This window comes from Cavia porcellus, unplaced genomic scaffold, assembly GCF_034190915.1.
Source record: "Cavia porcellus strain 051 isolate PalLab524CR breed Dunkin Hartley unplaced genomic scaffold, mCavPor4.1 scaffold_15, whole genome shotgun sequence".
Taxonomy (NCBI): Eukaryota; Metazoa; Chordata; class Mammalia; order Rodentia; family Caviidae; genus Cavia; species Cavia porcellus.
This window is the reverse complement of record NW_026947498.1, coordinates 52,750,729-52,822,817: the sequence shown is the minus strand read 5'-3', so window position 1 is coordinate 52,822,817 and position 72,089 is coordinate 52,750,729. Positions and strand designations below refer to the sequence as shown.

Below are 72,089 nucleotides of genomic sequence, written 5' to 3'. Positions count from 1 at the left end.
TTCTGTTCAATGATCCAATAAAACTCTGTGCTATCATTTTCTATCTTATACATTTAAATATACATGCAGTTATATAGTTTAGAGCACTTTCTTTTCCTCTCTTTTGTACAGTGACTATTACACATTTTGGGTTTCATTGCTCCCACGGTTCTTGTTGCTTTTTTGGAAGAGAGTAAAACCAAATGTGACATAACAGAACAGAATCGGTCAAGTCAAAAGGGTGGACATAATAGATAATATAAAAACATAATACAAGGTGATCAACAATGGTTACCATAATGCCTCCCGCTATTTCTAATAGAATTGCCTATATCATTAGTTGTAATACAATTGAACAAAACCATAAAGAATAAAACCGACAAAACCAAAACATTGGAGATATTGTAGGTCTTCAAAAGTAGATAAAAGTCAACGAGAATGGGCGTCATAATGAATCTCATTATCTTCTCAGCTGATGCCTAAACTTTCGAACCTGATACTATCCAGCAAAACAGAATATAGGAACCTCAGTCAAAAACAAGATGGTGAGAGTAATACAGGGCTTCAAATCGAGATAATAGAAAGTCAAAGTGGGTTACTATATTATATCCTGCTATATTTTTCCCTTTAATTAAATGGATAAAAATAAAAAAGTAAATAATGGAGTGGAGATTGAGAAAAAGGAGGGCATAACAGCGAAACAGGGCAGATCAAAACATAACCATTTAAGCAGAATAGTGTTTCACCACCAGCTAATCCTGACCCAAAAATAGTTACCATATTGACTCCCTCCCTGAAGTCCTTGAGTACAACTTCATATACTGTAGCATTAAGTATATCAAAACAATGTAAATCCATTTAAGAGAATGACAGCATTATAGAATATTTAGAATCGACTAACAGAAAATGAACAATGGTCTCTGTATAATCTCCTTGTCTTTAAAAGGTTTTTTCTTATACTATCGTACATAACAAAATCCAATAAGATACAACCTGTTTAGACCATTGGAGACAGAAGAACAAAAGCTAGATGAGACTTCAAAACAAGATGGTACTAAATCAGCATTACCTATTAAGATGTCATTTTCTCCAAAAAAAGCTGTTCCTATCATCCAATCTTCTGTCTCATTTCTGTTGAGCTCTTTTTCTGTCAGTAGCTGTCAGTTTGTCTTCTTCATTTTGTTCTCTGCTCCATTCGTTGTGTCCTCCCCGCCCCTATTTCTGGGTTCTTTGTATTTTTCTTTTTTTAGAATATCCTGCAATACTTTCTGTAGGGTTGAATTGGTGGTTGCAAATTCCCCCAGTTCCTCTTTATCCTGGAAGCACCTCGTTTTTCCATCAATTTCCAGGGACAGTTGTGCAGGATATCTCAATCTTGGCTGTAGATTATTATCTTTCAAAGCTTGAATTATTTCTCCCCATGCTCTTCGTGATTTGATGGTTTGTGAAGAGAAATCTGCTGTAATTCTGATGGGTCTTCCCTTGTAAGTGATCTGTTTCTTGCCTCTTACAGCTTTTAATATTCTGTTCTTGTATTGAATTTCTGGAATTTTTATTATTATATGCCTGGGTGTTTCTCTGTTAGGGTTGTAGGTAGCTGGGGTCCTGTATGCCTCATACATTTGAGTATCTTTACCTTTTGCTAAATTAGGAAAATTCTCCTGGATTATTTCTGTGAGTAGCTTTTGTAGTTCACTTGTTTGTGTCCCTACTTCTTCTTTTATGTTCTTAATCCTTAAGTTATGGCTCCTCTTATCATCTTCTTGTCTTTGTATTATTGCTGTGTGTTTCTTTGTTATTTTTAAGAAGTTTTTCATTTCATTCTCCCATGTTTCAAGTCTGCCCTCCAATTCAGATAGTCTGTCCTTAGTTTCTTTCAAGCTGTTATGCCAGTCTTGGGTAGACTTCTTAATTTCTTGATAGTCCCTTTGCACCTGCTTCACATACTCAATGCTTTCTCTGTTTTCTCCATCAAGCAATTCTCCCCTCTTTTTCTGTTCTTCCATTCCACCATCTGCTTTTTCCTGGGTGGTGCTTAGCATTTCTCTAACTATTCTGCATACTTCTAGCTTCAGGTCATTGATAACTTCATTCCTGAATTGGTCTATGAGGCTCTCTAAATGGCGCTTAATGTATATTGGTGCAGTGTCCACTATTGCCTGATTCTCAGGATTGGGGGTCGAGGAGCCTTTTTTGTTGCTTCCCTTCCCCATATTTTCTGTTCCTTATAAAATGTAATCTTACACAGGAGGCCCAGCTTCCCTGCCTGTCAGCCACAGCTTGATCAAATTGTGCTGGCTAGTTGTTCCCGCTCACCGCTGCGCCCCAGGGAGTTGCAGAGGAGGCAGCCTACGCGGGAGTCGGTCGCTCCTCCGGGCCACCGTCAGGCTCTGGGATCTGGGTTAGGCCAGCCTAGGGAGTCCGCGAGCAGCGTCCCTCCGGCCAGGCACCTTTCACCAATCCCGTCCGAGAGGGAAACGTGCGGCTGCAGTTGCCACCGCGCCCTGCTCTTACAGGACTGCCCGCGCCCAGAAAAACCTCCGCTGGAGTCAAACTGCGGTAGGGAGTCAGTTCCTCGCTCACCTCGCCACCAGTCAGCCTTCCTCCCTGTCCGTCGCGTTTCCGACTCCGTTCGGAGACTCCCCTTCCCAGAGCTCGGCAGTCCCGTCTCTCCTTGCCGAGCCGCTGTGGAGGTAGCCGGCCGCCGGGCGGCGGGAAATCCAAACCGCGGTTTCCAATGGCGCGGAGTCGAGCCTCCACACCGAGATTTTTCTGTTCCTATTTTAGCGCCAGGACTGTATTCCAAGTTGGATTCTCTCAGCCCAGTTCGTTCCTGAGTCAGCAGAGCATATCTCTACTGGTTCGTATCTCCTTAGTCCGCATCATTCCTGGCCTCTGAGCCGAGCCTTTAGAGAGCGTTCAGTAGTTGCTGTTGTCTGTCCGCCATGTTCTCTCAGTCTCTCGAGGAATTAAATTCTAACGCACTTGACTAGGTAATTTATTCTAAAGATTCGAGGGAATACATATATGCATTAAGAGTATACAAATATCCAGTTTTTTGTCATTACAATTTTAATTGTAATATCTTCTTTTGTCATTGTTAATAGCTAATGTGTATCTGTCTATTTGTTACATTTTTATTACTGCATTGCTTCATCACTCCTAAATATTCCTTACATTTTTAGAATATGAAGCATCAAACATATATTGACGGGTCTGGGGATTTAGCTCAGCAGCATAAGCACCTGCCTTGCAAGCAGGCGGTCATGAGTTCAATCCCCTGTACTGATAAAAATAAAAAAGACAAAAAACAAACAAACAAACAAAAAAACATATATTGACAAGCAAGATAGATATAACACTAGCCTTTCCTGAACACAATCAGCCTGAAGTTTATTTTATTATGCAATAACAAATAGATTTATTACTGCAAAGTATGTCAGACACATTATGCTAACGAATACTGTTTTCTAACATTTCCCAGTTAAACCTAAGAAGAATTTAGCATATGAGTCAAGTCCTGTAACTGAAATACAAAAGTGTTGTGGATATTCTTCAAGCAGCAGGCAGATCAAGTTGAAAATGCTCAGAATTGCAGAACCAGGCTAGCCAGCTTAGAGTGTGAGTCTTAGAGAACATTCTGCTACGTAAGCCAAAATAAGGAGCAACAAGTAATAACAACTTTTAAAAATCCTGAGAAGTCAGGAGAATAGCATGGAAGGTTTTATTTTGTAGAAGAATCTTATGGTTTGTACCATATAAAACTGATTGAATAAGAAGAAAGTAAATTGAAGTATTCTGAGTGAAAAATGCTAGACACTTTGGTGTCTATGGTAGTAGAAGAGATGGAAAGAAGCAATTGGATTGATAAGAAGGAAAGATGGAAAGGTCTTTGTATTTAATTGATGAGCCAAATGAAGGAGAGAGGATGGATTTAGAGGCAGTTCCACATAAACAATCAAGTAGATTGTGATCTCATTATGTTAATAAAAAAAAGAACATCTCTGGCATGAGAACAGCAACTGGGCTTCAGGGAGGAATGAGTTTAATTTCAAATGTGTTGAATTTGAGTGGCTGCCAAATGCCCTAGTAGGGCTGTCTAATTTTGAGCTGAATAGATGTGTCTAAAGCTCAGAAAAAAGCCCTGAATTGAAGTTATAAGTTTTCCCTTCTTTTGGCTCTTTCACTGAGGATAAATTCCCCAAGTAGGTCAAATGGCCATGAACATTTTTATGGTTCTTGATATTCATTACAATAATTTGTACAACACTCTCATTTATGTTCATGCTAATGATATATGAGTATTGTATCTTCAACTCATGATTGCTAATCTTGCATAATGTCATTAATATATTTTGTCTTTAAATAAATGAACACAAATTTGTTTTAATGTCCACTTCTTCCATTTGTTTAGTAACAAGACGTGTTTCATTAATTTTATTTCCTTTTTAGTAAACTGGATGTTCATGTCTTTATTCACTGATTGTGCTGTGACTTATGTATATGAGCTCATTCTTTAAGCAGTCATTTGTTGTGTTTCCATTATCATGAATTAGGTAGATCATAAAAGTTTGGAGCTTTAAATATAAAATGTATGCTTGCTTCTGATCTAGATAAGCAGTAATTAGCAAATTAAAATAATATTGCTCCTACTTCCATTAGAGAGGAATGATATGGACGTTTCTTCAGGGATGGATGCCTGACACAGACTGTGCTATCTGGAAAAGAAAGGAAACTGAACCAAGAAATGATGCAATATAGCTTAAAGGTTGGGGGTATGCTGAGAATCTGCAATCAGATTATCTCAGTTCATTGAAAAGGACGTTTTGTGTAATTACCTGTTTATTCCTTCTTTGTGAGATTGTTTTCGGTCTATATCAATAGCCTACATAACTACTTTGAAGAAAATGGTATGCAGATTATCTATTTTTATTATTTCATTATGAAATTTTGTTGTTCTTTTTTTAAAATTTTTTTTGAAATTTTGTTTTTCATGAAATGAAAACAATAGTTTGCAAGAAGGCAGAGAAAAGAAAGAGCTTCAGGTACAGAAGTTATTTCAGTAAGACCTGGGCATCAAGGGTGAAAGAGAAAGGCGGAATTTATACTAAAATGGAAGCACAAAGTTAGCTGTGTAGTCGATAAATAGGTATTTTCTAGCTCTTTTACTTAAATGCCTATTTTAGAAATACTCTTCTATTCTACAAAGAAATTACATTTATACTTTATTTCTGTGGAATGAAATTTGGCAATTGTTAAGTTGTCTGCTCATTTTGATCCATCTGAATGGAAACATCAATGAAATTAAAGAAAGATTTCACTGCCCATAGCACAGATAAACAAATAAAGTTGACACTGGATAACAATCTCTTCATTTTATGTTCCAAAATTTTTGATTTCAAGTCTAAAATTTATTTTCCTAATGTAAGTGAGTTTTGAATGTTTGTAGGTTGAATGCCTACATAATTTATTGGTGTAAACATTTAGATGAGCTAATACAAATTTGGAGTAAATTTTCTGAAACATTAAAGAATGTATTAATGAAATAATTTACTGAAATGAAACACATAGAATTTGAAATAGCAAATTAAAAGATAACTCTGGACCTCATATTTTTAGACATTCCTTTCTTTGTTCGACTGTGGGAAGCAGACTACATGACTTCTAGGTTGTAATAATTTACTGGTAGCTATTTAGATGCCAAATAAGCAGTCAGGGGAAAATAAACTCTCTCTCGATAGCACTAGACAATTATTTTCTATTTGATTAGATAATAATTTATTTTATTCAGACTCCACAATAACAGAGAAATCATCCTTTTCACTGGAACATCCCACTTTATAATATTAATGGCAACAGTAAAATCTCTAATGTTTTAATAGAAAGCTATAATGTAGTGCCTTTGTTAATCCTAGTGTTATCTTTGTAACATAAATCCAAACACTGTAAATAAAAAGTTTTAATGTTTTTGCAAGCATATTTTTATAGAACTATATTTGTCATTTGTTTAGTTAATATTCATTATAATAATATATATTCAAATGATAATAAAACATATATCAAAGTATTTTTTCAGTATTAATATATCTCATAAAAGTTTGCAGAAGCTAATTTTCATCTCAATCATGTTACTGGTGAATATCAATTCAGTCTTTTTCAAATCCTTATTCTAAAAGATAAAAATTTTTAAATAATTTTGGGTTTAAAAATAGAAGATAAAAATTTATAAAATATAAATGTCTAAAACTAAATCAAAAGCATGACACCTAAGTAAATTAATAAAAAGTGTAAAAACTATCTGCACATATGACTAAAAATAACCTATAATATCATATCAGATATGGAAAGGCAAGCCTTTGAAATCAATTACTCTTACTTCCATAGCACACATATTAGGTGACTCGCCACCTGACGATGTTTTAAATCTACTATAGCCATTTTAGTTTAATGAGTTTCAGAACTCATTCCGCAATTGATGAATTTTTTTTAAAATTTTATTTAAAAGGAAAAAGAGAAAAACACAGAACAAAACAAAGTGGTGTAAGGGTACACGTAATACAGAACTTCAAAAAAAAAAAAAAAAGACAGTAAGAAATCACCAGTTAATAGATTACATACTATCATCTTAGAAATAGTTGCTCAAATCACAGTATCAAAGAATACAAAGTGAACATTCAAATAGTGAGACTGCAAATAGTTGTGTTCAATGATCCAATCAAAAATATTAATATGGTCAGCTATTTAACACCCCTAAACACACTTGCTGCTGTATCCTTTAGAGCTCTTTTTTTCCCTCTCTTTTTTACAACAAAATTTACACATTTTGGGTTTTATTACTCCTTAGTTCTTATTACTTTTTTGGGGGGGAGAGAATAAAGTCAAATATGGCAAAACAAAGCTGTCAGTCAAAACCAAGGATAGACATAGCACATGATGTAAAACAGAGTACAAGGTTATCAACAATGGTTATCAACGATGTCTCTTGTTTCTTTAAAAAGAATTGTCTATCTCATTAGATATTATAAAGTTGAACAAAACAGTAGAGAACAAGACCAATAAAACTTAGGCATTGTAAACATTACAGGACTTCCAAAGGAGACAATAGTCAAACCAGCATGGGCATCTTAGTGAATCTTATTGCCTTCAAAGTAGTTGCCTATACCCTCAAACTTGATACTATCACACAGAATGGAACAGAGTCTAATCAGTCAAAACAAGATCGTGGGAGTACTCCCGCAATTGATGAATTGACAAATAGCAAAAACAATTAATACTATAATTCAACTCAAGAATGTGTTCATCACTTGATCAAGTGCTTCCAAATTTCTTCTGTGCATTGGATACTTTTGAAGATGAGAAAGATGCAGTGACAAAGATGATTGACAAAAATACTCAGTACCTTTGGGTTTATTTTGGGGTTCCATATGATTTGGAGCACAACCTTCATGAGCCAATGAAGTGGTGTGAGTGACCATTAAGGAGTATATGAAGAGAGGGAACCCTGGTACAAAGATGATCAGAGTGGGAATACCCAGCACACACTGGGTCCAGCACGGAGCCAGTAACACGAATTCAACAAATTTGAGTGAAATAATGAATGACTACATTAGGAAAACTATAAATGAAAGGATAAGAAAGCAATATACCACCATCTTGCTCCCAAGAATTGTACTTTACTAAGGAAACAAGAAAAGTAAGCAAATAAAGAAAAACAAACAAAAACTAAACTCATTTCAAATTAGGATAAGTACTTTTTAATGTGTCAACTAGTGTGCTACTATAGAAGTGATGGTAGAATGAGTTCTCTGAGTAGTTAATATTTGCAGTGAATTATGTGGATAAAAAAAAAACCAACAATGCCTATTATATATCACAGTAGAGAAGTTAAGTAGAAGATCAAAGCTGTGAGTCTGGTTCTGAGGGTGAAAAGCAGAGTTATAAATTTCAGATTCAGCATAACTAGCTCTGCTTAAATCATGCATGCATATCTACCCAGGGGGAAAATATTGCTAAAGAAGAAAACAGGGTTCAAGACCAATCTCTAGAAGATTGCAACATGTTGTGTAGGGAGAGAAAACTTGCCAGCAAAGGCAAATGTTTCATAGGGAAAGTTACAAGGATCAGAAGACTTAAAAGTCTAAGATGAAAGAACTTCATTAACTGTGCAGTTACAACAGAAATTAAAATGACAACAGAGATGTTTTCGCTTAGATTTGGCAGTAGAGAAATTGGAATACTTATGGTAAATTCAATGGCGAACTGAGAGAGCAAATAAAAACAGAGAAATTTGAAGAGTAAATACCAAATAATGGATGATATTATGGTTTAGAACCAGAATACTCCTCCCCATAAGGGGCGGGTTCAGAGGTGGGGCTTTGGAAGGTCATTAGGTCATGGGAGAATTGCACTCATCATTAGGTTAATCCAATGATGAATCCATAGCTAAATGTGCTGTTAGTAGATTGCTTGTTCAGAAGAAGCCTGTCACTGGGGGAGTGATCTGGAAGGACACATGTCCCTCCTCAGCTTCTCTCTGATCCTTCTTTCTGACCAACACAACATGAGCCTTCCTCGTTATGCTCCTCTGTCATGTCATTTCTTTCATGGAGCTGGGCAATTGTGGACTCAAACTTCTGAAATTTAGCCAAAATAAATCTGTCCTTCCAATGCGGTATTGGGTATTGTTTCCTAGCTATAGGAAAGTGGCTAAGACTGATGAGTCTACTAAGTGTAGAAAATGTTTTAGAAAGGGCTCCAAGAAGAGATAAATAGGTGGAGTGATAGGTACAGAAGGACAGAAATTGAAGGAAGAGTTCACTGATGATGCAAGAGGGAGGAGATAGTGTGTGCAGGCAAATCAGAGAACAAGGGATCCAGTGGCCAGGTGAGGAGTTAATACTCATACACAATAGGGTATGTCCTAATTGAAGAGAAGGAAAGAAATTACATGAATATAGTAAATGACTTATATAATTCATAAAAAAAAAGTAGAAGTAGTGTATTGCTTAGTGAATGGGAACTGAGGACAAAGAATAGATAAGAAAAAAATTGGAGGTTTTATGGTAACTTATTTGATAAGGAAATATAATAATGGTGAAATGTATAATAGTTGCTAGGTAGTGCCATTTTGAAAATGGAGGAATTTAAAGTGAGTTGAAACAGTACTCCATTGTGTTCGCATGTTGGGTGCCAGGTACAGAATGGATTTGCACTTTGGATCTGAGCTGTGCTTTGTCTAGTATATTCCAAGGACAGAGGAAAAATAAAAAAAGAAACTGTTAATTCAAAAGTATGTTTGTCATGATGGAACCCAGATCTACAACTGAGTAAGGAAGTGAGAATATCAATTAATCTGAACTGGTGAAAAATTGATAGTAACTTTCTGGTTGAAGAACTTCAGTAAGTCTCAGACAAGCATAATAAATCTTACAATGTGATTACAAGATCTTATGAATTTGAAAACAGAACTTTTCAACACACTCAAGAAAACATAAGACTCAAATATGAACAGATTTTTAATAAACATAAATTTTTTACTATTTCACAGAAATTTGCTGATACTAGTAGCAATAATACTAGGACACTACTTGTGTTTGCAGCTTTTAACATTGTTTTAACATTCCAATGAAGAAACCAGGAATTGTATAACTCTAGATCAAATCAGAGATAAAGCTTATCCTAGTGAGTAACAGTTATATCAGAAAAAGACATGATATTGAACATGTTTAGAAGATAGTGGTTATAAAATAGGGCTTGTTTTAAACCTTTCTTCTTTTTAAATACTAGCATTTAAGAATATATGCTATTTTACATGCAGCGTATATATTTTGATATGTTTAATTTAATTTAATTAAAATGCTTTTTCACTTATCTTGGGATTTCTTCTTCAATCTGTGATTATTTAGATGTGTGTGGCTTAATTTCTAAATATCTGGAGCCTTTGTACGTCACTTGTATTTCTTAACTCCTGATTTAACTCTTCCCATCATATAACATATTCTATAAGGTTTGTTATCTTAAAAATATGCTGTCATATAGTTCGGCTGCAGAACAGGAGCAGTAAAAATTTACTTGTAAAAACTTGATGAAGCCAGTGAGTGAATGTTGTATAAGAATAACAATAATTAAAAGCAACTACCACTCATTTATTGAGTAGCTAGGCTAAGTAGTTAGCATTTCTTTCTCTATCACAACCTTAAGGAGGATTTTAAGACTCCTCATGTTTCAGATAAAGATACTGAAACTTAGATTACTTCCACAATGCTCACTGTTTCATTAAGCATGGAGTTGTTTGAATTTCAAACCCTTTGTCTTTGATTTCAGAACTTGCAGACTAAACCACTCCTCTAGATTTAAAACCCTCTTAAGTGATTGATTACAACCTCATACATACTCAGGACACATTGAATGGCTTAAAATAAGTCAATCTCTTCATTACATACAAAATCTTGAAAATTTACCTTTATTGAAGTGTGAATGACTACAAAGGAAGAAGATCAGAAACAATTTTGCTGAGTTTTAGAGGTAGCACTTTGCAAAGACATTCTAATTATCCACTAGTTTATCACTGTTCCATTGGTTCAAGATTTTCCTTGACTAGTGGCAAGCAGAGCCAAAGCAGTAATAAAGAAGGTGCTTGGAAATCCAGCTAGATAATTCTTAAATTCTTAAATTTAACAGAATCATCTAACAATGTAAAATCTTGTAACTCTCTTTGCCATTATTGCTCTCTGTTTCACCCATAATACATTATAAAACACTACTCACATCACATAGGGACTTTTGTCTTTACCTTCAGTGACCAATAGCAATGTCTTCATTTTTAGCTGGTTTCAGATTAGAGTGCAACAGAGCAATTATCTGCGTATTTTAAGGATCGGACATAAATGATTCATTGAAGGTAGGCTAAGTGCCAGTCACTAAGGCTGGACGGATTTGGCGTAAAGCCTTTAGTAACTATGTTTATATGATATCAGCATAGATGCCCAGTCTCTTGTACATTAGGAAGTAAATTCACACAGCATATTTTTGCCAAATAAAACATTTATGAAACGTTTTGTGTACATGAGAATAGGTCTGATCACAGGATACTCTGGGTCCCTGCTTCAAGCCAAATAACTACAAAATGCATATAGATCTTTTTGTTCTTAACATTATTTTATATATTCAGTGATAATTTCATATTATTCTTTTTAGAAAGTTTTCTTGAATAGTTGGTATTTACAGTTACTACTTTCTGAAATGATATAAAATGTATAAAATAACTGAGGTTGAGAATTGACCATCTAAGACTTTGAAATTTGTGTTCATCATTTCCTATTTATATAGTTTGAACAAATTTCTTAAGCAGTCTTTTTCATTTTTCATGGAAATTTCAGGGATAATAAAGATATTTTCTTATGGGGCCGGGGATTTAGCTCAGTGGCATAAGCGCCTGCCTTGCAAGCAGGCAGTCATGAGTTCAATCCCTGGTACCGATTAAAAAAAAAAAAGATACTATCTTAGAAATCTTTGTGAGCTGTATAAGAGATATATATATGCAAATAAATACACACTGTCTCAGTCATGGTTTATTAGCAAAATATATATAAAACACAAGATACACTGAAGAGTTAAAACATTTAGGAAACCCCTCTTGCCTTGTCACGTAGTCAGAACAACCAGATGTTCTGGCCTGATAGGGAAGTTGTGGTCCAACGTCCCCAAAAATAAGAGCACCGTGAACTATTCGACCCTGCCAGACAGGATATGAGTTTTCAAAAACATCAAGCCACCTGCAGCGGATAGCTCACCCACCAATAAGCAAATGACACGACCCCTATTAACCAATGCCATCTGCTTCTGTAACCGATGCTTGCTTTGCGGTTTTCGGCTTTATATACTCTGCACTCCCCAACCTGGGCACTCTCTCCACAGGAGTGTGGTCGGGGAGTCCCATGCGTGCGTGGATAATAAAACCCCTTGATTTTTCATGAGGGCTGGTTCCTTGGGATCTTCTTCGTGATGGTGATCTTACATTTGGAGGCCCCAGCGATATCCACTCCCTCGCCGAAGCAGGCCCCAATGGCCACAAAGTGCCTCTCGGGGTAAGTACGGCCGTTCTGTTTAGTTTCATTTTGTGATCGATCATTTGCCTTGACTGCCTGGATCGATTTGGTCTAAAACTCGTGGTCCAAAAACAGGGCAGTTTTTTTGGGGGACGCCCCAAAGGGGTTTGGGAGTCCATTTGTCCCTCAGACTCCCAGTTTGTCAGGAGGGGTCTCTCGTTCCCCCCCATTGGCAGTGGATTCACCAATCCTGTGTGAGTGTGGCCAGCCAAAATGTGTGATGTATGTCATATTACCTAATTGTGTCCTTTTGTTGGCGTCTTTTGTTTGTCCCATCATGGGACAAAGTGTCTCAACCCTTCTTTCCCTTACTCTAGACCATTGGTCGAAAGTAAGGGAACTGTGATAACCTAAGTCCCCCTAACTATTGTGCCATAAAGCCTGTTCTGTATAAGCCCACCTGCTGCTTTCCCTCCTCTTCCCCCTTCAAATCTAACTAGGTTAAGTTTTAACTTCCTAAAAGGCCATAAAACGAAGGCCTGAGGTAATAGCTCCTGACAAACTCCCTTCTGTACTCGGTAGCCCGTCACAAATTGTGTTAATTGCATTAGATTGTAATAGCTTCATTTGTATCATAGCAATACCTGTGTGTTCCTTTCCCTCTGGGTAAAGGATTGATATGTTAATTAATGGTCTCCTGTGTAAAGAATTGTAAAATCTTACCTAATTGATATGTTAACCATTGTTGCCCTCTACAAATAACAGTTGTAAAAGGTGCTAAAGTAAGGTAACTAAGATTGTTAATTGCCGTTTCTACATTGTAGTGTGTCACACCCCCATCCCCTTCCTTATATTGTGTGACCAACAGCTGTTTGTGGATTTACAAGATAAAAGCCCTGACTTTTAGCTGTCAGGTGTGCAGTCTTTGGGTTGACCCTAGAGAGACTGTGTCACCAGGCCTGGAAATAAAGCCTTTGCTTCCAAATTTTAATGTCTTGCTTCCTTGAATTTCATACCGGGGTCCGAGTTATCGCATTTGGGGGCTCGATCTGGGATGGGAGCAAGATCCCAGACTCATTTCTGAACATCTAAAAGTAAGTACTCTGGAGGGTTTGTTTGGGCCATGGTCAATTTGTAATTTGGAAGGGGACGCCCTTAATTTGGGGAGTGAAACTTCCTGAGGACAGAGTCAATTGGTTTTTGCCATTTGTGACTCTGCCCCAGGTGGGGAACCGCTCCGTTGGTTAATTTGTTAATTCCTCCAGATCCCAAAATTTGACTAATTTTTGATCAAAGGCCATTTTGCTGCAGCTTGTCTTGTCTTATACGTCTGTTTGTGTGTTCATCTGTTCTAATTGTTCTCCTTTTGGTTACCCCAAATCTAACAGACCATTCAATCCTAGGAACCCCTTCTATGAGCCCAAAACGGACTAAGGGATTTAGATACTTATGTTCAGAGTTTTTGTACTTTAGAATTGTTTGCCTGTTTAAATTTGTTGCTAACTTAGGGGCTTGTTGCCCATTTCTGTTGCAGGATCCATATAGCTTATTAGATTCAAGGTTCATAATAATTATTTCCTTTATCTCACCAAACTATGCACGAAGCACCCTTTGTTTGTGTCTTTAATGTTGTGGTGCCTTGTTTAATATGTAAGTCTTCAATTGATTGCTTGCAACCTCGGCATGCCTTTTAAAAGGAGTTTTTTTCTTTCTGGTTAAAATGTAAACATATGTGCACATATACATGTATATTTATGGTTTTTAAGAATCATATCAACTTTACCAAGTAAAAACCAGGTCGTACTATATTTGAGCCAGTTAAAAGGTTACAGTTTTGTTTTTAACAATACAGCATTTTTATGTAGTAAAAAGACATAAAGTAATTATGTTTTAGACTACTAAAAGGTGACTTCAAGGGTTTTGTTAAGAGTTTTGATGTTGTCTGAGAAGCGAGAGGAAAGGTAATTGACTGGAAATAGTAAAAAGAGGGACAAAAATGTGTTTTGTCTTCAAGTAAAAATGTCTGGCTGTGCCAGAATGTGAAAAAAGATAAAAGCTTAACTTGGGGGGTATATTGTAAGTTGTAAAAGGCTCAAGAAGATGTTAATTTTATTTGTCTTGGTTTATAGTACTGCAAATAACAGGTTTGACAAGAAGTAAATGTGTTCAGAGTTTGACAGTATTAGATCAGTTTTGGGAGAAGTATTCATAAGATTGTACTTTGCTGCAAAATGTTTCCATTAAAATGAGATTATAGGTGATACTAGAGATAAGATACAAGTTCTTGCATGTGCTATAAACATCTGGGAGATTATGCAGCACAATTTTGTTACCTATGAAAAAGCCCTTTTTTGTTAAGAATATAATTTCAGTAAAATGATGGCCTGCCACGTGACATCCTGGAAAAAAAAAAAGCGGTGTGCCATCCAAATGAAGCCGGCTTCTGATCCGGAATGCCAAAACCATGTTCTCCTTTTGTCCCACCCCGATTGGACATCCAGAGGTAAGGAGGTTTCCCAGTATCGCCAGTTGTTCTCTTTGCAACTCAGTCAGCCCCACATGTTAGACAAAAATTGCAATGGTTTGAGAGGTTTGAGGGAATGCCCTTCAGCCAGTTAATAGAGATAGCACAAAAGGTCTTTGAGAACTAGAAAATTTACAAAAATCTACCAACAAAAAGATAACCAAGGTGTTAGAATTGCTCTATGAGAGAAAATTTTTAAGAAACAGACGAGAGTTTCTGGGGCATTTGGATGCTCTAGGCTAAATTTTACTGAAAATCTCACCTCTATATGACTCCTGTAAGGGAAAAACTCAAAACACTGAACTGGACTGATAAATGTGAACAGGCCTTCCAGCAGCTCAAGCGGGCCTTGATAGAGGCCCCAGCCCTGGGGCTCCCTGATGTTACCAAGGCGTTCACCTTGCTCATAGACAAACTCAGGGGCATTGCCAAAAGAGTCCTAACCCAGGACATTGGCCCTTGGAAGAGGCCTATAGCCTACCTCTCCAAAAGACTTGATCCAGTGACAGGAGTATGGCCCCCTTGCCTAAGAATAGTAGCTGCTGTGACAATGTTACTTACGGAAGCGAAGAAACTCACTTTGGGCAAGTGATTTCTGTGGTAACCTCTCACAGTTTAGAGACTCTTATCAAAATCCCTCCTGGAAAAAAAAAAAGGCTTTCAAACGCCAGAATTCTACACTGTCAAGCCCTGCTTCTAGACCCAGAGTCAATGATATTCAAGACTTCTTCAGCTTTAAACCCAGACACCCTTATGCCTGATTATGACCTGGAGGAACAAAGGACACCTCTCCATGAGTGTGCTGACATCCTTGAACTGCAGCAGAACCTACGGGCTGATCTTACCAACCAGCTTTTGGGAAATACTGACAACTATTTCATTGATGGAAGCAGCTTCATCCAGAATGGCAAACGAGTGGCTGGGGCAACAGTGACCGAAAAGGAGGTACTCTGGGATAAGCGGGTAGAGCCTGGCACCTCTGCCCAAAAGGCGGAGCTTGTTGCTTTGACTGAGAGGCTTAAACTAGCCACGTAAAGGAGGGTAAACATTTTAACTAACAGTAGATATGCTTTTGCTACTGTACATGTACGTAGAGCCATCTATCAGAGCAAGGTCTCTTAACCTCAGCTGGGACTAAGATTAAAAATGCTCCACAGATTCTAGACTTTCTGACAGATGTCTGGCTGCCTCAACGAGTTGCTATTATTCATTACAAGTCTCCTACTAAGATGACACTGTCACCTTGGGGAACAGTTTGGCAGATCAAGCCACTCAAAAAATAGCAACCACATCAGAGGGACCAACCAAGAAAGTAACTGTTCTGATGCTAGTCCCTCTGACATTGTCAGAACCAGTCTACACAAAGAAAGACCTACAGTTAGCATCTCAACTTGGAGTAAAGTCTCCCAACCCCGGGGGCTGATACCAGTTACCTGATAAACAAGTACTGTTACTGGAGGCACTAGAGTTGGAGCTGTTACACCGGGCTCACCAGACTACTTGTTTAGAGAAAACTAAACTTGTGGAATTGTTCAGAACTCGGTTTTTTATTCCAAAACTCTGCAAACTGACCACCTCTTTGAGCTCCAGATGCCCACAGTGATTGTTAGTCAACTCAGCCAAGAGCTCTATGCTGGAGACCACCAAACATTAAAAAATTGTTCTAGGAGAACATTAAAAAGTAGACTTCATGGCATAGTAAAGCCTGATTTACAGGGGTACTGCTATCTCTTGGTATTAATAAACACTTTTACTGGCTGGGTAGAGGCTTTCCCTACTAAGTCTGAGTCAGCCTTAGTGGTAGTTAAAAGGCTATTGCATGAGATCATATCTTGATTTGGCCTCCCACTATCAATGGGGTCCGATAATGGCCTGGCTTTCATAGCCCGAGTCACCCAAAAGTTAGCTCAGGCATTAAAGATTAATTAAAACTCCACTGTGCCTATCAGCCACAAAGCTCAGGGCAAGTAGAACGTATAAACCAAAGTCTCAAGGACATTTTAGCTAAGCTGTCTTCAAAAACTGGCGATAATTGGGTGAGCCTTCTTCCCTTTGCACTAAGATCTAGATGTACCCCATATGTTTCTTGAATTTCCCCTATTGAAGCCACGTTGGGAGGCTCCTGCCATTGGTTCCAAGATTGCCAGAAAATAAACTAGCTAAAACAACTAATCAAGATCTTACTAAGTCCCTGCAGACTCTCCAACCTGTTTGGCTTCAATCCACCAGCTGTTTAGACTAGACAAAAACACCCGGATCTGCCTTCAGAGACACCTCTCAAGGTGCCTATCAAGCCAGGGACTCCAGTCTTGGTGCAATGTCACCACCGTGACTCCCTCAAACCCTGCTGGGAAGGACCTTTCACCGTGGTGCTCAGTACCCCCACTGCCATCAAGGTAGCAGAAAAAACCTGTGTGGATTCACTACACTCACGTAAAGCCACTGGAAACAGCGGACAAGGAGGGACATAATCAGTGGACTACACAGCAGACTGGTAACCCCTTAAAGTTAAAATTGACTAAGACATACTTAGATTATGCTGGTCATGAACTGTTTTAGCTTGCTTGCTTTGATTTTAATAACATCGATGCCGACCTTGCATGGCAGCTTTGGTCCCCCTGTAAGCAAAGAACAATTGTTAAGATCTTTATGTGGGAGCTCCTGTGATTGTGGAGGGGGCTATATTAATAAAGGTAAAGACACCAACTGGGGGGAATTATACATATAATAGGAAACAAGGATTGAGATCCTTCCCACACAAATGATAAATTGTATACATACAGTCTTCGGACAGATTGTGGGGACAAGTTAACATTCCTTGTTGCTATACCCTCAGTTACAGGGGGTTTGACTAAAAGGTGGATGTGAATGATAAAGCCCCATGTGATACCTAACAAAGGCAGCCAATAAGGGCCATGCCCTCAGAATTGCTCTTAGTATTCAGAAATGCATTCCTCCTGCTATGACTCTGTACAAGAATATATAGGCAGAGATAGCAAAACTTACTTCACTGCTGAGCTTATGAGGACAAGGCCTGAAAGAGTTAAAGTTGATTGGTCGACAAATCTGACAGTAATAGGAAGTTCAAAGTCTGCCCAAGCCTCATGTCTCAGCATGGTTGATAAATCAGTGTGCTGGAGCAGGGTGGCCCCTATACATGTATCTGATAGGGGTGGGCCACAAGATAAGATCAAAAAACTCTGGTGGTTGAGGAACGAGTCAAACTGCTAATAAAAATAAGCTGCCTAAATCGTGGGGAGTTGGTCTGGATGCTCAAACTTATGATATTCTAGAGGCCACTCATAAAGCCTTAAATGCTTCCAACCCAAATTTGGCTGAAGAATTTCTGGTTATGCACGGCACAGGGCTCCCCCATCCCCCTTGCCATCCCCAACAGTGTTTCTCTGGCTACACTGGAGAAACAAGATTACTTAAATTGTAGTGCTGGTCCCCCCTTTAGAGTACAACCAGCAGGCTTCAAGGACTCTCTCTGTCTCCAAGGAGGTTTTCATAACGATACCTCCAACACTGACGTGGAGTTCGTTACATTTACTGATTGTAGTTCCATAGTTAACCGGACTACCTCCTTTATCCTGCCAAAGGACAAGTATTTATTTGTGGAGGAAATATGGCCTATACCTTCCTCCCAACTAACTGGACAGGGATATGTGTAACAGCTGTTCTGTTGCCTGATATAGAGATCCTACCCAGGGATGAGCCTGTCCCCATTCCTAGTTTAGATTACATCACAGGCCACTCAAAGAGGGCAATTCAATTTATTCCTTTTTGGTAGGCCTAGAGGTATCAGGATCCTTAGGTATGGGGGCAGCAGGAGTAGGGGTTTCTGTCCAACCTTCCAACCAGATTGTTAGTGATGTGCAGGCATTATCTAGTACCATTCAGGTCATTCAAGACCAAATAGACTTGTTGGCTGAAGTAGTTCTCCAAAACAGGAGGGGACTAGACCTACTCCTCCTAAAGGAGGGCGGCCTATGTGCCACTCTAAAAGAAGAGTGCTGTTTTTATGTTGACCATTCAGGCATAGTAAAAGATGCCAGGTCCAAACTCAGAGAAAATATCAAAACTAGAAAAAAAAAATACTCTTCGGAGACACCCTTCCCTTCCCTGTGGCAAGGGCTAGCTCCTTATGTTGTCCCCTCCTAGGCCCTTTAGCTGCTTTGCTCCTACTCCTTACCGTTGGCCCTTGCATTCTAAACAAGATCACACATCTGGTGTGATCACAGGTCTCCCAGGTAAAGATGATGGTCTTGAGATACCAATATGACCCAGTACCTACTAATAATCTCTAGGATTAGAGATCCTCACAAAAAAGGGGGAATGAAGAGTTAAAACATTTAGGAAACCCCCTCTTGCCTTGTCACACAGTCAGAACAACCAGGTGTTCTGGCCTGATAGGGAAGTTGTGGTCCAACGTCCCCAAAAATAAGAGCACGGTGAACTATCGACCCTGCCAGACAGGATATGAGTTTTCAAAAACATCAAGCCACCTGCAGCGGATAGCTCACCCACCAATAAGCAAATGACACGACCTCTATTAACCAATGCCATCTACTTCTGTAACCGACGCTTGCTTTACGGTTTTCGGCTTTATATACTCTGCACTCCTCTACCCGGGCACTCTCCCCAGAGTGTGGTCAGGGAGTCCCACGCATGTGCAGATTAAAAAACCCCTTGATTTTTCATGAGGGCTGGTTCCTTGGGGTCTTCTTCACGACAGTGATCTTACAACACAACGTAGAAGAAATCACAAGATTGGCTTACATTGCTGAACTACAGAGTGGAATAAGTGAGCGTGCAGAGGATATCTGCATGCTAAAGGATGAAGGATCCAGCCCAAAGGCTGGAGCTTACTTCAGTGTCTGGCATATGTCCATATCAGGAGGCTGATGGGTCTACTGAGGAACACAGAAGTGTCTAAGATGAAGGCTGAAGGGGCATAGGCAGAAGCTGAGCAGTCGGTGCAGAAGCCAGAAGACAACATCCAAGTTTAAGATGAAGATTGGAGCTCCTCCGAAAAACCAGCCGTCAGTCCCTCCTCATTTGCCTTTTATTGTACACAGGCTGCTCCCCTGGGGTGGGTGTAGCACTCACACCATCTGCCTGCCCCCTTGCACAGGGTGAGGATGTTACAAACTAGGCCCCTGGCCCCCTGTTGAATCACTTAAAGTTCTGACCTTTTCAAATTGACACAATGAACAATAACTGTTTGTTCCCTACACTCCAGGATGTAGAGCTGCTGAGTCACTTAGTAAAGCTTCTAGACTTTTCAAGTTGACACAATGTATAAATCATAACATGCACATGAATGATCCTTGTTATTATTAGCAAAATTTTGTGGAAGCTACTAAGTGATGTAGAAAGTTATTTAAAATATATTCATTACTGAGTTTGTTTAATTTTGTCCTTGAAACTCTGTTATCGGATCCATAAGATCTTGAAATCACATTCCTTATGCTTATCTGAGATTTGCTGATGTTCTTTAACAAACAAGTTACTTATGGAGCTTTTACTAATTTGAATTAATAATTTTTACAGAAAGAAGACATTTCAGCTCTACTTTTTAATGAATTAGGGCATATATAAGTAAATGTAGTTGTTTCTGTTTTAAAAAGAGCTTATAATCTGTTTATATTCATTTTATAGAGCAGTCACAATAAATTATCACAAAATTGGTACTGTGGAACTACAGAAATTTATTTTCTCATGAGCCAGAAGGCCAGAAGCCTGAAATCAAGTTGTCACCTAGGTAAATTTCTTCTGGAGGTGCTGGGAAAATAAATTCCATGCCTTTCTCATTGCTTCTGTATTTTGCTGGCAATTCTTTGCATTCCTTGACTTATAGATGATTCTTTCTAATATTTGTGTTCATTTTCACATAATCTCAGTGACCAGTTTAATTTTGTTTTTTCATGAGGACAGGTAATTAGATTTAAGCTACCCTATAAATCCAGAAAATTATATTGGGAGAGTCTAACTTAACTATACCTTAAAAACATTGTTTCTTAATAAAGTCATATTTGCAGGTGACAGGGTAAAGTACCACTGGTAAACCTTCTGTGCTGCTAAATGTTGAATTTTGAAAATTGTTATAAAAACAGTAATAATCTTATGGTAACACAGTGATTGATGAGAGTCAAGATCTGTAAATCGAATGTAATTTGTTTTAAAACACAGTTGAGTTGTATAGAAAATAATCTTTGTGTATGAAATCAAATATTGATTTAATACTAGAACCCTGAATTTTGAAGATGAGGAAGTTATACAAAAGATGCACAAAAGGATAAGTGAAATTTTCCATGCAGGAATCAAAATAGGTACATTTAATTTGAATTAGTAACATTTATTTCATTCTAATTCTTGATATTATCATTGGAAATTCTGTTAAAAGTAACAATTCCTTATATCATGTATTACTTTTTAAATGGTTTCAAATCAATATGCACACTTCTTTCATGAGCAGAACATGGATTTGGCAGTTGAACAGTACAGATTTTGAATATTTTATCACCACTATTGAGCTATGCAATCACAGGGAAGGAAATTAAATTTTTTGTATCTTAGTTTTCTTATCTATAAAATAGCCATGATAATGGCAACTTCTAGAATTACTATTAGAATAAAACAGAGTTAAACGAGTGATTGGAGAGAAAGGGCCTGACGTATACGTGGTCAGGAAGGTTCTATTGTCTTTCCTGCACTGGCTTGTTTAAGTGATATGGAGGGAAGGACTCGGTGAATAGGGAAAGGGGAAGGGAAAATCATTAAGATGTGTTATACCTACGGCCAACTCTCAAGATGAGCATAACCATTACGCACTGCACACTTGTAATGATAAAGATAAAATAATTATTATAAAAGAAAAAAGTCTTACAAATAAAAATGATACTGAATTTTATCAAGCACAAATGAAAACAAAACCAACTAATAAACAGAAAGCAAAAGTGTTAGAAAAGACCATACTAGACCCAAGAATGAATATTCTGGAAAGAAAGAATAAAAAATGTAAAGACCTGAGCAATTTAAAGTTTTACATACTTTCTCCAGTTTCCATATCCACCAATTTTCCAGATGACTCATGTTTCTAATGCCAAAAAAACCCCAGAAAGACAAAGAAGGATTTTTTTTTTTTTTAGTCTTTTTCCTTTTTATCGGTACTGGGGATCGAACTCATGACTGCCTGCTTGCAAGGCAGGTGCTTATGCCACTGAGCTAAATCCCCAGCCCAAAAAAGGATATTTTTAAACAGAAACTTCTCACCTTCCAAATTCTCCAATATAAACTATTCTACATTACTACTTACCTTTCACCCTTTACTCACTGTTAGGGATGAAGTGGATACCCCAAATTCATATGCTGAAGTCCTAGCTTCCAGTAGTTGAGAATGCCATGGTACTTGGATACAAAGTAAGGTCTTTACAGAGGTGACTGACGTAAAATGAAGTCATATGAGTGGGCCTTGGTTCAAAGTAACTGGTTGACTTTATGAGCATAGGTGGTTGGGACACAGACTCATACAAGGAAAGATGTTGTGAAGACAGAAAGAAAAGGTGGCTATTCACAGGACAATAAGACACCCCGAAAACTCCACCCCATCAGCATCTTGATCTCTGAATTCTAGCCTCCAGAATTACAAAATAAATAAATTCCTGTTGTCTATATTACCTGGTACATAATGGTCATAGCAAATTAACATACATTCATTAGATGAGTTTCTCCTCCTCCCTAAATAATCCCTTCCATATCATTCTCTGTCCCATTCATTCCATTATCTCTGTCTTTAACTTTGGATCACCTACTCTCTGTTTCCTATTGAATACACACACACACACACACACACACACACACACACACACACACGTTATATAACATATGTATTTATTACATTTATATTACATAAACTATTAGTTCTTTCACTTGTCTCTCAGATGACAAGAAAACCACCACAGACTCACATACAAAGAAAACAAATACAAAAATATGCATCTCTATGTTTCCCTTTTCCTTATTCATTTTGAAACTTTCCTTTAATAACTTACTAAAATAATAACCTGAATTTTGCCCATCTACTTCCTAATCCTTTCAACCTAACACAGTATCTTTTCTGTACTATAACATTATCAATGCCCCTTTCCAAAGTGATTGGTATTCCATTCCACAAAAGAGGTGGTAGAATTTCTAGAAGACTGTTATAACCTACACAAAGTCACACAACTATGAATATGACATCAGCTTTTAAAGCTAATTTAATCCCAGAGATTTTTCTTTTCAGTCATCATTTTAATATGTGGTGAAGTTTCTGATTCAAAGAAAGTTCAGCTCAAAGCCATGTGGAGGAACCATTAGCAATTACTGCTATTATTTATTGTGATAGGTTAATTTGACTGGATTGAGAAATAGCTAACAGAACAGTAAAATACACTTCTGGGGGTAAATGGGGTGTTTCCAGTGATAATTGGTATATAGGCCAAAAAACCATAGTCAGAAGACCCACAACGATTGAGAGTGTCATCAACAAGCAGGCTTGTAACCTGGTTGGAATTAAAGAAAAAGGTGGAAACTGGAATGTGTTTCCACGCTATGTGAGTGTGCGTACCTGTAGACATCTGACTCGTCTCTTCATCCTTGCAGTGCAGACTCACACATTCAACTGTCCAAGGAGTTTCCTGGCTTCTGACTTAACATGGGCTGTGTCCTTGATACTCTGTGTCCCATGTTTCCCAGCTTCTTGGACTGAGCAGCTGCTAGATCTGCTGGGTTTCTAGAGTGCTTATAGCAATCGTGTACTCTCCCACCTGTGATGCTATAAGTTTACCTTAGAAATACCCTTACATAATTTTACATATTCTATTTATTCTGTTCCTCCATGAAACTTTATCCCAATGCAGTTCTCATGGTGCAGAATGGGTCTACTGCAGGGTTGAGAAATAGCCAACTTACCTCTACTTTTCTTGAATATAGAAGGTGCCAATTCTGTGTGACAAGAGGATATTGAATAGCTTCTGTGTAATGTCCTGTTTAGTTAATTTGCAAATCATATTAATTTTAAGAAATAACTGTTAGAACATTGAAATGTATATCTGGATAGACTATCAAAAAGGAATATTTGTCAAAAGGGAAAAATATCCTACCTGTAAGACCATAAAGAATTACTGCAAAAAGGCTACTGTTTTAGAAAAACAATGTGGTCATTCCAAATTAAATAAGTAGAAACTTAAGAAATAGAAACAACCTGAATCTACCAATTAATTAATGAATAAAAATAGTATTTCATATCAGGAGAATTACTCATCCTAGAATAAATATGAATAAATAATGAAATCCTGTTATTTCCAGCATCATGGATCAAACCAGAAGTTATCGTGTTAAAATAAGTAAGCCACGCACACAAAAATAAGTCCTTCTGATCTCACTTTTTTGTGGAATCTAAAAAGGTTGACATAAAAAGCTAGAGTAAAAAGGTCCAGGGGAAAAAATAGTCCATAACTGGGTTTTAAACTAATGTCACAGTGCAAGAAATTCCGATGTTCTTTTGTACAATAGGGTGACTATAGATAACAGTAATGTATCGCTCAATTTAAAAAGTATAAGAAATGTTTTCAACTCAGAGATGTGATAAATGTTTGCAGAGTTATGCTTATTCTCATGTGAACATTATGCAATGTATGTATACATTGGGCCATTACATGGTACCTGCAAATATGCAAAATTTAGTGTCAATTAAAGATTAAAATGTTAAATGAGAAAAATATTGTGACAAATGATAAGCTCTATATAAAGCAAGAAGTAACATTAATTATGGGCATAATCTGCACTGAGTGCTTGTGATATATCACGTACTGCCCATGTGCATCACCTGTACTATGAGTAAGACACTTACATGAATTTTGTCCATAACTTCTGTAGTCAAATTCACATGGGTAGTATGTCAAGCAACCAAAACACCAAATGAATAAATCAGTGAATATTTCTGTACATCAAAAAATCATTTAAAAAATCTTAAATCAACCCAGCATAAAATTTTGACTCAAATGCTCTCAAGTCAGGGATATTTCATTTAGCAAAAAGAGAAATGATGAACAAATATTTCCTTGAGATGTCAGATCTTCCCTTGCTTATTCAAACTGAGGGCACTTTTATGAGAAATTTAAAGTGAGAAGGTTTTTCAAATCCCAAAGAAAAACTGGTATAGAAATTCCATATATCAAATGTGATTATATGATATATTTTACTTGTTTTGAGACTTAGAGGAGAGATAGCTTTATAAACTTGATTTGTTCTTCAATTAAAGATATTAAACTGCTAGGAAATGGGTATCAAGCAATTTGTTGAAGAAAATAGAATATATATATATATATATATATATATATATATATATATATAATGTATTAAAGGTAAGAGGGTAAGTACCTGAACAGCCAAACTTTTTAAATCCTTTGGAAAAAAAAAAACAGACAATTTCTCTCATTTGAGGAACAAAATACAAGATTGTATCTTAGGTCACTAAAAAGAAAATTGGGTCTTATCAGACAATTTACAGCTCTCAATGGCAGCAACGAAGTAATTATATCAGGATACAGAAGTAGATGTAGCTTAACAGGAGTTCAAATGGGACATTTGAGGGTCTATCATAGAAATAGTTAACAAGCAAAATGCTGGCCTTCAGTCTAAGTGTCAACATAGCTAGAAAAATGATTGTAGCCTAAAATATACAGGGCAGTGGTAAATTGTATCAAATCCTCATAGAAAGGTGACAAATGGAGTCCTTCAGGACTGATTGCTAGGCCCATTACTTTTTAACACACTGTATAAGTTATGGTGTCTGAATTAGTTGATAACATTAAAGATCCAATTTTATCTTTGGAAAAGAAGTTATTGGATTGAACAGTTCAGTTGCTTTGAATTTTTTTAAGCAATGAGTGTTTGGACTAATTTTACAAACTCTCATATCTTTTAGGCTTGGCCAAGAGATAAATAATTCCAATTTCCTATCTAGAAAATATATTGTGCTTCACTATTGCTTACAATTATGGATGAGTTTGTAACATTACTGTATTTCCAAAAAGCATTTACCCAATGTCTACTGTGTATGGAACTGCCCTCTGTTACAGAAATAAATACATAAAAAGCCTTCTAAGGTCTTCCTGTGTGGGAAGCATATGAGTCCTAGAAAACTTATACAAGGTTTTTGTAAGGATGAGTAGATCCAAATTTGTAAAATTCACAGATGAGGATAACCTACCTAATCCAAAATTCAGTAAATTTTCATAATAGAATTAATATTGGGTTAATCTGGATATTCAAGTGTCAGTTAAAGACAGTGATGGTGCAGGAGAGAAAGGACATTATACATGGTGGTAAGAGTATCTGAGTCTCCTAGAGGAGTATAAATAAATAATCTGGAATCCAAGATGTATAATAGATTTCTTGCAAAAATGGCTTCATTTCCCTTGTTAGAGCCATAATATTCAGAATATGATATTCTAGCTCTTCTTATAGAGAGATTGAACATATTTAATCATGCCCTTGGACAAAAATGCCATTGTGACTTATTTAGCTAATAGAATGCAGCACAGGGAATGCGTCAGCTCTGAGTATAGACTCAGGATACCTTGATGCTTCTCTTAACTCTCCTCAAAACCTGTCCAGAACTAAAAGGACAGTATGAACTGAACTGCAGAAAAACAGAACATCATGAGGAATAAAGGCAAACATCACAGCTGAGGACATCCTAAAAAATCAATCATGAACCAACCTGCATCTAGTCACAACTATTTAAGCAAGCCCTCCTGAAAAATAACTGTCTAGTAGAATCTGACCCTCGTCACCAAACTGAGGCATATCAGTGACTAGTGCTTAACTAACAATTGTGATTTGTATGCTATGTAGAAAGCAAAAAATCAAATGGACACAGTAAAATATGAGGCTGAATGGAAGATCAGGGGAAAGAATATGCTACACCTTATACTGGAGGCAGTAAAGATGAAAACCCCAAAATGTCAAGCTTTGATTCTTCTTCCTTATGGTTTCAGAGAACTCTAAACTTATACTGTCAGAATACTAAAATGATCTTACTCACTTACTTATGAGTAGCTGGAAGAAATAATTATATTTAATTTTATCAAGTAGTTGAAATAAATAGATCTCTATATGTCTAATTCTCAAAATGGGTTCAGCTGTGCCAGAAATACATAGTTTTATCCTATTGAAATGCACTTAGGAAACGTGTATTCTGGGGAAGGAAAAAGAGCCCTCTTGAAATGATATTCTACACGCTCTTACAGCATATGAATGATAATGCTGCTCAAAATTTCTTTTCCTGGGTAAGTTTTCCCAGCATATCTTGTCCCTAGTAATCTCGTATTTGGTCTGAGAAAAATAATTTGTCACACAGAAACTTTTTGACTATGCAGGTCTTAAGTGTTTGCTGCAGCTACTTTTGACTAAAGCATGAATACAGTCACCAAGGAGCTATGAGTATACAAAATTCAACAAGCAACTCCTAATTTAAAAAGCAAATGTTTTATCAGGCTAGCAATTACATATTTTGGAAAATGCTCTTCTGCTATGTCAAAACCATCATGACTGAATACATCATCATGTGACAGTGGGACAGAGGTAAAGTTTGGGAAGAGAAAATGCTGCTTCTCCTTTATTTTCTTCCTTCAGAATTAGAAGAATAAGACATTTGTCACATCACCCTCTACACAGCAAAGGAATCAATTAGTAGAGTGGAGAGACAACTACAGAATAGGAAAAATGCTTTCCAGTTATTCCTCAAACAAAGGAATGATACCTGAAATACATAAAGACTCAAAAAAATTAGACCATCTAAAATAGAAGACTCAATCAAGATATTGACAAGTGATATAAACAGACACTATTAAGAAAAGAAATACAAATGGCCAATGCATATATTAAAAACAGTTTTAGTACCCTTGGCCATTAAACAAATACAAATTACAACAATAGTAAGATTCCATCTTATACCAGAGGATGGCAATCATCAAGAAATCAATAAATAACAAATTCTGGCATGGCAATGGTTAAAAAGCAACCCACATATATAGTTGGTACGAATGTAAACCAGTATAACAACTGTGGACTTCAGTACAGAAATTCCTATGAGAAACAAAAGTGAAAATTTCATATAACCCCGATATCCCCCTTCTAGGTATTATCCATCATCAAAGAGCTAAAGACATACTACAGTGAAACATGATCACCAATTATACCAATAGTTACATAATAACTAAATCCTGGAATAGCTTATATATCTATCAACAGATGGTTGAACAAAGAAAATGTGGGATCTATACATAATGAATACTATTTTGCCATAAAAAGGAAAATCTTGAGATATTTATAGTAAAATTAATACACCTGGAAAATACGATGTTGAATAAAAACTAGACCCAAGTCTAAATACCACGTAGTATCTCTGAGTTAGGTAAAACAAAATGCAAACAAAGTGCATAATAAAGATGCATAGAAGAAACAAAAGAATAGCTCTCTTGCAAATGGGAAGGGATCCAAGAGATCATGGGCAAGAGAAGATGGAGAGAAGGGGAAATCTGTAGAATTAAGATATGCTAAGCACAGGAACTTGATAACCTAAATGTATGTAAACATTATATTTCAGGAACATAAGTTAAAATTAATCTCTACAAGGAAAATGGGGGGAAGAGATTTAGAGGATGAGGGAGAGAGGTCGAAGGAAATGGGAAGGAGAGTATAAGGGTAAAACTGTATTATACATGTATACATATGCCCAATGATTGTAAACTGTATGTACTACAAACATGTACAAACAAAAACAGGAGGATGATAGTTCTGGTACAAATGTAGATGCACTTAAAGATCTCATTTCATTACATCGGTGCTGTAATAGCCATTGATCTGGATCTTTGAACTCGATCCTTGATCTTGAACTGTTAAAGTTAAATCATCTTTTAGAGTTAAAGAATCTGAAGCTCTTCATTAATCACATATTTGCTACTCAGAGTGGTGCTATTAGTTTTGAGAGAGATGCAGAGGAAAAGTGATTCCTGACATGAAGGAGAATCTGAACAGACAAGGCTAATCCACATGGGGAAAACTAAAGAACAGCACATTTCTAAAGGCCCATCTTTTTAAAAGCATAATAAACTATATTCAAACGCAGCATTTCACATTTTGCATACTACAGAATTGTAAAAGCTGATTTCAGTTGAGAGGTAAGTGATGTCTTGTATTTTTTCTGTTCTGCCTATTCTAATCTGTAGAGGGCACGTCACTGTTGAGGAACTATTCTCTGTGTTGTAATATTGTTATTGTTTAAATGCTATTTCCTTTCAAAAGCATTTTTCTTTACAAAAACTGTGAAAAGCAAAAAAAAAAAAAAAAAAAAAAAAAAAGCCATTAGAAGTCTATTTCCCCAGCAAATTTATTTTACTACTAGATTCTGAATGTCAGCCTTCTACCTGGGCTTTGCTGAGGAGCTCTGAAGTTCTGAAGTTCATCAGTGGCAAAGTTAATTGGGTTCTCCTATTTTTAGAAAAAGGTCTGCTCTCCTCAGGAGCTCTTCAGGGTCTTGTCAAGAGCCACTTAAGGCTGCCAAACATCTCCTCAGATGCTTCCTTCCTCGGGAGAGATAATGTGTATGCGACTGAAGCTGGTGTTTACACATCAGGAGACAGCAAGCAAAATTATAAAGCAGGTTATGTTGGCCTCAGTCTCTTCCTTTTCTGAAGCTACGTCTCTCTGTTGAAATTCCCCACATGTATTTACATTATCCTCTCGAGAGACGGATTGAGTGTTGCTAACCAGGCCCAGTCTGGATCTGCCTACTGCTGCTATGTTTTTGACCTTTCTCTTCCACTCTTCCCTTTCTAAGCATATCCGATAGTAGATCCATTCTCTTCTTCTCTGTTTTTTATTAGCAAGTGATAGACCTGCTTGTTTTATCATAACCAGTGACTCTCTACCCACCTATCATATCACACAGTAGATTTCAGTAGGGGCTAGCGGTAACAGAGATGTAATCTAAAATAAGAGAAAAAATTCAGCCACAATATGTGATAATTTAACTTTATGCAGCCAGAAAATACACTTTTTAAACTTTTGTTTCAGTGACAATGTACTTTTTCCTTTCTCAGAGTTGTTAAGGATCAAATAAATTTGATTCTTCTTGAAGCAGATATAAAATTGGAGTCTCAGCTAATTACTTCATCTTCTCTCTGTTCTTCTGCCAAAGCCAGCAGAAGAAATGTGAACGTGATTTTTTTTAGCTTTTAATTCGAGTAAAATAGAAATATAACGTGTGTAAAGTTTGTTATATATTTGTACTTTAAAAGTGCGTGTGGGTAAGTGTGTTTGTGTGTGCACGGATGTGAGTGTGGGAAAGTTTATCTCTTTGTGCATTCCAGGATAGGTCTTCAGATGACCTGAGGCTGACCCAGTTCTCCCCCATTCTCTATCATGGTTCTCAAAAATATCTGTAGACTACGTTAGGCTGCAACATCATGAGAAAAGGGAAGAACTGCTTGGAACAGCCCAGAATCTTCTCCTTTGTCCTCTAGAATTAGAATATCCTCAGCTATTTAACTCAACACACCATGTAACCCATGACATATACAACCCAGCCAACTACCTTTGAGGGTTCCTCAGCTGTGTTGTTTTACAAGTGGGTATATGCAGTGGAGCCTCCTGACCAGGCACTTTATTCTGCCTCGAAAAATAACTCACAATGAATCTAGGCTTCTACTGTTTCTGATGCTTTTTTGTAGATAATAAATCTGCTTTCATGTAACTTTTGTGTTCAAGTCCACTATCAAAACCAGACTCAAATAGGTAGTAACAAATTCATGTATGTGAATATCTTGTTTGTAGAGGCCCAATGTACAGGCATATCAGAACTAAATTCTTTGCTTAGTGTCCTATAAGGCTGATATCAAAGCATAAGTCAGGGTTGGCTTCTCTTCTGAGTGAGAATATTCTCAAAGTTTCAATAGAATTCATTTCATTTTGACTGTAGAGCTAATTTCCCTGTTTTCTTGGTGACCACTGACCAGGGCAAAACCAAGTTTCTGCTACTTGCTATTCTTTGCCAGTGTCTCGATGACACTGACATTCATTGTTTCAAGCCAGCAGTAAAATGTCTTCATTGCTTTTCATCTTTCAGATGTCTTTCTTTTCTTTCTAGATTCTTTTTTCAAAGGCCTCGCAGATTAGATCAGACCTTCTTGTACTACAGAAGTTGGACTAAACAGGATGTGCATACCCAGTAACGGAAATTTTGGAGGCTTTCTTGGAATTCTGCCTACCACTGAGATTGCCTTGGTTTTCTTCTAAATATTTAGAAGGGAAGGGAAAGGGAAGTTAAATGATGAATTGTGATAAGAAGAGAAAATCAAGACCCTACATGCAATTTGTGTTGAAATCATAGACCCTAGTATATGAATGCTCTGGAAATGGTACTTTTAATAGAACTTTCTGCACTGATGCAAATACTCTGTCATTTCCTGTTCCATAAGTAGTCACTGAACACAAGAATTAGAAACGTAGCTAGCAAGTAAAGTGCCAGGATTTTAAATTTTATTTACTTACAAATAATTTAAATAGCTATATGCCTTTAATGTTGCCATATCAAGAGCAAAACCTTCAGTCCTTCTTGAAGGATGGAACAGTATCATCTCATTATCCACAAAAATTTGTTTATACACATAATAAAACCCAATAAGATACTACATGATAGAACCAATGGAAACAGAACAAAAGCATGGTAGGACCTCAAAACAAGATGATTTTAAATCAGCTATTATAATGTCTTGTTTTCTTCAAAATAGCTCTTTATACCATCACAAATAAAAATCAAACAACGCAGGATAAAACCATTCCAACTAATGAATGGAAGCATTATAAGGCTTCAGAGCAATGCAATGGGGAATCATGATTACCATAAACTTTTATGTATCTTACCATTTCGTACACTAAGGAGACTATACGGTATTTATACATGTGAGTTTGTTTTATTTCGCTTATGATCTTGGAAACAACCTAAGTGTCCAACAACTGAGGAATGGATAAAAAAGTTACAGTATTTTTGGAGTACTACTCAGCTATAAAGAATGATCACATTGAGATATTTATAAATAAATGGATGCAACTTGAGACCATACTCATAAGCAAAATAAAAGAAACTCACATATTTTTCTGTTCTATATAATGTTCTAGATAGTTCTTTTCCTGAGGGACAGTTGACTAAATTTTTTTCCTAGTCTGTGGATTTTGTTTTCACTCTGTTGGTGATTTCTTTCAATGTCCAAAAACTTTTTAATAAGATGAAATCCCAGTTGTTTATTCTTTAAATTTTGAGATTTGCATGAGATTTGCAGTTTGTTCATGAAGTCTTTGCTTACACCTATGTCTTCAAGATTTCTACCTATCTTGTCTTTCAGTAAATTTAGTGTTTCTGTTTTAATATTTACATGTTTGATCCATTTTGACTTTAGTTTAGTGCATGGAGATGGACATGGGTCTAGCTTTTAGTCTTCTCCATGTGGAAAGCCAAGTGTTCAGGATCATATATTAAAGAGGCTATCTTTCTTCCTGTAAGCATGTTTGGCCCCTTTGTTAAAGATAAGGTGGTTGAGGATCTTTGTGGTTGTGTCTGCTTCTTCTAATCTGTTCATTGATCCTCAAGTCTTTTTCTTTTTTGACAGTATCATGCTGATTTTATCACAGTGAGTTTGTAGTATAATTTAATAACAAGAATTCTCATGTCTCCTGCCTTGCCTTTGTTGCCCAGGATTGTCTTTTCTATCCTAGGTCTCTTTTGTTTCCAAATGAACTTAGGAATGTTTTCTCTATGTCTGTGAGGTTTGTTAATTATATTTATATTGGGATTGCATTAAACCTGTACAACAGTTTTGAGGGTATGTCCATTTTCACAATGTTGGTTCTTTCTATCTATGAGTAAGGGATATATTTCCATTTTCTGTCATACAGAAAGAATAAACTTGAGTTAGTTATAGGAAACTGAGTGTACTTTGAGACCATAATATTAAATGAAATAAATCAGAAACACAAACTTAAATATCACATGGCTTCTCTTATTTGAGAAACCAAAAATATAAATCAAGATCAAAATAAAAAGTAGAAAGTAGAGCTCAGGTCCAGGAGGCAATGGCCACCAACTGAGATGCTTCCATCTGGTAACCAACTCGGGTCCAGGAGGCAGCAGCTGGCCCAGTCCCCACATGCAATTCAGCCACCACCAGGGCCACTTCCTTCCACGCCAGATAGCTAGCACAGGCTAGGAAAAACAGTAGCCAGCCCTGAACAGCACACTCAGTGGCCACCATTGGATACCTATAGACATTAGTGGCCAGGGGAACCAATCATGCTTCAGAGAAATTGTAGCCAATATGGGGAGTGCCTGGGACCTTACTATCCACTTGTCTGGAAGAACCCAGGAGAATGTCAAAAAGAAGAGGCAAAAGGCAGTCTCTAGCCTCCAACCCTAGCAGAGCAAGTCCAGGAGATGTAAATATGGAAGAGATCGGTAGTTGCACACCTGGAGTTTCTGAAGTAATGGCAACTGAAGCAAAGAAACAACTTATGAGGTTATAAAAGAAATTAGAACAGAAATAATATCTCAGGTAAAAAAGAGATGAAAAGCATAATAAAAGATTTGCTAGATCTCTAAAGAAGACATAGATTTAAAAAAAATAGGTGTAGGAAAATGAGGGAAACTGTGAAACAATTTAAGAGAGATTTAGAATGCATGAAACAGATTCAAAGAGATATCCAGGAAATTAAAAACTCCACTGAAAGCTAGAAAAACCACTTTTAAGAAACGAAGATAAACTTTCAGACCTTGAAGACAGGTGTGCAGTTTGCAATTGTGAAAGGAAAGATCTCTTTAAAATAACAAGGAATCAATAAATAATAATTCAATGGCTGCAAGACAACACACACACAAATTTAAGGATAATAAGTTTCAGTGAAAAAGTAGGGGGTCAACACAAATGACATTAAAAGTCTATTTGCAGAATTATTTCAGAAAACTTTCCAAGCATGGGAAAAGGACATGACATACAGAAAAATTAGGCATATAGAACTGCAGTTATCCATAACCAAAATAAATCTACACATAGACATATAATAATCAAGATCCCAGAAATTCAACACAAGAACAGAATATTAAAAGCTGTTGGAGAAGAGAAAAAAAAACAGAGAAAAGAAAACCCATCAGAATCATGACAGACTTCTCAAACTATCAAGAAGAGCTTAGGGTGAAGTGTTTCAAGTCCTGGAAATAAACAACTTCCAACCCAGATTGTTGTATCCTGAAAAACTTCCTTTCAAAATTAATGGAGACACAAGATACTTCCATGACAAGGAACAATAATTGAAGGAATTCATAACCACCAAATCAACCCACCAAAGAATACTGAAGAACATTGTAGAGAGAGATTTAAAAAAAACCCCACAGCTCCAGGAACAACAGCAGAGGAGGATCACAGTGAAGAAGACAACCGAATGAGGGGAAAATAGGCAGCCAAAAGCAGGAAAATAGCATGACAGAGACAAATGGTTATGGCCAGTGCATGTTGGCCATAACCATTCATGTAGATGGCCTCAGTTCAGCAATAGGAAAAAAGCACAGGCAAAGTGGATCAGGAGGCAAGAGCTGTCGCTATGCTTTATTCAAAAAACACACTTAACTCAAAAGGGAATTCATAGACTAAAAGTCAAAAGAGAGAGAACAATGCTCTATGTGACAGGGAACCAGAAAAAAAGTAGGCTACCTTGTATATCAATGGCAGAATGGATAAGAAAGATATGGAATTTTTATGTAATGGAAAGCTACTCAGCTATAAAGATAACCATGAGGCTCTTGTAGGTAAATGGGTACAATTTAAGATCATGCTCAGGGGTAAAATGGTTCAAAGTCATATGGGTGAACATCATGTTGTCTCTCTAGTATAAAAATCTAATGGAGTGAGTGGGATCCCAAATGTATCATAGATACTGTGATAAGGGGAGTAGAGGGAAGGAAAGTGAAAGGGGAGGAAATGTATAAAAGGGGAAGGCATTCACCATTGTTAACCTATTATCATGTTTTGAAACCTTGTGGTGTTTTCATTGTTTTGTTTTGTTTGCTTTTATTATATTTGATAGCATGAACAGCTATTTCAAAAATAATAAAATATATTATGTTAATCATTATTGACTTCCTGTTATCTTGTTTCAAAGTCTGGTATTGTTTTCCTTGTTTTCTTCTGATTGGTCTTATTCTATTTTGTTTTGTTTGATTGTAATATGGTTGATGGTATAAACTGCTCCTTTGAAGATAACAAGATTCCTTATTGTAATCACTGTTGTATTTCTATTGTCTTGCTTTGAAGTCCTGTATTGCTTTCATTGTTCTGTTTTGACTGGTTTTATTCTGTTCTGTTTTATGATGTCTGATGATATGGGAAGTTATTTTGAAGGTAACAAGAGGCATTATGGTAGTCATTCTTGATTTCCTTTTATCTTTTTTTCAAGTCTTGTATCTTGTTCTTTGTTTTGTTTTGATAAACTATTGTTTTGTTTCTTTCATTCTATTCTCTTCAAAATAAAAGTAAAACTATTAAGTAGGGCACTAGCTCTTTTAAAATGTGAGGTGCATTAAGAGTTACAGGGTTGAGGAGAGGGTAGAGGACAGAAAAGAATTAACACATGTTAAGTACATGCACCAATTCTTCATGAGGAATGAAATCATTATGCGCTACAAATGTGTACTAATAAAAATAACAATAAATAAAATAAAGTAAAATATACAAGTCATCTCTACAACCAGAACAGTAAAAGCCTCACAAGCATTGAGATAAAAACACAAAGAAAATACTTTTTTAATAGAGAAATAGGAAAAAGATCTTGACAACATGACTGTCATGGCTATTGCTTTAATTATATAAAATGTTAAGTCAAGTGAAAAATAAAAACATATTAAGTCCTCTTATTTCAAAAAGCCAAAAAGTTTCTATTATAGCTTGAAAAAGAAATCCTTTTATCTTTTGCATTTTATCTCCGAATTTTTCACACGGTTATATTTGCTATTTCGAGTTGCTCTAAGTGGAAAAAAAATAGCCATTTTAATTTTAGCATAGCTTTTGCTGTTTATATTATACAACTGTACTTCTTAAGCACACAAATGTAAGCATTTCCAAAATAACACAATTCTTATTTAGTAGCATATTTTTGCATATACATTTTGTTCCTACTAGAACAAAGTAAATACTACCCAAACTTGAAAATAGTAAACGATTTCTACTTCACTTCCTGATGTGCACCCTCTATACCCTGTAGTATTCCTTCACTTTGCTGAGTAAGGAAGACATGAAAAGAATTGCATCTATAAGTTTCCCTCTATTCATTTTCATCTGCATCATTATTCTCAGTATCAGTTAATATAGGTAAATTATGTGTATAAGAAGACTACAATAATATTCTGTGATCATTTGCATTTCTAGACTGTTACTACATTAATGCTGAGTTTGAAGCTAGTCGGATTCAAAAGGAAATTCTCAGAGAGCAGCTTAGGATTGTTCACTTCTGTGGTAATATAAATAGTTCACTTACCTTGCACTGGCTTTGAATTTCACTGGACTTCCATGCATAGTTGACCCACCAAAATTATGTTTTCTCAGGGCAATATGAGCACTGTGTACTAATGTGGCAAGAGGAAATGACGCACAAATATTGTGTTAATCTTCTCTGCTTTTATTTGTGCTCTACTTTCCACTAGATATAGCTTACCAAATATAATTCAGAGGTAAAATTACTACAATTTCATGAGAGCAGCACAAGGACATGAGGTTTCTGTGCATGACGCCCGAGTGGCTGTGCAGGTTACAAACTCATGAAGTGAACTTTCATTGAGAATGTCAGAAATCAATTTTTTGTGAACTCGTATTTTTATTTAATTTCACATGCTAGAAAAATTCCAAGTGTATTATAAAAATTACCATTTTCTCTTTGTTAATAGTCTCTTTCCTTGCTTTGTGCTTTTCTCTCTCTCAATGTCCTTGTGGGAGATTCTATCCAGATGAGAGTGAATGTAGACATTGACCATTTACCTGATATAAATCAGTGTATTACATAAAGAAACATCCTTCCATAATTTCTATGAGTTGGACATCTTTGTCCTCTCCAAACTCAAAGTTGAAAATCCTCCAGGTAGCAGTGCTGGAAGGTGGACCTGCTGGGAGATGTTTAGATCATGTGGGCTCCAGGCTTATTATTAGATGAATACCACTTAAATAGGGTTCCTGTGAGTGATTTCACTCTTTCCTCATGTGAAGATATCACCAGATGATATTCATCAGGCAAAAGATGCTAGTGGTTTGACCTCAGATTACACAGCCTGAGACATGATGGGTCAAAAATATTTAATTGTATGCTACTAGATATTTGGTAATTTTATAGCAGCACTAACTAGACTAAGAAATTGATACTAGAAGTGAAACATTGCTATAAAAAACCTGAAAATATGAAAGTAGCATTAGAATTGCTTAAAGGGTAAAAGTTAGAAATGATTGTCAGGTTAGGAGAAAACCTATATCGCAATTCATTGTACTAAGAGCTATAAAGCAGAAAAGAACTACAAGCACAATCCAGACTACCTTAGAGATTACTTAGTGGTGAAAGAATGTTGGTAGAAATATGTACCGTGTTAGCCATCGTAATGAGGTCTCCGGTAAAAATGGAGAACGCCGCATTAGAAATTGGAGGAAAAATCATTTTTGTTGTAAAATGACGAAAATGTGGCTGAATTGTGTCCATGGCCTAAGGCTTTATAGAAAGCAAAATTTAAAAGCAATGAATTAGATATCTGGCAGAAGCACTCTAAGAAGCAAAGCATTGATTTAGGGGCCATATGGCTTTTCCTAACTGCATACAGAAAAATGTGAGGAATGAAATATTTAAAGTTGGAATTTATAATCAAAATGGAAGCAGAATGCAGTGACTTGAAAAATCTCCAGTCAGGTCATATAAAGAATTAAAAAGCATGTTTAATAGAGGAAACTATGGATGTGTCTACCTACGATTTGATAAGGATGTCAGTATCAGTAACAATAGAAACAGTATAAGAGCTGCTTACCAAGGTGATGGAAGCATAACCTCAAATATATTTCAAAGTCATTACAGGTCCAGGATACTATGGCTTTGAAGGGAAACCAGACTTTTGGGAGAATCCTGGGAACCCAAGAGACTTTACTGTCTGCCCAAGGACACCTTGGAACTCTGCTCCATGTATTTTAATCCTGTACTTCTCAGTCACATCTGCTAGGACTCAAGAAGACACAGAGTGACCTTGGTTGCCACATAGTTGCCTCCAGTCAGATTTCAGTGAGCTGTGTGCAAGAGTCACTTCTTCCTAGGACAATACCCAAGGGAACCATGTGGGTGTGATGCCTCTAAAACAAAAGAAGTGCAGAGCCCCCTATGTACAACACCAGCCTTTGGGAGCTGCAGGCTTGAAGCTCCAGCTGGTAAGAGCTCCTGCAAAGGCTGAGCTCTGCAAAGCATCCTGGGTGAGACAGCCTGAGGTCCTAGGGACCCAAGAACCACCTCAGAGTAACCAGAGAGCAGGACACAGGGTCAAAGAAGATTATTCTCAAGCCTTAAGGTTAAATGCTCTTTCTTCTCTTGGTTTTGCATAAGACATTACTCCTGTTTTCTTGACTATTTCTCCTCTCTGGAATGAATGTGTTTAGGATGTGAGAACATGAATATTGGATCTAGGAACAGAATGCTATTGATTTCAATATATCCCCTGGAATTCCCATGTTGGAAATTTATCCTAATGGGACATTTTGGGAAGGCAGATCTAATGAGAAGTATTTAGGTCATACGGAATAGATAGATGCCATTATAAAATGGCTCAGAGATATTCTTGTGGTTCTATATCCCTCCTTTCTTCATGTGATGACACATTAAGAGGGCCTATGCCAAATGCTTGCAACTTGATTTTGGACTTGGATCTTGGAGCTGTGAACCAATGCATTTCTGGTCATTATGAATAACGCAGTTTCAGGTACTCTGTTACAGTAGCACAAAATTGAACAAAATAACATTTATGGTGCAGCTATTAAAATCAGAAAATTTTGCATAGATTCAAAGTTCGTCTTGTCTGAGGCCTATAATCAAATTTGTCAATCATCTCGATAGTCTTACATAATGCTTTTTCTTCAGAGTCCACGATCCAGTGCAGAACAATGCATTATATTTAGTAGTCTTGGCTTTTCAGTGTCCTTCAGTGGGGAGCCTTTCATCAATTATTTTTTATATATACGGACAGGACATTTTTGAAGAAGAAAAGCAATTCTTTTGTAGACTGATCCTCAGTTTTTTCATTGTTAGAATCACATTGCATCCTGTTAGGCAATGGAATAGAATGGAAGTGTGTCTGATCAGCACCTGTATGCTGCTACTGGAATCCTTCTAGTATTAAATTGGTAACTTACTTAATAGTATTATCTGAGGTTTCTTCATTGAAATGCTACTTTATTTCTCTTGTTATTAACAAGAAACAGGTAGCAAGATAATTTGAGACTACAAATTAAAAATTATAGTGTATTTTCTGTGATGTTTATAACCTGAATAAATTATTACTAAGATGGCTAAAATGTGCAGATTTTTTATAGCCAAGATTTTTTCTACATTTATTTAGATTTCTAATAGAAGAAGCTGTGTCCTTACAACACCATTTATGTATTTATTTAGTGTAAAATATTGGATTCATTTCTAGCTGTTCTTTAGATTAAATCCTATTACTATTTGGTTTAATTTATTGCTTATTTTCCAGATATTTGGCTAGTGGAAGCCCCGTCAGGTTCACTACTGAGTTCTTTCATATTGCCATTGCTATTTATTTATTTGGTTTTGATTCCTTTCTAAAACAAGGAGATCATCTAAGCCCACTTTGTATTTTCCCTGACATGGCAAGAATCAACTATTTCTCCAAGGAGCCTGAGGTCCTTTTAATGAATGGTGAAATTAGAAACCAAGATACAGTTTCATTGTTTGTGCTACTGAAATGTCATTCTCCTAGGCCCTTTCAGCAGAGGAAATTCATAAATATATCTGTCTGATATATATATATATATATATATATTTCAACACAAAATAGACATGCATATTTTGTATACATATGCATAGACATTTTCATATAAACATTTTTCTGTCAATTAGTAATATTAATCTGAACTTATATCTTTCATTTCTAATGAATACAAAGGTTATTCTATCATCTCCCTTTTCCTTATTTCCATTTTTAATGGAAATAGATGCAATTTTTAAAACAAATTTCAAGATGGTTAATTCTTATGATTTCAAAAACAAATATTAACTAAAATTCAAAATTAAAGTTCAAGATTTATTGGCATCTCTTTTAGACTTTAAACTATGGTTATATAATAAAGAGTGTCTCAGAATTACTTGTAATTCTTTTTATTTTCTTTTTCAGTGTACTTATTTTAATAAATCAATTTTTAACTGATTTGCTTTCTATTCCTGTCATGGTTTATGTCTGTGTCCCCCAGGCCTCATGAGTTTGCATTGTGTATTTGTGATTGGTTCACGGTCTAGTGCTTGGATTGACGGTGTCAGGGCTCCACCCACATAGGGATGGAGCCAGGATGTGATGTATTGGCAGGAAGGTGTGTCTTGCTCTTTGCTGGTTCCTGTTTGCTGTTTGCAGCCGCCATGAACTGCAGCCCAGCCATGCCCGCCTGCTTGGGAGCCAACTGAGTGTGGACTGAAACCTCCAAAAACTGTAAGAAATAAACCTTTCCTTTCCCAACTTGGGCATCAGGTGTTTTGTCTCAGCAATGAGCATAAAGTAACTAAGACGGCATTGTCTCTTTTTTTATCTTTTCAAATTTTATGCATTTTTTATGATATTTAAGTGACACTAAACATCCAGGCCATAAATAGAAATACATTCAAGGATGTCACATTCCTGTATTGCATTTTTCCTAAGCTGTTTCATTCCACCTCCTGTAGATAATCAATTTCATTAGTTTGAGATATAATCGTGCGATATTCATGTTTGCAAAAATAAGAAAATGCAAGTATACTTCCTTATTTTCTCTTTTTCCTTACTTCAGATCTTATCACTTCTAATCACAAATTCCTGCTTCATTCACCTTCATGCACTGCAGCATTCTCATACCATAAAATTCAAACTCAATCTCTGTCTTCCCCTCCCTCTCACAAACCTGTTCATTTGTACTATGTCTCTGCATTTTCACATTGTATTCAATTATATTTAGTCTCATTTTCTTTTATGTTTTTTTCCCCTTGAAGTTGTATTTTTCCTTGAGAACTTTAGTACTCTTAATGCAATGCAGGGGTCTTAATCATGGATTAATAAACATTAGTTTAATACACACTAGGATCCAACATTTGCTTATGGTCTTGTCATTCTAATATACTTCCAAATATTGAAATTTTTGGATAACTGTGACAGAATTACTTAAGAATTTCTTTGAAAAGGAAAATTTCATGCTACTGCAGACCTGCAGTGAATATTGCTTTCTGAGATCTGGGAATCTGAGCGTAATCATGCTCCAGAGCCATATAACTTGCTGGGAGGGACTTTCCACTTGTACATACCAGTCTGTTACCCGGGTGCAGCGGCCTCATCGCCATTCTGTCTCCTCTCTTCCTCTCTTCCTCTCCCCTCTCTTCCCCTTTCCCCTCCTCACCCGTTCCCTTACTTCCCATTTCATTGTCTTCCTCCTTTTCAGCACTCTAAAAGCTGCAAAATACATACATTTCTTTCGTCATGCCCAGTTAAAACTTCTTTCATCAGGAAGAATTTAATAATCTGTTTAAAAAGTTACATATAGAAGATCCAAACAATTTTTTGTCTTATGGTCTTTCTTTTCTAGTTCTCTTTTAATAATATCTTCAAATATCAAAAAGCTTCTGCACATAATTGTGTGTGAATTTAATATTTTATGAAGGACACTACCACAGATATTTTCATTCTTTTTCTCACAACTTATTTTTACTATGAATTAAAGGATTTTTAAATTATTTTGTTAATATTAATATATAAGAATGTCATCTTTGAATTTTTCTTTCTTCAGCCATAAAAATATTTCCTAAAATGTATTTGCGCAATAAGCCCATTGAGATATTGATATTTTTAAAAAATTGCTCAGTTATTAAGGGACACTTATTATGTACTACATGCTGTGCCTAGCATCGTTTTTAGACTATAAATAATCTTTTCAAATGTATACAATATTTAAGAACAAATCTGGATGTCAATGGATGAATAGAGCATGAGAAGTATTTTACATAAAATTGAAGATCATTTATATATTTAGAAATATGATCATAGAACTGTAACTGAGCTAATTTCAGTTGATTTTTTTAACAATAACAATAAATATAAACCAACAATATAGGTGACTACAGAGGATTTACTTTCATGTCCCTAAATGAAGGCTCTGAAGAGAAGAGACAAATAATATCTAAAGATCTTTCTCTGCTTCCTCTTCCTAATGTTTTGCCTGGTAAATAGATGGAGCTCCAAATATTGAATTCAATATTCAGAAGACTGAATTTGGTCAATGTCAATGAGAGCAAAATAATTTACTATTGAGTTTTAACTATGTTTGAAAATGTGGTGTAAGTTTATATTAATTTTTCTCATCAAAAGAAACAACACTATGCTATTAGAACAGCCACATTTCTGATGAAATATTTCTGAAATTTATCAACTTTATTTTTTTGTGCAAAAAGAGACAAAGGTCCTGGAAATAATGCAGGCCTCACTGTAGCACAGCAGATTGCTTTATGTTCATAAAAATCACTTCATTCTGTTCTGTCTTCAAATTGTAACAGTCTTGATTAGAAACTCAAGTGCCACAGCAAAAACAATTGTATAATTAGAAGATAATAATTTACTCTGGCAATGTCTTGAAAGTAAGAATTTTAAAGAACAATTAAAATTTCTATGTGTTTGATTGGAATATGTTTACACTGATTAACAATTTACAAACCTTTCTTTTCATAAGCCATCTTTGAGAAGATCTCAAAAACATTTTAGGTTCCACAGGCTTTTGGGTGAGATGCATTTTTTAATTCTAAAGTAATACAAGGTTTACAATGAATTTAATAATTTATTTCCCCCATGGAAGAAGTATTAATTTAAATAAATCATTCTAATCTATCTACAATTCTATAGAGAAATAAAGTCAAATTATAAGATCATCAAAATAGAAGAACCAAGTCGAATGATCTTCGTTTTCCAAACTTGACGAAAACTTTTCAATTTATGTTAGTAACACAGAGAAGAAAACAAGTCCTTATTTTCTTCTTGCAAAGATAGCTACAACTGTAATAATATCCAGTTGCCTGTCATTAAAAGCATCTGAATGAGGAGATAATTTTATGATCAGATTCTGCACAAAACAAGTAGATATTTTTAGAGATAAGTCACAAAGTAGAATAGATTCTTGGCAAGAGCTGTTAGAGAAGTTGAAGTCAATTCTTGTGGATGACAATAAGAATATTTCTGAAAGTACAGTACTTGAGATGAATTTTATAGAACTCATTTTAGTTATAGTGCTCATAATGTTAACTATTTTGAGTACACACACACACACACACACACACACACACACACATTCCTGTATGGTAAACAAGTTTTATTCCTATTTTAGAAATTAGTCATTGGAGGCTATGGATCTTGCTTAAAATCTTGTGAAAATTTTATATAAATAAGGAAATACATGGTGTTTTCTTATTTTTATCTTCTTATTCTTATTTTTTAAATTTCTAACCAGGAACTTCATTTACCAGCTGGGTAAACTTGTTAATTCCTTTCCCTTCTTTTTTTTTTTTTTAATGAGAAATTAAAACCCCCTTCCAATCAATGTAGAGACTAAATGCCTTACCTGGGAATCTTAAATGCAGGCAGCTACCTGGACTGACATATGTCTGGACTGAAACGAAAAGTGGGAGTTAGTTTAAAAGAAATATTTTCCTTAAGTATACTTTCAGAGGAGCTGTTTAAGGCCGATGTTGAAAATAATTATTCTATACGTATACTATAGTATACTACATCTGGTGAAAAAATACTTGATTTTCTACAGAGATGCTTTCAAACTATTATACTACCAATATCTTTGATGAAAATTTTAGGATTCTTTTTCTTTCTTGCCCAGATGCCTTGTGAATCAGGTTAAACTCCTGTTAAACAAATCATATGTGGTATTTTATGTTATCTTCCATGGTGAAGTAACTTTTTAAACGTTCATTTCAATGTTGTTTTATAAGAACTAGTTTTGACATCTGGTGAAATTCGTATTTCAAGTAAATGGCAAATAATTGATCACGCTAGTACAGTATTAGCATTCATGGGATTTAATCCTCTTAAAATAATTATTTCTTGCCCATCTGAAAGTCAAATATAATAAGACTTTGTTTTCTTTATTTTGTCTTGAAACCCACAATAGAATCCGTTGGATATATTTTTTGTCACTGATTCATGTGATAAATAATAACCAAAAGAAAAGACAGTGACTGAGATAGGAATAAATTGTTTCTGAATCTGATTCAAAATACTCTAATGAGGAAGGGACGTTTTCACGCTATAGCTAAAAGTCGACCTAATAAAAGAGACAAGCCGCAGGTGCAGAATGGTCAGTAATCCACTGATGGCTCCAAGGAGCTGATCCGTCTGTCTCTTGGCTTAGCTGCCTAAAGCTTTCCTTCATATTTGCCCATTGCTACACCTGTTTCTTGTATTGCTTCAAGAGGTGGCAGTGTCCAAAAGCAGAGAGTTAATTGCTTCCCGCAATGTTATTTTCTTAAGAGGAGTGAAACTTTCATCAGAAAATGCATGAATACCCAACTTCACAACATGAGGTTCCCCCTCCGTTTTCCTCCAAATGAGTCACAATACCCACGAATCCAATCATGACACGTCTGCCAACACAGGCAAGAGGTCAAGTTCCTATGAGACACATGAGGTAAAGCAGACTGGATGAAGCTTAAACTCCATTAGAAAAAAAGTTTGTAAAAAAGATAATTAGACAACCATTGCATCTGTTTCCCCTAAGATGTAAAATTCATGCACTGCCATTTACATAGGGGAACCTCCAATATGGAATAGTTTGTCTTGTTGCCCAACTGAGAATGTGTCCATCTTCCTAGAAATCTCTCCTAGGAATTCAGAAGAGGGAAGAAGATGGTGCTGAAAAGTTGAGATCTTTGCTGAACAATACTTGTACAAAAGGAAATTTTTTAAAAGTTCATTTAAATTTTCCTTAAAAATATGCATGTGTTTGTGTGTGTGTGTGTGTGTGTGTGTGTGTGTGTGTGTGTGTGTGTAGTTTTTAGTAGTCTCCTAAAGAGTGGTTCTCTGACATTTAGATCTCAAACTCCAGTAAGTCAGTGTGGGAGAGGAGGCTGAGAAAGAATAGTGATATTCACAGGGATAGACTATTTACCATTTTCTACTCTCCTTCCAAACATATAGTATTTTTGCTGACTAATCAATACATAAGCCAACATTTCAGAGTACACAAGTAACTCATCAGGACCTATTTGGTGCTGCTGAACTTATAAATCTATTATTTAAATATTACCAAATTTTAGAATCTGATCAAGTTAAACATCAAGTCTTGCAGCTTGAGTGACAGAGTAATTTTGGGGTAACTTTTTAAAAGATGAAGGCCTAGTAAATTTTATAAAGCAGAATATAGCACTGACAGTCATTGGGAAGAGAAAGTTTAAGCAATACAGTGATAATTAGCATGCAAGACAGCTTCAAGGATAACTGGATTCACACCTTAACCATCACTTATCTCCTTGGAGTCTGTAGTATCAGACAAAAGAGATATATTACACTTTCCATGATGGGATAGAAAAATGCTCCATTCTGATTGGAAAATGATGGTCATTGAGGTACACACAGGCATCAGAGAGTTCATCGGTGGAATTAAATGACCTTTGTGACTGCTATGTAAGTGGCAGTGAAAGCAAAGAGAGCTCCTTAGGAGCATGTTTTGCATTTAACCTAATATGTGAAATAATTCACATTCACTTGATTTCCTCCTTTCTTTTCCAGACGTTGCAAACCTAAGTCTGAACCTGTGAGGAAGAGCAGAGAATCTTGTACAGAGTTGTGAGTTGTAACCTGGCCTCTTCAGAAGTCTTCCTGTCTTACGGCTGTCTCCTCCCCACACTCCAGGAAATCCAACCTCTGTCCCATAAACTTCTGCAAGGCACTAGCTGGTCAGATTTGTCATGACTGATTTTTGTTTGCATTGTTATTAAATTGGCTCTTCTTTGGCTGGTTGTAAGCACACCTCCACTGTTTTATTATGTTATTGTTTAATCTTTATTTTTTATGAATGTAGAATGAATAAGAGAAACCCATGTGGCAGAACAGAGATTGTAGTTACTAGTTGATTTTAACTAAGTAGCTCTTTTGAGAGCCAATCATCAATTGAAAATAAATTTTTATTACATATAAACATTCAAATATATATTCAAGATAACATAAATGTTTCATTAAGTAATATTTATTTTAAAGTATATTATACACTCAAATACTGCACAAAGAGTCCTGAGATTTTCTGTTTATTTGGTTGGCATGTTATTTATAGGGAAAAGGTCAAAGAAGATCATAAGGAGCTGCTGATCATTCACAAAGAGCTCTTAATTTATTTTAATATGTTGAAGTTCTGTAGCCACATGCATACTTCTAAAGTAACCCTTCACACAGTACCACAGATGTTCATCATTTGTTCCATAGAGCACAGAACCCTGGCAAAGACATTATTTTCTCAGTAGTTGGTGAAGTCTTACCCCACTTGCGGGTAGCGCAAACGAGTAGCCCCAACACAATCCACAGGAAAAGAAGAAGGAATCTGTTCCTTTTGGGGGAGATCTAGTCTGCTGTTTCCTTTGGATGTTGGTCCTCAGTTTCTTCAGCTTTGCAGTTCAGTCTCTTTGGCTTTTTAATATAGATTTGCATTGGTGACTCTACAGGGATTTTCAAAGATTTCAGCCTTTCTTTACTCCCAAATCCTCTGGACTTCAGTGTGCAGGTGGTCATTTGGTGTTCTTCTGTCTCTGATTCTGCAGATGACCCCTGGGACTCTTCCAGTTCTGATCTCCTATGCCTACATAGCAAATTCCTTTGTATAATCAATATGTTTTATATTGATTTTGCTCCTGTAGAGAGCCCTAATGAAGGTATACATGTGTGTGTTTGGTTACAATGTTAAAAGTAATCATAAAATAGTATCTCAAATGTATTTAGAAAATAGCTTCTAAAAAGTATCCCAGTAGTTTCTATTTTAGCAATGGGTTACATAAAAATTGCAAGTAAGGGTTCACTCACTAAATTTAGCTATTAGAAGTCAGAGCATTCTAGACATTCAAGTTGCATAATTTAGCATCCATAAGCATCTTTGAATATGACAATCTTGCTTCCATCTGATCTAGAATTAGATACAGAATCAACATGTTCTTTTCTGCTTAGAAACCATTTCATAAGTGACTAAATTTCAAGTTGGAAAGTAATTCCAAAAAGTCACTCTACAGAAAGGAGTTAAAGTTCCCATTTATTCTTTTTTTATATGCTATTTAAAACAATTGGGTAACAATACTGTGCTTTACAATATGCTGAACAGTATCATTCACTTCCTGGCCACACTAAGCAAGTTTAAATGTTTTCATATGAATTTATAGCTCACTTTGCTCTTGATGTTTAATCATTCTTAGTGCTGTCTTGGAAGTCAGCACCCTTCCCTGCAATTCAGCACTACTGCTTCCTCGCTGGGGTCCGGCTACACCTGACTCAGGGATTCTGCATGACCCTCAGGGACGATCTAGGTGTGTGGAGCCACCAGGGGGTCCAGATGGGTGGCCTGAGGTAGGAATGGTCCTCATATCGCAAGTCTGGGGACTTCGGGGAAGACCATCATCTTTAAAAGATTATATCGTTTAGCTGCCTTTCTTCAACAAAGAATGGCCTGATTCTAAAATCAGACTGATTCAAAACAGATGGTTTGACTTATAATCTCTTAAAAATCTCATGTTTATTTTCGCTTCAGCACAAGGACAGTTTGTCTCTTTTATGTTTTTTTTTTTTTTGAGATTAATTATCCTATTAGTAAAGGCAATCATATTTACATCGACTTAAAGTTAAAGCACAGAGGTCTAGATATAGAGTAGACTTGTATTAATTTCTTGCTGTTATGCTTCTTGAAATATGAAATTGCTGAAATTACTTTTTTTCTTATTATTTTTAGTTTCAGTCTCTCAAAAATGTTACAACACTTCATTCTACTTTTAGAGAGAACTATGAAACAAATATCTCCTGACCTAGAAATTGCAGCAATTTTGCTTCCAGAAAGTTTATAAGAAAAACTGGAACTGGTTACTGAGGTATAATTGAAATAAATACATTTCTCTACAAAAAAAAAAAAAAAAAAAAAAAAAAAAAAAAAAAAGACCAGGCCTTAGCAAAGCCACTGCGGCTGAAAAGATTGGCCTCTAAAATGTTGTTTATTTCAACCACTAGGGGGCACTGATGAATTACTGAACTCCCCTCAATCCTGATTCTTTAAAAATTCACTGTGTGGCCAGCAATTTTTCAACTTTCAATGGGCAGGAATGGAGTGGAAAATAACGGTTTAAAAGTTTGTCTTGAGAGAGATAGACAGACAGACAGATGAAAAATATTCTCTGCAGAGTCCACCAGGAGGAGTGGACGAATCGCTGCATCACCCTCGTTAACAGCCTTCATCCTGAAGTTGTGTGGAGTTCCAACCTCTGCACAACCGTAAGGCCAGAATGGAGTTTATGTTGATTCATATTCTACCCTTTTCTCTTGATTCTTTTTTTTTTTTGTCGTTATATAATGACACCGAAGTCTAAGCATAAGAAAAACATTTTGGTCCATTACCACTGAAAACACAGATTGTGTTCATTTGGATGTAATGAGGGGACACAGAAGGACTTAAAAAAGCAAGGACAGTGAGAGTATAAACCACTCACTTTCATATAGGGTTTAAAATATTAGAGTAGGAATGCTAGTCATCTGTGTGATCTGTGCTCCAGATGCTTTGAGGTAGGAGAGAAAAATAAACATCAAAGTCAAAAATGACTGAAAAAAATTAAAGAGACACCAATATTTGATATGAAGCATTAAAGTAAAAGAAACAACCAATTAAATATATTGGTGATGAAAGACGTGTGACCAGACTAGTCAAAGCAATAACAATCAAGGGCCACTTACAATCCACTTGCCCCATAATTATTTTTCCCAGCCTTTTTAGATCCGTTTCATGCTTCTGCAAAGCTTATACCTAGAAAATTTAAAGAGAGACTGTTTATTTCTTCCAGAATCTCTTGTTTGAATGCATGGCTATCCCCGTACACATAGAGGCAAGCATGGTAGTGGGATTAGTGTTTTTCACTTGCTTCTAGGAGGATAGTTAGTAAGACCAAGATAAGCCAGTTCCTTGCATCAGTGTGATCCCCTGAAGAACATGGGTCATAGTGACCCCGAAAAACAGACTGTTTCCCATCAGTGTGATGTGTCATTAGTCACAGTAATCACCTCCAACCTGACAGTCTCCTAGGATAAAGCCCCTATCTACTGTGAGGTATAAGGTGGCAAAATTTCTTAGGCAAATAGTCAACAGAGGAACATTAGGGACAGTATTCCAAATTCAGTTTCTCTCTCTTTTTGTCTTCTCGTGGATCCATGCATCACCTTCTTACTCTCTATGAAATCATTTTTTCTTGACCTCAGTAAGCTTCCTTGGACCTAAAAATGTATCTTTGGCTACTTGGTTTCTGATTGTCACCCAGATGACTACAATTTCTGATTTTAAGGGTCCTTTTTGTCAGCTTGAGGCAATAGCAGTTGTCTTTAGAAGAATTTACTCGCAAGCTTCCCTAAGTGGGGGAGGAGAATGCAGCAGTTTACTTGATGTGGTTTTCTTAGCAGAAAAATTGACCCTTTTTATTGGGAACAAATTAGCCGCTAAAGAATGGCTTTATAGAGACCTACTTTATTGAAATGCACAGGGAAAGAAATTAAATTTGGAAAATATAATTGCTTCACCTGTAGAAACTCTTCTTTTGGTGGGTTTAGGTTTTATACCTGTACATTAAAACCTTGAAATAATTGTGTTTAGAGTATGAAAATCAATGTTAGTATAGGGTAGTGCATTTATTATGGATTTTTTTATTTTTACTGCTTTCATAAAGTGAAAATATTGCTTGCTTTGTATGCCTCTGGATAGTCTTTTCATATGTTTATGCTCATATATATATATATATATATATATACACACACATAACAGGTATTAATTTTTCATTTACTTTCTGGAAAACAGTTGAGGACTTTTCAACTATGTTTCTAAAATGACTGAGCTTAATATGTTACAGTAAATAAGAATAGGACAGAAATGCTACATTCTTTCCTGAACTTTCCTTCTTCAAAAAACATTAAAGCACTGTGGATGTGTGTATTATAACTATAGTAACTATTATGTTTGTATGCACATCTAGGTTTTAAAATTTCCGTAGTGTACAGTTTAAGGTCTTTATCCTTTGCTAAGATTTGGATCTTTTGTGTCCCTTGAAGGCATTATGTGTTCAGTGGCTTATCGTTCAGCTCTGGTTCTTTTGGAGGTAGTAAAAAGCTTAAGGAGCAGGGTAGTGGGAGGTTTTCGTTTACTGTGAGTGGGGAGTCAAGTACACTGTGTGAGCCACAGCCTCTACCTCTTTTCATGTCTTTGACATGAAATAAATGGTTTGCTCCACAATGTGGTCCCCCGCAGGATGTGCTACTTCACCACAGGCCCAAAACAGTGGAACCAATCAATTACAAATTGACCCCTCCAGAACTGTGGCTATAGTAATCTTTTATCTATAAATTGAGGATCTTAGATATTACACTGTGGTAATGAAAAGCTGACCATCTAAAGACTTCTTAGATATGTTGTTTAAAGCTTTAGTTCTTTTTTCTTTCTTCTTGAGGACATTTCTCTTCTAGTGGAAACTAGTTTAGGAATTGAGGCCGTTTGAACTGGTATTTTTTTTAGACATGACTTTTTCTTTGGTGAAGGTTGTTTAAACTTCCTCATCCTACATATCTGAAAGTCAGAAAATCATTTACATTCTAGGCTGAAGAGCAATTTTATGATTATTATTATTCCTTCTCTTTGTTAAACAAAAATATTATCAAAATACCCCAAAGCCAATAAATTCTGTTCTCTTCATTGTTAAGCTATTGAGACCTTTACTTTCTACCTCGTCTTTTGCAAAGTCATCTATTAATGCTCTGTTACCTGATTCCTAGGATGCTTCTCCATCTCAAAAGATACCATGAGGCACGGAGACTGAAAATTTTTGTTTAACCTCAATTTTCAGAATCTCATTTCTAGTGCCTTCTTTTACCATTCTTTTGTGCTGTGTACTCCACTATGCTATGGAATTTTGTCATCATCATGACATAGATGACTTGAAGATCCCCTTCTTTGACTACAACCACTTACCTTTCCGATTATCCTATCAAATGTCCCTATCCGTCTTTGTTTTCACCTGCTCCTGAAATTTTTAATTTTGTCTTTATCCATCAGTATCCTCCTATTTTGAGCTTCTCTTCTAAATCAGTTTGGCTTCCCTAAACAAGTTGTTGTGAACTCTAACTTCTTTTCCTTTCTGTTCTTTGGAAAGCCATCACCAGTCCAAGTTTCCTACTTCTTTTTATCTGCCTGACTTGCAATTCGACCACTATCCCTTTCTGACACATACTTAGTCTATTATATTATTTCTCACCTTCAATCTGCAATTTTGCTATTGGAGGAGTCTTTTTCTAAAGTCACTGTACTACAAGAGCCTTTTAGCTTTATCTCAAGGACCTCCAAAGATCTTTTATTTCCCAATCACTGTTACTTACACTGAACCACATGTTCATAGATTTCTCTTCTCTGGCATTGTCTAAAATTACCTTGATTGAAGGACCTGCAATATCACAGTGCCTGGCAATACATATGTCTAGTCTGTAGTAGCTAATGAACGATAATTTTTTGAATGAATGAGATATGATTTTGGCATTTAATAACATGACTTAATGTTTCTTAAGAGAATCTTAATTTCTCTCATTCCTTTCCATATTTATGTCTTACCTGTTATGTTTGTCAATAGCATTATCATGTAGCAGTAATAAGTCAGATTTCACATTTGTTGAGTGCTTAGTTAAATCAAGGACTAACATGGAAACCAAGACAGAACCAAGGTTGCTCTGACTCTAAGTGTATGGTTGTGTTAATACGATATTTACGAATATAAACCATGCTCCCAGGACAGGGATGTTTGGAAAATGTAGACTTTTAATTCTAACAATCATGGTTTAACTAAAAGTCTACATTAGATAATATTTGTGTTTCAGTTCTAGGTCCTTTTTCAATTCTTTCATTTTATTATTTAGCAGTTATTATTTATTAGTTACCTTCTCATCCCACCTACTCTTGTCAGCATTTTATTTACACTGTAAAAAGGAAGATTCTGGCGGATGAGGATGACTACGTGTTTATCTATCTTTATTTCCTTAGAGATCAAAAAATCTTGATTTTTCATCCTTTATTTTTTGGTTAAATCTGTGTGGCTAGGCTTTGGTTAATGGGAGATAGACTAAAGGAAATGTGACATTTAGAACTAGGTTCTTAAATTCCTCTATCTTGCTACCTATTTTTACATAAAAATTACTCTAAAACTTAGTAGCTACAGAATAAATACACACATTTACCATCTTACAACTTTTCATGTGAGAATGTGAAACCATTTGGGTGGTTCTAATTTAGGGCCTTTCACCACAGTGCAGTCAAGGTGTCAGTGGGCTGGTATTATCTGAATGATTCACTGTGACTGGTAGATTTATTTTCAAGATGTTCGTACACATAGCCATTTGCAGGCACCTTTAGTTTCTCATTGGGTCCTGGTAGGAGGTTTCGGTTTTCTCCTAACATGGTCTCTCTATAAGGCTGCTTGAATGTTTTCACACACTGATGTCTTTGCAATCAGTGGAGCTCAGTATAACATAAATATATGGGGTCTCTTGGTAAAAATTATGAGTAATTATAAGTTGATGAACCAACAATGATACTTGGGGAGAATGAGGAGACCACACAGCCATGAAGCCAGTTTTACCCTCACAACCTGATACACCTGCATTTTTCTCAGGGAATATAATTCAAGAAAAAGAAAATTAATACAAAAAAAAGAAGCTGCCTGTCTTCTATTACCTTTTGTCAGAAGTAATTTACAGTCACCTCTGTTCCATAAAATTGGTAAAAATAAATTATCAGTTCAGGCTTACATTTAAAGGAAGGAGAATTGCTCCCATCTCTAAAAGAGTATTTGGAGACATATTTTAAGTTTGAGATGGTTAAAACATCTCAAAATAAAACATACTTTTTTCTTTCATCATCAGTTAGACAGGTGAAGGTGATTCAGGAAAAAGCACTGAGATATCCTTAAGAGTAAAAAGCCATAGGAGAAAAAACTCAGTTCTGTAAATCATTGGAACAAAATCACATAAAAGTGCAAGTAATCCCACTGTGGGCTGTAATCAGAGGTAGAACTAAATCTTTGTGCTAAATTACTAAAATATTAGGGTTGTCAGACCTTAATTAAACTTGACTAATTCACAAGTTCAGTTCAGAATTTATTGACACATTGTTAAGCACAATTTGAATAGAAAAAAAAAAAGTTCCATGTCCAAATAAATTGGGGAAAAACTACATATTGCGTTTTTCTCTTAAAGAATCATCATACGCACTACCAGATTTAAGGCTCTGAGAATTCTTACAGGAAAAATGTATGGTTAACTCAACAGTAATCAAATGTATGCAATCTCACAAATAGTAATAACGGCGTTCAGTTGGCACAGAATGGAATAATTATACTGTTGCTTCAATTTCAAAACCTTTTATTTTGTTTGATAAATAACCACCTTTGAAGCTACCTTGCCACCTTGGCCCAGTCTTAAGAAGAAAGAAACTTCTAGTAAACTTAACTGCATATCAGCCAACAAGCTAATCACAGAACCCACAAAGACTGCTGAGAGACAGCACCTATCATTTGAACTATTTCCTCTGTCTGAAGCATCAAGGTTGTCAGGGGAAAGCAGCAAACATTAAATGGACCTCTACCTCCTGATGTCTGGCTTCAAGCTGTAAGTAGGCTTTTCTGCAGAAATGTTTCTACTGCTGTTGCATTGCTTGTGGTCGCTTGTGGGAAATTATATCTTCCAAAATATTCCCTACCATTGGCAAAATATTATTTTAACCCCACTTCTTTACAGAATCACCAGAATTTTAATGAGTTCCTGTTGCGATGAATACATTTTTAAAAATCCTGACTTTTTGCCTTACCAATACATAGCTGAAATGAAATAAAAGTATAATTTACTTCCATTGTCGGATTGACTTAAATTTGTCTTGGAGTAATATGACCTTTACTGTGTGCAGGAACTTTTAACCTGTGACACAGGATTCTTGCAAAGGTATATTTGGTGATTTGAGTGACAGAGAGCCCATTTTGCCATCATAGCACATTCCTCCTTCTTATTCTTCATTTATGCATTCTCTCACATCTGCAACAAAGATTCAATGGATACTTACGCATACAAAGAAGTCTAGTTGGTACTGCAGAATAATGAACTCTAGCAAAGGTAGATTATGATCCCAAATTCAACTTGCTTACCCAAGATCACATGAATTATTAGGTATTCTGAGACTTACAAAACTTATCTGGCCCAAATGCACCGTTACAAAGAACTCTAGTTCTGCTGAAAATATGTTTCTCCTTCTTGTACATTTAGCCATTATGTCGGCCACTTCTAATTTTCAACTTACTAGTATTTTAATAACAGAATACATTGTAAATTATACATATATATATATATATATGTTTTCTCACAAACGAAAACAACTTAAAAGTATTCATTAACTTTACAAATTATTTGCTTACAATGATACAATGCAATTGTGTCTTATTGTTGTCTATTAAACATTATTTCCGGCAATACTTATAAAGATGTATTTCAACCTCAACAAAGAAGAAAATTTACCATTTTCAAACAATTATTAAATAACATAAAAATTTCCGAGTAACCATCCTGTTAAGACTTAGAGTGAAAGTGTCTGTAAAGCAGTCAACCTTAAAGTTCTGAAGTAGGCATCACCCATATCTACTACCACATGATATATATATATATATATATATATATAGTATATACATGTAGTGTGTGTGTGTGTGTGTGTGTGTGTGTGTGTGTGTGTGTGTGTGAAGGCAGAGTGAATGGTCTGGAAATATTTTAATATCAAGCAAAGTAAAAAACAAAAATAAAGGGATAAAAAAGAAGCTCTGTTAAAGATACTAAATTTCCTATTAAAAGGCACACCTCTCCCTTCATTCCCCTCATATGTATGAATCCATGCTCAGGGGGCTTCAAATGTTTAAAGTTCTAAGCAACAAAAATCTTTACACACTCTCTTCAAAAGTTGAGGATTATAATATTCCTCAATAAATGTTATGATGTCAGTATCACACTGCTGCTGAAATCTGTTAATGATAATGTGAAGAAAATATGAGATATTATCTCTCAAGACACAAAAATGATTAATGAAATGTTACATATCAAATCCAAATATCTAAATTGAGACAATAAACAGCCTAGTAAACTTTATTGTAAGAATTCACGGCTAATTTATCACTTGAAAAAATCAATCAATTAAATTTATGTTGGTGGAATACATTTTTAAAAATGACATGGTCCGCTCAGTTAAAGCCCACAAAGCATACAAAAAATTCCACATTCTTTCATTATAAACAATTGATTCATTCATGATAAACAGAAAATTTATCAAGAATGAGATTTCACCCACTTAATAAAGACTAATTATGAAGCATACTAAACCATTTTTCTTAACAATACAGGACTGAAATTTCCCCTCTAAAAGAGTGAATGAGAAAAACCTTTTTCTTATAACTTCTGTAGAAAATGTAGGGAGGAGGCATAAAGCACACAGATTTGCAAGAAAACACTGATTCTGTACCTGGTGGTCAAGCAGCTAGTAGGAATAACAAAAAAGATTAACAAGGTTGAATGATAATGAATGTTTAAAAATCAGATTTGTATACTAGCAAAGGACAGTTGAAAATTAGCTTTTAAATACTCATTATCAATAGCATAAAGTAATCAGAAATAGATGTCAAAAAATATGTGCAAACTAAAAAGTGCAATATATTGCTGATAAAATTATGAATCTCAATAATAAAGATAGAGTCCATTATTAAATTTTAGAGGACACTATTCATTCTATATGGAACCATTGTTTCCATCAACAGTTGTAAGACAGGACAAATATTAACTTACTCTTCTTCTCAAATCTTGACAAATCTTGATCTTCTCAATCTGATGCCAGGCCCTTTTAAATTTTGAAGAAAACAATAATTAAAATAGATATGACTTCACCCAAAAATTTGTTTATTTGAACAAATAATGTAAATATCATAAATAACATGGGCAATTCATTAGCTGTCAATAGGATAAAGAATAATTTTTTTGTTGTTGTTGACTTTTATCTACTTTTGAAGACCTACAATGTCTCCAATGTTTTGGTTTTGTCGGTTTTGTTCTCTACTGTTTTGTTCAATTATATTATAACTAATGATATAGGCAATTCTATTAGAGATAGCGGGAGGCATTATGGTAACCATTGTTGATCACCTTGTATTATGTTTTTATATTATCTATTATGTCTACCCTTTTGACTTGACCGACTCTGTTCTGTTATGTCTCATTTGGTTTTACTCTCTTCCAAAAAAGCAATAAGAACCGTGGGAGCAATGAAACCCAAAATGTGTAATAGTCATTGTACAGAAGAGAGGAAAAGAAAGTGCTCTAAACTATATAACTGCATGTATATTTAAGTGTATAAGATAGAAAATGATATCACAGAGTTTTATTGGATCATTGAACAGAACTGTTTGCAGTATCATTGTTGGAATGTTCCACTCTACAAGCTTTAATTTTGTGGCTTGAACAATTATTTCTAAGATGGCAATATGTAATCCATTGACTGATGTTTTCCTACTGTTCATTTTTTTATTCTGTAAATCTGTATAACTTGTACCCTTTCACTGTTTTTTTTTTCTTTTCTACTTAAATAAAAAAAATAAATAAATAAAAAAGAATAAATTTTTTAAGGATATGGATTGTGGCTAGAAGGAATGGAGTATTTTATTTACCATAGAAAGGTCAGCACGACTTCATCTAAGGATATGACACTTGAGTAAAAAATAATATGACAGGACTTTGCAATATGACAATCTGGGAGAAAGGTGTCCCAGGCAGAGACAGTATAAAACCTCTGAGACAGGAAAGATTTAGAACGTTACCAGATCAGGAAGACGCCCACGGCCATCAGAGCTGATAGTGTGTATGGGCAGAGAGGTCACAAAGAACGTTTGCATGTGGGAACATGGACCCCACAGGAAGGCTCTGCTTTTTTCACTCTGCTAAAGGAAGCCATCAGAGAATATTAAACAAAAGAGTTCCCTGATCTGACTTTCATTTTAAAAGTATCACTCTTTTTGCTATGTTAAGAAAGTCCACAAGGGAATAAGAGTGAAAATAGAATAATCAGAAGGCTCTTAAAATAATACTGGAAAGAAATAATCAGGGCTTCTTGAAAATTACTGATAGTATTCTAAGTTTCTCACTAAAAAAAAGAAAAATAATCCAAAACATAATTATGTAGAGTAATGAATATCTGATTTAGCTCATTACAATGTTGTATGTGATGTATAACCAAGGTGGTTTTTTTGTCAAAATACTTTTTAAAAAATAAAATCATGTCTTACTAGTACTATGGTGCATAGAATAAGTGGTTAGATTGTAGATACATATTTTATTATATAGACAGTAAAATGTGTAGTCAGAAGCATGACAAGAAAATGGGATTTGAGAAAGGAGCAAAAACTGAGCTCAGCAGTTTGGATCTGAACAATTAGGAGAATGGTATTTCCGTTTACTGAGAGGTGGGGGATCATCTGATAAGCAGGTCTGGAATGAGACCTGAGTAGAGCTGTACCCGGAATGTTAGAAGCTCAGACTTAAGACTGTTTTAAGACAAATAAGACACACAGGAAGTGATAATGGCTCGGCACTTGAATGTTCATATCTGTGGCTCAGTGACAGTTCTGAGCTAATGACAAATTTGGAAGTCACTGCCTATAGACAGTAGTTAAAGCCACAAAACTAAACAGGAGTGACATAATGAAATGAGAATGAGGCATTAAGTGTGGATCAATTGGAAGCTTGTCCAAGGCCTAAGTTCTGAGGCATGTCCATATAAGAAGAGCAGGTAGGGCCAGGAAAATGTGGAAAGGTATGGGGGCGGGGGAGACAGATAAAGAGACAAAGAGACAAAGCAAAACCAGGGAGAATGTGCATCTTAGTTAAAAAAAAAATAGTAGTTTGCAAAATGTTCCAATTTTAAAATGAAAGTGGATTTAAGATTGTTTTCTGTAGTATGTGACTGCAATAGGAATAGATCTACAGTTAGAGAGCTAGTCTTCCAGAAGAGACCCTGTCCTCAAGAGTTTGAATGTAAGAGAGAAATATTCATTCTATTACTCTGGAATTGCAGGCTGTCAAGTTTTCCATTTTCTATTTCACCAGCCACTATCTATGCCATGTGAGTATTACTTGTGAGTGGTGATAAATGTAACAATTAAAACAAAAGAAAAATTAAGCAAACCTCCAAGTCAGTTTCCGGCTACTTTACACTTATTTTGTCTTGCATCCCAGTCCTTTTCAAATATTGGAAGGAAAGTCTATCAAGATGTGTGTGTATCCATGCATTTCACATTTATGAGCAATCTGCTCTGTGTACTGAATTAGGATAAAACCCTGAGAATCTGAGTAAAGATTATTTGAAAGAACTTCACTATATATCTGCTTTAGTTCCTCAATCATGTACAATGTCTCAACATATGTTCGCAGAGTATTTCCTAATGTAATTGTATTATCAGTAATAAGCTCTCAGCTTTATTAAAACTGCAGAGCAAAGGGTCTATAGATTAGATTCTGTGGCTCTATAATGAAAACTCTGGCTCTGTGCAAGTGATTTTCAACTTTCACAGGCTTATAACTAAAACCAGTGTTAATCCACATATTAGTCCACCACTGAAAGGGACCTTGATAGATGGGCAACCTCAGCAGTATGATTAGACTTGGTGGTATAAACCACAAGAACCAAAGCAACTATTTCTTTCAATTACATTTTAGCTAAATTACTGTGCATATTTTTCATGGTATATTATTAAATGCATTACTTTTTATTATGCTTAGAGAAAAGGCCTTAATATTTTTCCCAGTTTAAGTAATTCCAATTACACATTATAGAAATAAGGTAAAATTGGCTAATCTATTATTACTACACGATAAGTTACATACAATACAATAGTGTCAAGGACCATATACAATAGTGTCTAGGACTTCTGACTCTATTTACTTGACCATCTTTAGACAAAGTTTCCTTGAGATATATTTGGCAATGTGAATTTTGTTTCATTTTTCTTTATTATTTTGGGAAATAATATTTGGTGTTGATCTTTAACTGCGCATCCTAAAACAGTAAAATGCAGCTGACCTGACAAGCAGTCCAGGGTTCTTCAGTTTTATTCTCTGTTGTGCCTTGGCTTAGTCTTTCATATGTTTTTCCCTATAGTATGCCAGTGACTAACAGCAGCAACTCGAAGACCTACATTCTTGTTCATTTACTTTGTAGAACTGTCAATCTCCACAATTACAGGCACAGCTATTATTTCTCCTCTACTCTAATTCAGCGAAGTGAATTAATATTCAAGTATCTCTTGCTAGGCAAAACAAAAACAAAAACTCCCTCTCAAAAGTAATGCTATGTACTAATTAAACATAATTGGCTTGATGGGTAGAATTTGTAATTATGGGTTCAGTTGATCAGAATCTACTTTTGAAATCCCAATTGGTCCATTTGCTTGAATCATTTGACAAACACGAAGAACTATGGACGCTTAGACAAAATTGATGCTATATATTGGGAGGAATATGTAGCATTAAATGTAAATCTTATATAGGGAGACAATTAATAGTGTCCACCACTTGCAGTTATCATAATACTTCTTTGGTTCTCATCTGAAATTTTTATTAACTATTTCTAGATTTCCCATTAACAAAAATTTCTTTCTCTAGTAAAATGTAGTGCTATCACAGCTTACTTATTTGCTTACTACTTTGATTTTACCCTGTTTAAACCAACAAAAACATGTATAATTTTGCAGTTGTTTTTTGTGATTTCCTCTGGTAGTACAGTTCCAATTCCCATAACATAAAATGTTTCTTTGGTCTTTGCATTTTAATGTATTGTGTTTATAATTGGAAGCCAATAATTTTTTGCTCGGTGACTGATTCAATGAAGCAGATAACTCATCAAATGATTGAGTTGTCCTACAACATCACTTTAATCATTTGTGTATAGAAATAATGAATCTTTCATAACTAACAAAAAGAAAATGGATAGGTGGATTATAGTATGCTATTGGGTTTTAAAGATTTATTTTACAGTTCTTAATAACATGAGGGAAGTTTTAAAATATTGATTGAAAAATTGTCATACTACATAAATTTACAATAAAATGTATAAAACAAATATAAAAGTGTTTTCAGTTTTAGTTTTTCTGTGTATTTTAGGGTAGTTTGAGAGACAAGAAACAAATGTGATTTATTAAAGAATTCACACATTCACATACAGCAAAGATTTTTGAATTAAAGCATTTCTAGGGTGGCAAAATTTGATGTTTCAGTGACAGAGTTTTCTAATGTTTCCAGCTTGCTATCTTTAGTATGTCATCAAGATCTTTCCTGTGATTACAAAATTGCTGTCACAGTTCAGGAATCATGAAAACCCCTAGCAGGATCTCATTTTTCTTTCTTGTATATCTTATTTTAAAAGTATAGAGTCATCACAGAAGTCCTCTGCTAGGTTTTTTAAAATTTTGTATCTCAGTGCACATACATGGGTCACGTACCTTCCTATAAAAGGATAACTAGGAAATAGAAATATTATGTCTGGCTAAGTCCACTGAGTTACATGAGGTAGTAAGATGTTGGAATAAAATCAATAGGATTAGCTCATTACTGAAAGGAAGAAGACAGAACTGATTGCTTAGGGATTATTTCATCTACAACATTACAGAAGCAATGTCAATTACTGAAGTGAATTACTCTTTTCTGTATCTTATTCCAAGGGCCAGATAAATCACATGATGATAAGATTCGGTTGGTTTATAAAATAGATTTTCTTTTCCTTTTTTTATTTTGAAGAGAATAAAACCAAATGATACAAAACAAAATAGAGTCAATCAAAACAAAAGCATCAACATGGTGCGTGACTTAGAAAAATACAAGGAGATCAATAATGGCTACCATAATACCTCTTGTTATCTTCAAAAGAAGTGCTCATATCATCAGGCATAATAAAATTGAACAAAACAGTACAGAACAAAATCAATAAAAACAAAACATTGGAGACATTATAGGACATCAACAGAAGATAATAGTCAAAACAGAATGGATATCCTAGTGTATCTTATTGTCTTCAAAGTAGTTGCCCATACCCTCAGACTTGATACTATCAAACCAAACATAATAGAATAAAATCAGTCAAAAAACAAAACAGTGAAAGCAAAACAGGGCTTCAAATCAAACTAAGAGGAAATAAAAAATGGTTACCATAATATATCCTGCCATCTGTAGAATAGCTGTCCATGCCATCAAATCTAACACAAGTAGACAACTGAAACAGAATAAAACCAAACAAAACAGAACAGTGAAAACAATATGGGTGTCAAATCATGATAATAGGTTAACAATGGCCACTGCCTTCCTTTTTCAGACAATTCCTCCCCTTTCACTTTCACAGGATTTTGGATCCCACTAACTCCTTTAGATTTTATTTTAGGGAGGCAACTCACTAAGTGATTCTGAACAATTTTACACCTGAGCATAATCTCAAGTTGTATCCATTTGCCTACAAAAGCCTTAAGATTTTCTTCCTTTATAGCTGAATAGTTTTCCATTTTATAAAAGTGTCATGGCTTTCTAACCAATCTGCAGCTGATGAGTAAGCTACTCCCACTTTTTTCTGGTTCCCTGCCATATACAGCATTGTTTTCTCATCTTTAACTTTCAGTCTATAAATCCCCTTTTAGGTTTAATGTATTTCTCATATGAAGTGCATTGATGGACCCTATCTCCTGATCCACTCTGCCTGTGTTTCTTTTTATTGGTAAAATGAGGCCATCTATATTAGTGTTTATGGCCAACCTTCTCTGCCTCATGTTTGTCCTATTTTTCTATCGTTGTTGTCTACTTTTCCCCTTCATTCCACTGTCTACCCTGTTCAGTGAGCCCCCTCTGCTGCTGTTCCTGAAACCATGGTCTTTTTTTTTCTCTCTCTAGAACATTCTTCAGTATTTTTTGTAGGGTTCAATCGGAGGTCATGAACTCCCCCAGTTCCTCTTTGTAGTGAAAACATCTTCTTTCTCCACTAATTTTGAAAGATAGTTTTTTTCAAGATACATCAATCTGGCTTGGAGGTTATTTTCTTTCAGAACTTGGAATACTTCACTCCAACTTCTTGATTTGATGGTTTGTGTTGAGAAGTCTGTCAAGATTCTGATGGGTTTTCCTTTATAAGCGATCTGTTTCTTTTCTCTGACAGCTTTTAATATTCCATTCTTCTGTTGAGTTTCTGTAATCTTAATTATTATATGTCTGGGTATAGATCTGTTTTGGTTACAGCTGGATAGGTTTCTGTATGTCTCATATATCTGAATATCATTTCCTTTTCCTATGCTTGGGAAGGTTTCTTTATTTCTGTAAACTGACTTTGTATTTCATTTGTGTTTACCCCTGCTTCCTCACTCACATTTTTTATTCTTAAGTTTCTTTGTTATTTTTAAGAGATCTTTCCTTTCATGATCACACATTGAAAACCAGTCTTCAAAATTTGATAGTCTGTCTTTAGTTTCTTTCAAGCAGTTTTGCCAGCTTTCAATGGAGTTTTTAATTTCATTGTAATCTCTTGAATCTGTTTCATGTATTCTAAATCTTTTTATATTCTTCATTGAAGTTTTCCCTAATTTTTCTATGTTCCTCTATTCTTCTATCTGTGTCTTCTTTAGAGGTGCATAACAATTCTTTTACTATGTTTATCATTTCTTTTTTTTTTTTTTTTTACTGAAGACAGTATTTCTGTTCTAGGTTCTTCTATAGACTCTTGAAGTTGTTTCTTTATTTCAGTTGCTATTGCTTCAGAAACTTTAGGTGTGCCACTCCAAATCTCTTTTGTGTTTACATTTCCTGGACCAGTACCGCTTGGGATGTAGGCCAGAGATTGCCTTTTGCTTCTTCCTCTTTTCATGTTCCCTGTTTCTTCTGGACAAGTGGGTAGTGGGATCCCCAGGTCCTGTGTTGGTTATAATTTCTCTGAAGCATGCTGGCTAGTAACATCTGATGGTGACATTGGGTGCACTGGTGTAGGGCCGTTTACTGCTGTTCCCAGGTTGCTGGTGGCTGCTGGAGTGCAAGCAGGCTCAGGGCAGGCTGGCGCCTCCCTCCCTAGCTAGTTAACCACAGGGAGCCCTCATCATGTGGGCTTGTGCAGGGTGGGTGGAACTACTTGGGTATAACTTTAGGGAAACCAATGGTGGCTGTTGGATTGCACATAGCGGCAGGACTCATTTCCACCAGTCTCCTTCAAGCTAGAATGAAGCTGGCTGCAGTTCTGGCCCGGGCTTATCCTGTCCAACTCCAAAATGGCCCCTGGCCAGTCACCTACTCCCAAGAAAAGACTGGGTCCCCCACACTCACCACCAGCCAGTACAGGTTTCTGGTCCACTGTTTCCCTTTGCCACTGTATCTCCCCAGAGAGGCCTTGCCAGCCACCAGCTTCACTGTGACCATATGTCTCCAGATCTCAACAGCATTTCTTGAACAATGGTTCAGGCCCAGGTATTAGTGCCACCAGTTACCAACTTCTGTTTAAGTTTTTCTTTTTTTTTTTTTTTTTTTTTTTTTAATTCTCTCTGTGGGCTTCAGTTCTGACTCTAGGTTCTTCCTGGGTCATGGGGACCTACTTCCTTCCTTCTTGTCTTCTCCAGAATGCTATATTCCAATATCTGGACTGTTTCTCCCAGAGAGGCTGTTTATTCTTCTGCTTACTGCTTCACCATCTTCACAGGATCCCCAAATAGCTTTATTTTTTCCTCTGAAAAATTATTTATAACATCTAGAAGGTCTGTACTGAGTTATTTATTAATTCCAAAAGAATATGGTAAATTTGTCTTGTAAAGTTCCTTTGTTTTCATCTTGTTATCTATATTACTGTTAATTCTTACTATTTTGTCTCTGATCAACTTTGATATTTTGATCAACTCTTCTTTATCATACTTTATATTTTTTAAAAGAAAGGCTAGATATTGCTATTATTAACTTTATTATGACATAGGATGGCAAACATGAGTTTCTCAAGGGGAGCAGCATACATGAATGAAACTAGCTAAATTCTACAATGCTCAGCTATAAAATCAAATATATGTACTTTTAAATAATACACAATTTTTTTAGCCTACCTAGCAATTATGTCTTAATTTCCAAACAAAACATAGTAAAAGGTTGTGTTTTATTTTCTAATTCATTTTTCAATATTCTCAAATAATTCTATTGTACAGTTATGGACACACCATCTGAAAATCTAAGTGTATTTACCGTTTAATAATCATGCAGTTGAAATCATTATCCAAGAAAGAAAGAAAGAAAAGAAAGGGTGACAAAGGGAAGATCATTATAATAGAGAGAAACCTGCAAACTCATGGTGAATGTGAGGCCTCACAATAGGAATTTGCATTTATAATTATTTTAGACAGACTGTTAAAGGAAATCACATGCAAAAGTGTTTCTTTCTAAGAAACCATATACATCTCTGTCTGCTCTATCTACTTCTACCTCTGACCCCATCTGAATCCTCTAAATGAACTATTTCTGGCTTCAAAAATTTACATTTATATAGTCCAATTAACTTTATTAAAGCAAAGTATTGGCTTTTTTTGTATAGAAATGATTTCATAAATAAATTCTGAAAGTCTGCAGAGCTTAACAACAAAATTTAGAAAAAGAATTATGTAATAAGAATAGGACCTAGAACTCATTGAGCATGTATTACACTTAGCTCTTTCTAAAGTATAGTTTCCTTAAAATCCTACAGAAATTATCTATCCAATATGAGAGCTGATTTAACACACCAAATCATTCATACAATCAGTATAAAGCTCTTAGTGCAAGTCCTACCCAGAAAATCTTCAATAAATTCCATCATTATTAATACTTTTTTGGCCCAAATTCTTGCTATTAGTGTGAAATGAAGCCTTATTTCAAATCGTCTCATTAGATTGTGAAATTTTGTATTCCAACATTCTACACTGTGATCTTTTGCTGAAATATATATGTCAGTAGTACATTAACGCCTCTCCTTTTAGCATTCTACTCACCAAGAAGACTCACTTCAACACAGTAAAGCCAAAGTGAAATGTCTGCACAATAGCTCTTCAATGTCGGTGTGACAAGGACTGCGGACACAGCCAGACCTAATTCAGATGTGGTGAGGCCCACAGTTTCTCTGGTAGCATCAGGATTCAGTGTTCTCTAAGGAGATGTCCTTGTTTTTCTGCATTTAAGTTATCTGAGATTTCCTGTAAATGGCAACTGAGTATGTGACATCCAAAAGTAGCATACTACCCTTTAAATTATTTCTGGTACCTAGCAAAGATCTTAGGAAATGTTTGGCATTTTATGTGAGCTAATTCTGTACCATTATCTGTTTTGTAGAAGTAATCAATAGGAATGGGCCAAAGCTCTGCTTCATTAACTTTCTAGGGCACATCATTTATACAGCATTCTTTTTACAGAATTAAAATAATAATAAAAGCAGTATTAGAAACTCATCTTAGACTTGCTGTTTTTTTCAATTCTCTAGTCTCACCATAATTTATGAGGAAAATATTGTGATATTTGAGTGGTAGGGTCCATTTTTTCAGAGATTGCTATTTTTTGAGAAAGAAGTTCAATTCAGCCAATATTTGTCTGCCATAAATACCATCATAATCCAGACTTTGGAAATTTTAGGCTCTTGGAAATTTCAGCATCTGGCGTATCAAATTGAGGGGAAAGGACAGGGAACATAGTTTCTCCAAGAAAGGTGGGCCTATTACTTGGCAAAAGCAGTCATAAATAAAAGGAAAAAAATCATTCAGGTGTGCATGTATTTGAAACATAGTTTTTTTTGCCATTTTTTTTCTGGTCTTTGTACTTTTATCTAGAACTTTGAGAACAATCAAATGAAAATATATTTCTCTTTTTTTATGTTATTCTTTAGAAATCTGAAGCTCTTTTAATGTGGAGAATTCTGAGCTTTGGCACAGATCTCTCAAAAAGTACCTTTGGTGATGATTCTAGGATTAAATACTTGAACTGAACTCCGAAGCTGATTTTGAGGCATACTGAAATTTGAGAAATCCCGAGTTAGAAGATACTAACTCTTGAAAGGGAGAAAAGGTACCTGAATCTGTTTTTACCCTGTGGGAGTAGGAAGCTATGCAGGCCCTTGACTGGGTCACATTCTCATGAAATCAGTATAATGAAAGCTGCCGATTCCTACATGCATTTTATTTGACAAATTGGCATCACACTGCATCGTTCCTCAGCTTTAAGTTTAATCAAAGCAGGCCATATTTATTTTAGTGCTTCAGTTAACTCTGTATACATATTTGTGTGTCAGAAGCAAATGCGCAATTTTTTAAACCACATCTGTTTTGGGTTGCCTCTTAACTTACATCTTTCTCTTATATAGTATTGCCTATGATCTCATTTTTTTCCATATTCAAAAAATAAATGTTCACATGTGTATATTAGCTCCTGTACCTTCTATTCAGTTTATCTGAGCTGCTTGGTAATGAGTATCATTCCAGGAGTAGTGGACTGGTTATAATCTTAGACTTTAATGATCCATCCTGCCATTTGACTTCAAGTGAAACTTTGAAGTGATGCTGCTCAAGGAGCTGGAAGTGATGACTGTAACCAAACAGGATCAGATGACTGTCTGTAGCAATGCTGTTGTTATACTTGGTCTTTTATTCCTGACTTCAAAGGCTCATGCACTTTTAGAACTTTAAGGGGATTTAAGAACCCATGGCAAGAAAAAAAAATATTGCCAACTAACTAATTAGGGATAGAACTCAGGACACAGAATGCCAAAGCTTTTTCACATGGTTAATTTGATCTTTGGTTTGCATACCAGTCAGGGACATTTGAGAATAATATGGTCCATAAGAAGCACATGTTTGCAGAAATTAGATTAAATTACTTGGGAAAATGTTGTGCTAACAATCCGAAAACTTTCCAGAAACAAAATGATTTAAAACTTTAATCTTCTATAGTACTTGACAAAACAAAATGTTGCAATAATTTTTATAAAGCAGTTATAACTGCATGTGTGTCTGAGGAATGGAGTCATATGACTTTTGTCATACCCAGGTTGATTTTAATGATACTTGTGGCTTTTTCATTAGATTATATTACCTGACTGGTAGAAAAACTGCAATGTGAACCATGAGGCCAAATCTCAGCCACGGTACACAAGATTTCTTTTACTGTGTGATCTTGTTTAATTCTTCTGGTGCTGAGAAGTGAGATCAGACAATACACAGTAACTCATTTTTTTAAAAAGTTGTGTAACAACTATGTTTAAATGTGGTACCAAATATTGAAGTCTGATCAATGATTAAAGAACTAATAATAGTAGACATGATCTTGTTTGAGAAAACCAGCTTCTTCATAATTAACAGAACATCTTAATGCCAAGAATACAACTAATAAATCTATAAATGCTTTTCTTCTTTAAACAAGTCTTATGCTCCCCTTTATAACTCTGAATTTTAGTATGTCTTCTGCTCCTTTGCACAAAAAGACTATTCCATTTAACAAAATAACACATAGATTTGGCCTCATTGCAAGTTTATGAGATTTTTTCCTAATTTGTTTTTTAGTTTGGTTTCTTTACTCATTTACATATGGTTCCTTTATAAGGTCTTTCCTCTTGGTTTATAAGAGATAGTCTCTGTGGTCGAAGGGAGGAAGAATCATCTATTACATTCAAGTGTGATGAGGTAATCGTCTGAATTCTGTTATCTCTCCTCAAAACAAAAACAAAGCTCTCCTAAGAGTTTGACCTTTTATTCCATAAAATTCCTGAACACTTACATTTTAGGGGTTTATGATCTAGTTTGGGAGAAATATACACATATATAATCTCAAATACATGTGTGTAAGTATACACTGTCTATACAGCTATAGAAACGTGTGACTGTATATATATCCTTGGCTCTGCATCTATGGGTGGAAATATTCAGAAAAAAATTGTTTCTAGTGAACATGTATAGATTCTTTTACTAGAACTTCTACTTATCATGTGATTATATTAAGTAGTATAAATAATCTAGAGATCATTTACAGCATATATGATGATGTGGGTAGGCTACATGTGGATATTATATCATTTTAAATGAGACTTGAGAATCTGTGAGTTTTGGATTTTGGTGATCACAGGGGCCTCAGAACCTATCCTCTGGGATGACTTAAGTTTGTACCTCTATATGTAATCCATGTATTTAACATTCTGATTAAAATTGGGATATGTAAAATATAGCAGTAAAACAAAGGGTTGTAAATGAATGAAAGATTGTTTAGGGGAGAAACATGAATATTCTAGATTTTTAGTTTAATCTTTATGGCACTAAATCCAGTTTGAAAATCTTGGGATTCATCTCTGTTAGGCATACTTTTAGGGTCCAGCAGTGTCTTATTTGTGAATTATTTCACTTACTGGTTTATTCTTCACTTTACACGTCTAATTCTGTCACTCAAAAGATGTTTTCCTTAGGATGTTTGTGTATGTGTGTACACACACCAGCACACATATGTATTTTCCTGAGAATTAATAACAGCCTCAAACTGAGCTACATCTCCAGTCCTTTTTGTTTATTGATTTATTATTTTGACAATATATTCCACAATTACACAGATAGGACTAGAGTTAGCAATCCTCCCGCCTCAACCTTGTGAGTGCTGGCATTACAGGTATGCACCTCCTTACTTGGGCTTTTCTGCATGTTTTTTTATTAAAGTCATTTTACTGGCTCCCTTAGTGAAGCAGACAAGGAAATGATAATGACAGTGGTGTAAAAGATTGGATATAGGTGCCCATAAGCCAGTGTGAGAACACAGAGGAAATATATCTAAAGATAATTAACTACAAGACCACATGCAGGAATCTAAATTTTGTGTCATAGACTTCTTTGGAAGTCTACTGAAGTTTATAGCTGTCATCTTAAAACAATATTTTTAGATGCGTATCTTGGGATATATAGGGTCTAAAGGGAGCCAAGAACAAGAAAACATGTTTGTCAAACTTTGTTATTTATTTGTTTATTTGAGACTGGGTCTTGCTATGCAGTCTAGGCTAGCCATGAAGTCATTGTGTAGCCTTGGCTGGCCTCAAACTCCCAATGATCCTCCTGCCTCAGCCTTCCCAGTGCTGGGATTACAGGCATGTGCTGCCACACCAGTATGTCATACTAGTTTAAACACAAGTTTGTGCTGTTTTATTAAAGCACTAAACAAAATATCCTAGCAACAGATAGAACAACTCCTATAACTTTGAAGTGGTAATGAACATAATATTTTGAGATATATGTAGTAGTGTTAAAGTGATATCAAAATACCTGTAATTTATTGATGATAAAGTTTCAGGTACTGACAGTGTTTGAGGCTGGCATTTGTAATTGGAGAAATATTAAAAGCTAGTTACATTTGATGAAAATGGAGAAGTAGTTTTTTGCTCATCCAAGTTCTTTTCATGGTATAATGTAATGGGAAATAATAGCCACCAAGCTAAGACCCCTGCTCTCTGCCTAAGTGTACTCTAGAAATTCAAACTCACGCAAATAGAAAGTAGGGTCACAGTCACAAGTTGATGAAAGTAATTGTTGGTGGCATGGAAAAAGGGGAGATGCCCAAGGTACAAAATTTCAGTTAGGGGTAATAAATATTTGAGATCTACTCTAACATGGTGATTAAAGTAAATAATAATGTGTTTATTTCAAAATTTCTAACAAAATAAATTTAAAATATTGACACGTCTAAAAATAAATATTTGAAGTGATGTGTATGTTAATTAGCTGGATTTAATCATTCTATGATGAAAATATGTTTTAAAACTTCCCATTTTACTACATAGTCATACACACACTCACATACACACACACTTACAGTCATTAAAATAACTGTTAGTATAGTTTTAGGTAGAGAATGGAACAAATGTGCTCTGTATAAAATCTTCTGTTCTCAATTAGAGGAATTTAGGATTTCTGAGCATTCTAAAGGGTGTTTATTTTTTTCTTCCACATTCTTCTTATATTGACAGTCTTTTCATTTCGCTTAGAATTTTTTTCTGCATTAGGATAGTTGCAATAATCCCTGTTAATTACTTTATGCATTATTAAACCTGACCTTGAATCTGTATGTGGATTCTAAACATAAATCCTCATTATTCTTTTTGTAATACTTTTTCTATTTGGAAATTTTGCCTGTAACAAATTCAAGCATCAGAAATTAATGAACTAGGGAATATTTTATTCACTGTTACCATTTGAGTCTGAAATGTTTCCAAGTGACCCATGTGTTAAGATACTGGTTTTGAGCTAGGTGCCATTGGAAAGAGGAGGAAATCTTAAGAGATGTGGCTTTGTGGGAGATCTTTAAATTGAGAGTATTCTCTCCAAGGGTATGGTGAGAACTTTCCTCTTCCCCTCTTCTTTTGCTCCTTGTCCCTGAGGTGGATAGTTTTGCTACACAGAATGCTTCTTAATGGAATGTACTGTCTGCTATAGGCCTGAAAGCAATGGGGACAAGTAGGCATAAACTGTAACCCCCAGAACTTTGAGACATAATAACACTGTTCTATTATGAAGTCATTGTTTCAAGAACTTGCTACAATAATATTAGGCTATCAAATTCATCTTCCTTTGTGATGATTAATAAATTCATCTTTGGATTTTTCTTCCTATACTCCTGATTTTTCTAGTGATTTTGTTCTAATTAATTAAATAATTTGTATTTATTTCAAAAATCATTGCTCATACAAAACATGAGAATTGAATCATTACAGATTGTAATTATGGTATCACAGTGTACACTTGGCTATTTGTGCCCTTGCCACAGACAGAAACTTGTAAATATTGTTTATTCATGTCTATATACACAACTCATAATTTTTATAGAATATATCATAGTTTATAAATAATTTGAAGATTATTCTGCTACTTCACTGTTCATTTCTTTATTGTTCATTACTTTAGTTAGCTGTGTCTTAAAGTTTACATCATTTGCTTTTTTCAGAGTAAAATACTACAAAACTTTTTGTAGAATTGCTTTATTAGTACATGTGTGTAGTATATAATATTTACATTAGTTTTGTGGAGTTGGTACCTGTACTTAATACATCTTCATTCTCTTTTTTAAAAATCTCTTTTCGCACTCTTGCCCCCATCACTTGTTCTCCCTCCCCTTTGAGAAAAATCTACTTCCCAACTCTTATTATCTATCTGTTATTCTCCTGTTATTTGTATTTGGGGTTTGTCATAAAAAAAGTGTTTAAGCGTACATGTCTGATTTAGTGCACTTCACAGTATGATTTCAAAGCTTTTGATTTGCGAAGATTCCCACATAACCATTGGTTGATATCCTTGAAAATTATCAAGACAAAATTAAGCCTTACAGAAAGGACAGACCTTCAGAGGATAAAGTTGGTTTGGTGAGAAGTGGGCATTAGATGGGAAACAGGCTGTTGAACAGAAATAAATGATTAAATTTCAGGAAGATAAAATTAATGAGAAAGGCAGAGAAAAGCAATTGCTTCCCTACTTTTAACAGCAGAGTAACAGAGGAGAAATGAGAATTGCACACCATTGGCTAGATCAGATTTTAATCCATAAACTCTGGCAGACTATCTTCCAGGGGTTTCTGTCATAACTCTCTATTTTGTAAAATGACAGTTACTCTGTGAAAAAGTAACTAAAGACAAATACAGACATGCATACGCACTTTTGCTGCTTACACTGAGCTGTTTAGCAACACTTCTATTACCAATGTCCTTCTCTTAGCTCTGAAGGTCGGTGAACAGCCCTGATTTACTCATTAGTGCTGAACCTTTATTTCAAGTGACACTCTCAAGACTGTTTTAGAATTGTTTTAAGAAAAGTAAATGACC

General features: G+C 35.5%; 1 long non-coding RNA gene across 1 annotated transcript; it reads left to right on the top strand.

Moving 5' to 3' along the window:
- The first annotated feature begins 11,903 nt into the window (after positions 1-11,903).
- On the top strand, positions 11,904-46,180 carry LOC134470575 (uncharacterized). Its single transcript, XR_010039515.1, has 3 exons — positions 11,904-12,065; positions 40,229-40,378; positions 45,695-46,180. It is a non-coding gene; the product is annotated as an uncharacterized LOC134470575 (long non-coding RNA).
- Positions 46,181-72,089: the final 25,909 nt, after the last annotated feature.